The sequence below is a fragment of the Molothrus aeneus genome, chromosome 7 (assembly GCF_037042795.1).
Source record: "Molothrus aeneus isolate 106 chromosome 7, BPBGC_Maene_1.0, whole genome shotgun sequence".
In the NCBI taxonomy this organism is placed as follows: Eukaryota; Metazoa; Chordata; class Aves; order Passeriformes; family Icteridae; genus Molothrus; species Molothrus aeneus.
The window spans coordinates 1,420,175-1,489,659 of record NC_089652.1 but is presented as its reverse complement, the minus strand read 5'-3'; the positions used below and the strand labels follow the sequence as shown (position 1 = coordinate 1,489,659).

Sequence of the window (69,485 nt, the reverse complement as noted above, 5' to 3'; positions counted from 1 at the left end):
GGCCTGCTGTCCCTGCTCAGCCCAGCACAACACTTGGAGCACGCCATGCAACGTCCCTGCCTTCCCTGTCCTTTGTTCTGCTGCAGAGGTTCCGGAAATTCCTGCGCATTCGGCGTAGGAAGACTGGCACCACAGCAGCTGAGGGGACAGCCGAGCCTGACTCGGGCCTGACCGAGCTCCAGGCAGAGCCTGATGTCAGCCCAGATTCAGCTGAGCGCTCACAAGACTCTGACACCTCAGTGACTGAAAGCTGGGAAAAGGCTCTTCTCACATCAATGACCGAGGATGTGGCCATCACAAACACCGACCATGGAGAGATTCAGGGCATCGCTAATACTGACACCAAACCAGATTTGGCTGAGTGCTCAGAAGACACTGAGGCTGCAATGAATGAGGACAGGGCCAAGGCTGACATGGCATTGACTGACGATGTGGCCAACACTGGAGAGACTCAGGGCATCGCTAATACTGACACCAAACCAGATTCGGCTGAGCGCTCAGAAGACTCTGAGGCTGAAATGAATTCCAGTGATCACAGGGCAAAGGATGACATGGCAGTGACTGAGGATGTCATCACATCCGCCAACACTGGAGAGACTCAGGGAATCACAGATACTGACACCATGCCCGCTCCCACTGTGATTCATGTTCCCACTAAGGATTCTTTTGAAGAGAGTTCTGTTCCTTCTCAGCAGCAGGTAAGCAGCCTGGGGCCAGGCCTGGAGGCTTGCCAGGATCGTGTGTCCCCTCAAGCCATGGTCACTGGGCCCCCTCAGCCTTTGAGGCCAGCACAGTGTGGCGGGAAGGGAAGCACTTCTTGGGGGAAGCTGGGCAAGTTGCTGCCTTGGACAGCACTCAAAATCTCCCCCATGCCTCCTCCAGGTGCCAGCAATTGTAAGGAACATTCACCAGAGGCTGGTGTCCCATGGCACTGTGGTTGCCAGGCTGAAAAGTGACATTGTGAGGCTGGCTGAAGAACACCCTGTGGACGTGGTGCTGACCCTCCTGCGCTGTGCCCCAACGTGTGACAGGTACGGGGCCCACGTGCCTGCACAGCTCAGGGCTCACCAGCCTTTGGGGCCCATGGCCCTGCACAGCCTGTGCTATGGGCTTTGCCAGACAGGCACAGAGGTCCAGGACCCTGGGGTCCCTCTGCTTCCCGATCCTGCTGCCAATGCTCCCTCCCTGCCCCTCAGGGCACCGGGGCTCTGTCACCTGGGCCCCCACAGCTGCACAGGGCACGGTACTGGCACTGAGATGCCCCTGACACAGAGCTCTGATCCCACAGAGCTGCTACAATGATATGGAGAACTATAGGATCATCGGGACCAGCCGTCGAGAAAGTGCTGCCAACACTGCTCTGCGTGATGGAGGATTGGCCCCTGCACAGCACATGCTCCTCTGACGGGGACGACAGGGACATTTTTGCCCTGGCTGTGAGTTTCTGGATTTGGCCTCTGCTTTCCCCTCGGTCACCTCCCCAGCAGCTCTCCATCCTCTCCATGCCTCAGGCGCTGGGCTGAACCCTGGGCTAGGGGCAGGCTCAGGGGGCACCAGGCCCGCTGCTCCACCTGCATCTGCCCTTGGGCCCTGCCCCATGGACACCTCGGCACTGAGTGCTGTCTTGGGCTGCTTCTTTTGCAGGCAACTCTGGTGATCTGGGTTATCATGCCTGAGTGCCATGAGGCGATGCTGCTTTACTCCTCCCGCCTGTTTGTGGCTCTGCTCTTCCATGTTGTCATCACCACACAGCAGATGCCACCAGAGGAAGTTGATACCTTCTGGACAGCATGCCAGAAGGAGCACCGCCTTCCCAGCAATTACAACAGGTCCCAGTCCGCCTGGCCTTCCCATGCCCTTGTGGCCAGTGCCATCGCTCCCAGTGTGACCTGGGCTTTGCTCTGCACACAGGTTTGCAGTGCAGGCCATGAAGGCTCTGCTCTACCGACTGCGCTGTGACAATGAGGTGATGTCTATAGAGCGCAAGTGTGGCTGGGACACGCTGCTGTGTGCTCACACCCAGCACTATGCCGTGGGTCTGCTGGCCAGGTGAGACCCCCTGCTCCCCATTGCCCCCGGCATTTGTGCCCTGTGCCCCACTCAGTCCCTGTGGTCATGGGCCAGAGAGCCTCGTCACTGAGGGACGGCCAAGGAGACTGGAAAAGGCTGGGAGAGGAGGGTGCCCAGAAGGGGCCACCTCCCACAGCGCTCACATCCCTGCCAGGGATGCTGGAGAAAGACCAGACCTCTGTGAGTCATTCCTGGCAGAAGTTTGCCCCTCCACCTCATGGTCTTGGTGCCGTTTTTGCCCTTCCAGGAAGATGCGCCCTGTCTCCCTCTCCTTGTGTTCTGGGATTGCTCTACGCCTGCTTGGGCTGCTCGGCAGGGAGGAGCCACACTGGGATCTGCCCGCCCTGGCATTCGTTGTGGAGGTGAGCCTCAAGGCCAGCGCTGCCTGGCTGAGCTGCCTCCCAGCTCTCTGCCCTCTCACAGCCACAGCTGCCTGGGACGGTGCCCGTGCCCTGTGCTGCTGCCTGGGCCCAGCCCTGTGCGCTTCTGAGCTCCTGCTGGCCAGCTCCCTGTCACTGCCCTGTGCCTTTCAGGTCCTCGAGTGCCTGGATTGGAGTGAAGCTGCTGACAGCACACTGGAGATCATGTCAAGGTACCTGCAGAGTGAGTGCAGGGAGAGGCGTCGCCTGGCACTCAGAGGCCTCGTGGTGCTCAGCAAGGATCCCTTGATGGTGAGTAGGGGGCAGCGGCTGAAGCTGTGCTGGGGAAAGCTGCCCCTTGGGCTGGCAGGGCTTCAGGAGCTGAGGCAGCTGCTCCCAGCTCTCCTGCCTCACCTGCCCCAGTGCTTTGGCTCAGGCCATTGGCCTGTGGGCCCTGCAGTAGCAGGGTGGGCTTGCAGTGCCAGGGCGGTGGTGGCGGTGCAGCCGACCATGGCTTCCTAGCACAGCCTTGGGTTCCACACAGGCCAAGCGTATATGCAGCGTTTTTCAAAGCCTTCTGGAGCTGCTGAGTGATACAGATGGAGAGGTGGTCAGAATGACGCTCTCTGTGTTGACTAACTTGCTGAAGAACAATGACATCCTGGTATCCGACACCACTGCCCCGAAGCTGGCTGAGGCGCTCCTGCTGCTCTTTGACCACGTAAGGCTCTGTGTCCCCAGCCTTGGGCACTGGTTGCTGCCCAGAAACTTTGGGCCCCGTGGATTTTTGTACTGTTCAGATGGGCCTGGAGTAGCTGGTGCTGACTTTTTTTTCCTTTCCTCTAGGACAACAGCCATGTGCAGCTGCTCTCCCTTAACCTCTTCTTCAAGGTGATGGATTTGGTAGTAGACGAGGGAAAAAAGCCCCTTAAGTCAATTGTGTGCCAGAGCCTACCTCCACTCTTCTTCCACTGCCATGATGAGAATCAGCATGTGGCAGAGGTGAGGAATCATGGGCTGCTGCTGTCCCCCTGGGAGGGTGCTGGGCTGCCTCCTGCCCTGGCACCTTGCGGGCTGCAGCCTCCTCCAGGCTGTGCCACTGGGATGCCCCTGTGCCCTGGCCTGTGGGGCCATCTGTGCCTCTCTGCTGCTCTCCAGGCCTCTCGGGAAACACTACAATGTGCGGCCGGGTTCCTGAAGAAGAGGGAACTCAAGCAGCTGGTGGAGACAGAGAACCTGTTGACGTTTGCCGAGGTCCTGGTAAGGACAGCCTGGAAGCGCCAGCGTCAGCCTGGAGAAGGCCCCTGAGGGCGTAGCTCAGTGTGCGGGGCTGGCAGCTGTGCCCCTGCCCGCTGCTGCAGCCAGAAGCCGCGGGGGCTCTTCTCCAGGCTCCCGTGGGCCCGAGCCGGGTGCCCATGGAGCCCCGGCCCGGCGGGGCTGCGGGCCGGCACCGCGGCTCCCCGGGCAGCAGCCGGCCCTCTGCCCCCTGCCCTCGGGAGCCCTTGGCCAGCGGCTGCTGGCCGCGCCTCAGGCCTGTGCGGCCAGGGGAGGCCGGGGCTGGGCGCAGGCAGCGCCCGGCCCAGGGGCTGAGCCCGCGCCAACCCTTCCCTCCTGCCGCTCTCTGCAGCTGGCAGAGGACAGGAGCAGAGCGGCCGAGCACCTGCGCCGGGCCCTGCCCTACCTGGAGAGCCCACAGGAGCCCCTGCGAGAGGCGGCCATCAGGTTCATGGGTGAGCCACAAGCCCGGGCTCCCTCCCCCGGCCCGGCCCGCCGCAGCTCGGCCCCAGCCCCGCCTGCTGCCCCGGCAGCGCCAGCCGGGCCCGGCGCCGTGGAGCCCCGCCCGGCCTGGGCATTGCTGCTGCCGCCCTCTGGCAGCCGTGCCCTGGGGCGGCAGCGTGCGGCAAGGGCCGGGCTGAGCCCTGCCGGGCCAGCAGCCCGTGTGGCCACAGCGCCAGCAGAGCCCCCGGCAGGGAGCTGTGCTGCTGGGGCCGTGACAGGCTCTGTGTTCACAGGCATCGCCGGGGTGCTCCTCAAGGGGCAGCCAGGAGATCTCCAAGTCATCTGTGAGGGTGAGTGACGGCAGCGGGCTGACTGCGGGGGTTGGCGCAGGGAGCTGCAGAGCCTGAGCAGGGAGCTGCAATCCCTGTCCCGGCTGGGGCCGGCCTCGCTCCTTGTGTGGATGAAGAGTGGCGTGGGCAGTGCGCACAGAGGTTTCAGGGACGCAGGGGAGCGGATTTGTGGCCAGCAGATCCAGTTGACACCCCCCTCTCTTGTGGCCGTGGCAAGAGCTGGGTGGGATGGCCCTCACAGGAAGGTCTCCTAGGATTCCCACAGATCCAGGCTCTTACCGTGGCTCTGTTCCTCTCTCTTCCAGCCCTTCTAGCCCTGAGGAGAGATGACAGCCCTTCGCAGACAAACATAGTTGTTCAACAGATATTCAGTGAAAAAGCTGCAGAAGTGGCTCAGAAGAGCGAGTGTTTCTTTAAGACCTCCAAATGCAATGGAAGATGAGACTACCTTGAGAGTAGAAGAGACCAGCTGGAGTTCCAGACACAGCTGATGATTGGCCTGCGGGAAACTTGCATTGCTTCAGCCCTCTCCCTGCTTATAGATAGCTCCCTCCCTCCAGCCCTCGGCCTCTGCCCAGCCCTTCTTTTTCCCTCCACTCTCCCTCCCTGTGGACAACTCTTTCCCTTTAGCCCTTAGCTTCTGCCCAGCCCTTCTTTTTCCCTCCACTCTCCCTCCCTGTGGACAACTCTTTCCCTTTAGCCCTTAGCTTCTGCCCAGCCCTTCTTTTTCCCTCCACTCTCCCTCCCTGTGGACAACTCTTTCCCTTTAGCCCTCAGATCCTGCCGATCCCCTTTTTTCCCTCCCAGCTCATCCCTTTGCTTTGCCTTCCATTAATAAACAGTTTGGCTTCTTCACTTTGCCTGCATCTCTCTGGAGCTGAAGCAAATCTGGGGCCCTGGGACACACAGGCCCCTGCTGCCGTTCTCTGCCACGCCGTGTTTTGTGCACAGACAAAGGGGAATGAGGGCAGGTCAGGCTGGAAGGGTCCCTGTGCTGAAGGTGCAGTTCTACAGCACTGTGCAGTTCCAGATCTTGCTGAGCACCTTAGAGCCCCTGAATTTTGGAAGAGCCAACCTGAGTATGCTTTGAACTCAGCTGTGAGGGATTCCATGGCAAGCATCCATGGAGGGCAAAGGAGCTTGGAATGCTGGAAGTTTTCAAGAGTAGCTTCCTGAAAGCACAGCAGTGCTCCATCCCTGCACAGGATGAGGAAGAGGGCAGAACCAGGGATCTTAGCAGGGAGCTCTGGCTGTGCCTGAGGGCAAATGAAGCAGCAGCACGGTGCCTGAGACTCAGACATGCGGCCGTGCTGGTGCCCGCAGCGCTGTCAGGGCAGTGCCGGGATCCCGGCTGTGCTTCTGCTCCCCACAGGTGAGGAACGGCAGCCCCAGGCTCAGAGCCAGTCAGAAAGCCAACCAAGGGAGAGCAGAGGGAGGGCATCCTTCCAGTCTCTCTCGGGCATGGCCACAAAACAGCCCCCACTGCTTCTTCCTCCGCCTGTGTTTGGGCTGTGCTGTGGCAGAGCCAGCCAGGTTGGGCTCTGCGTTCCAAAGCCTGTTGGGAGCGGGCATGAAAAGTGCTGTGTGCACAGCAGAGAGTCCTGGAAGGTGCTGGCAAGAACCTCTAAAGTAAATATAGGATCTTTCAGTTCAAATATGTGGTTTCCTTTAGCAACAAACAGCTCCTCTGACTCTGTCAGTGCTTGCTCCCCCAGGGCTTCTGAAAGGCTGCCCGGCCCCGCGGGGCGGCCCCAGTGGGTTCGAGTTCCCGCCCGCGGCTGAGGGGAGCGGCGGGGCGGGGCCGCCCGCGCCTGGGCGGGAAACGCTCCCTGCGGCGGGGAGCGAGCGGGTGGCGGCGGTGGCGCAGCGGGGACCGGCCTGGCCCTGCCGTGTCCCTCAGGGCGAGCCCACGGCCCCTCAGCGGCCCTGGCGTCCCTTCAGCCAGCGGCATGTGCGCTCAGCCACACGCGGCGTGCCCGTGTCCCCCTCAAGTGACGCTCCCGTTCCCTCAGTGACACCGCTGTACCCTGAGGGACACGACAGACACCCACCTCCCCTCAGGGACTCTCACTGGCCTCAGTGACATGCAGGGCATCTGCACACCATTCAGAGACCATCATGACACCTCAGCGACCCATGGGGCATCTGCCTTCCATTCAGTCACACAGAAGGCACCTGCAACATGCTGGGGAAGCCTCAAGTCTGCTCAGTGACCCACATGTGCCCTCAGCATTGTGACACCCACCTTTCCCTCAGTGACCTTCACGTCCCATCAGCAAATCAAGAGGCACCAGCCATCCTGTAGGTGACTCATGCGAGTGCAGTGGGTCATGGTGGCCAGGGGCCAGCAGCAGGCAGAAATCCATCAGGGCTGGGGAAAAGGCTCTGCTCTGCTTACAGCATGGGCTGAGGGCCGGGAGAGCTCCATTTCCCCCTTGAGATGTTGGAGACAGGGCCTTTCACCCTCCTTATAGGGCTGCCCCTTGCTGCAGACAGCAAAAGGAGCACAATGGCAAAAGGCCAAGGACAGCAAAGCAAAGAGCCAGCCCTGCACACAGGGAGGTGGCCCAGTGCAAAGCCAGCTTGGCACCCTGAAGGTGCCCACCACACTCCCATGTGTCCCTGCCCTGGGAATGCCAGGAATGCCCTTTGTCCAGAGGGCCTTTCTGTGGCCCCTCTGGGCTCAAGCTGCTGCTCTTCTGGCTCAATGGGGCCTAAAGCCACTGAGCTCGGCCTCCCCCATGGCAACAGGAACAAGACTCGGCAAGCAGGCAGTGGAGCTCAATGCCTAAGACTGAGGGGCTGGGAGCTCCAGTCTGGAGCACAGGGAGGGCACACGCCCAGCCCCACAACTCCTGCCCTCACAGCCCTGAAAGGCCAGGACCAGGGTTCCGCGCCTGATTCCAGAAGGTCCCTCACACCGCCCACTGCGGAAGCGCCAGAGCACCCGGCTGTCAGGAAGAAGGCGGCTGCCAGGGGGCTGCTTGTGGCCTCTGACAGCCCATTGCTCAGGGCTTGCCAGCGCCCCAGCCCCTCAGGCCCTGCCCCAGCCCGGCCAAGCTGCCCGGCAGCAGCGCCGCAGCCCCACAGCAGCTCCAGAGCAGCCCCATCCAGAGGCACCTGGGAGCCCTCAGCAAGGCAGGCAGCAGCACACGGGCGGCAGGACACGGATGGCGCTTCCTGCCTGGCACAGGGCTTGTGGCCATCTCCAGGCACCGCTCTGGCAGGGATCCCCACAGCTCCGGCCCCTGCCCAGCCGCTCTGTGGGCAGCACAAAGGCTTCAGCAGAACCACCAAAGGCCAAGGGGCTTCTGGCCATCTTCCCTGCCCACTGCACGCCTGGGCAGCTGGCTGAGCACAAGCACCCTTTTCATCCTCCTCCCCTAAGCCCTGCCAATCCTGGCAAGGAAAAGATCCTGGGAGTCTGTCTACTATACATAATTTTTATTTACATACAGAAGAAAAATGAAAATATGAAAAAGAACAATCTTGAAGAAAAAGAAAATCCCTGCTGGCTCAAGTGGCCCCAGCAGACAGTGTCTTACAGATCATCTCTCCACAGAGCTCCAGCAGCACAGCAAGGCAGTGCTGCACAGACGAGGCCGTTTCGTCCATGCACTGCGGAATTGATCTCGCAGCTTACGCCATGTGGAGTAGGGAGCTCTCTGTACAGCCCGGAGAACAAACCCAGTTTCAGCTGAAAGATTTCTGATGGCAGGACTGCTGTCATTTGCCATTTCTTCAAGGGCTGCAAGAGAGAGGAACAGAGACAAGGTCAGATCCCAGATCTGCAGGGAGCCGAGGAGAGCCCCCTGCCAGGGCCATCTCAGCCGGCTCTTGCCATGGCCAGGAGGGAGCAGGGAGCAAGGGGATCAGCATGAAGCTCTTGGCGACGAATGGCTCACGTGGCGCTGAAATCTCTGTGTGTGCTCTGCCCCCGGGAGCAGAGCGCTCCACAGCCGGGGCAGGGCTTGCAGCTGTCCCCGGCAGCCCCCGCTGTCAGCCCGCTGGCCTCACTCACCAGTGCAGATCAGCTGCAGCTCTTGCTGCTGCCCCCTCAGGTGCCGCCCGGCCATGCCTGTGAACACAGAGCCTGTCAGGGCGCCAGCGGCACAGCTCCCTGCCGGGGACCGGCCGGGGCAGCAGGCGGGGCTGGGGCCGAGCTGCGGCGGGCCGGGCCGGGGAGGGAGCCCGGGCTCCGGGCTCACCCATGAACCTGACGGCCGCCTCTCGCAGGGGCTCCTGTGGGCTCCGCAGGTAGGGCAGGGCCCGGCGCAGGTGCTCGGCCGCTCTGCTCCTGTCCTCTGCCAGCTGCAGAGAGCGGCAGGAGGGAAGGGTTGGCGCGGGCTCAGCCCCCGGGCCGGGCGCTGCCTGCGCCCAGCCCCGGCCTCCCCTGGCCGCACAGGCATGAGGCGCGGCCAGCAGCCGCTGGCCAAGGGCTCCCGAGGGCAGGGGGCAGAGGGCCGGCTGCTGCCCGGGGAGCCGCGGTGACGGCCCGCAGCCCCGCCAGGCCGGGGCTCCATGGGCACCCGGCTGGGGCCCACGGGAGCCTGGAGAAGAGCCCCCACGGCCTCTGGATGCAGCAGCGGGCAGAGGCACAGCTGCCCGGCCCCGCACCTGAGCACCGCCCTCAGGGGCCTTCTCCAGGCTGAGCCTGGGGGTTCTCGGCTTCTCTTACCAGGCCCTCTCCAAACCTCCAGGTCTGATCCACCTGTAGCATTTCTTCGATATCCCTCCTTTTCAGGAATCTGGCTGCAGAATGCAGCGTTTCCCGGGAGGCCTGGAGAGCAGCAGAGATGCACAGATGGCCCCACAGGCCAGAGCACAGGAGCATCCCAGTGCCACAGCCTGAAGGAGGCTGCAGTCCGCAAGGTGCCAGGGCAGGAGGCAGCCCAGTCCCCTCCCAGGGGGACAGCAGGTGGCCACAGGTCGTCACCTCCGCAACAATCTGATTCTCATCATAGCAGTGGAAGGAGAGTGGCACCAGGCTCTGGCGCACGTGGGACTTCAGGGCCTTTCTTCCATCTTCTGTTAATAAGTCCAGCATCTCTTGAAAGACACACATGGAGCTCAGCTGCACCTGGATATCACCCTGTATGAAAGGAAGGGCAAAAGACCTCAGCATCAGCTGCTTCAGGCCCCCCAGGGCACAGGCCTGCATCTGCACAGGGCACCAAGTGTCCGGGCAGCAGCCGGTGGCCGAGGCTGTGGGCACAGAGCCTTACGTGGTCAAAGAGTGGCAGGAGCGCCTCAGCCAGCTGCAGGGCAATGGGAGTGGGTATTGGGGCACCATTATCCAGGAGCAAATATCTGAGTAGAAGAATGGTCATCCTGATCATGTTGCTATCATTTTCCTGCAGGAGCCGCACAAGACTTTCAGTCAGGCTCCACATTTTTTCAGCCTGTGTGGGACACAAGTTTGTGAAAGGCCAGCCTGCTGCCGCAGGGCCCAGAGGCCAAAGGCCTGTCCCAGAGCACTGGGGCAGCTGAAGCGGGAGGCAGGTGAGCTGGGAGCAGCTGCCCCAGCGCCCCAAGCCCAGGCAAGGCCAAGCGACTGCCTTGCCCAGCCCCAGGCTGCCTGCACGGCTGCAGCCACTGCCCCCTTCTCACCATCAACGGATTCCTGCCCAGCACTATGCGGCTTGTGAGTGCCAAGTAACGCCTGGCCCTGTGCTCGCTCTGCAGGTTCTGTGCCATGATCTCCAGAACACTGTCACTGCATTCCCTCAAGTCCAGGCACTCGAGGACCTGAAAGGCACAGGGCAGTGACAGGGAGCCGGCCAGCAGGAGCCCGGAACCGCACAGGGCTGGGCCCAGGCAGCAGCACAGGGCACGGGCACCGTCCTGGCAGCTGTGCCTATGAGAGGGCAGAGAGCTGGGAGGCAGCTCAGTGAGGTAGTGCACCTGTAGAAGGCATGGGGAGACTTGGGAAGCTGCCAGATGGAGCAAAGTTTCCAGCTTCCCCAGAAAAGTGCTTCCCTTCTGTGCGCACTGCCATGGCCTCAAAGGCTCCCCAGGGACCAGCAGGCATGGCTCGGGAAGCCACATGACTCACGCGGGAATTGAAGCCTGGCCACAGGCTGCTTACTTGTTCTGGCCTGGGAACACCCTTCTCCACGAGGAAATGCAGCAGGGTGGCACTGGTCTTATGTTTGAGGAGCTCAGACTGTGCTCTGAGCCCAGTCCCCATAGTGCTGGTGTCTTCCTGCTGAATGCTCTTGATGAATTTCCAGTAAAACTGTAGGAGAAGGGCAGGAAGCCGGGGATGTTGCATGGAGTGCTGCACACACGGTGCTGGGCTGAGCAGGGACAGCAGGCCCAGCCCAGGTGGGGGTGGCTGCAGGTACCTGCGCTGTGCTGCGGAAGCGGCCACGGCTGGATTCCTGCTCTTGTGTGCGCTCCAGGGCTGCATCTGGCAAAGAGCGAGCGCAGCCAGAGCTGAGGGGCTGCGGGAGAGGCCGGAGAACACAGCAGAGCCCTGTGCTCCCCAGGCTGGGAGAGCCCTGGGATGCCCCGGGGGATGGAGCGCGGCCACTGCAGGGTGTCTGCCCGGGCCCTCTTCCATCCTGTATATGGGCATTTCCCCAGGGGATGGCATGGCATGGCATGGCATGGCATGGCATGGCATGGCATGGCATGGCATGGCATGGCATGGCATGGCACGGCATGGCGCCAAGTTGGCTGCAGGCACCATTCCTGCGGCCCAGCTCTGCCACTCACCCTCTTGCAGTGGATGGAATGGCACCACCTGTTCAGTATCCTGTGCTGGGGCAGCTCCACGGCCTTCTTCCTCCTCCTCCACCCAGGCCAAGTTTGGCACTCTCAGGGGTCTCTGCTCCATATCTCTGACTGGATTTGTGGCCACTTGCCGTAGAGCTGCCTTGGAAAAGCTCCAAGTCACCAAGTCCTGCAGTTGTGCCTCAGAGGCACCTTCAAGACAGAAGCCTCAGAAGGCTGCAGGACAGCAAGTCCTGCACTTTGGTCTCAAGGGCTCCGGCCACAAGAACAGGAGACTCCTGTCAAGGATTGTGGTCTGGCTTCAAAGGGTCCTGCAGAAGAAAAACCTCGGGGAGATCACAGGGTTGCAAGTCCTGTGGTCTGGCCTCAAGCTCAGCTGCAGGAAAAATGCCTCAGAAAAGCTCCGGGTGGGACACGAACGAGCACGCTGTGCGGGGGCTCCTCACGGCACCGCTCTGTCCTGTCCTCTCCCGTCGCGTGCTCCGAGCACTGTGGCCTGCTCTTGTCACCGCCAGCTCCTTTGTCACCACGTGTCACAAAGGGCCCTTTGACACCATGTTCTTTTCGATGGCATGGTGTCCGTGCTGCACTGTGTCACAAAGGGCCCTTGCACACACTGCCACCTGCCCTGGGGCCGCCCCAAGCCCAGCCAAAGTGGCCCAGGCTGGAAGGAATGCCTGGCCCCAGGTGTCTAAGGCAGCCCCACAGGATCTTTAGGAAGGGCTCAGAGCATCAGCAAACGCTGCCCTGCTCTGCGGGCTCAGGGCAGCAGAAGGAGCCCCCAGGGCTGCCCACGCAGCCGCGCCGGGAAGGGCCCGGGGCCTTGCAGGGAAGCTGGCACGGCCTCCTTGGGACACGTCCTGGCTCGTGGCCATGCTAAAGCCGCGGGTGTGACACGCACAGGGAACGTGTGGGCCCGGGCACGAATGCTGCTCTGAGCCCTGGGGCTCGGGCAGCGCTGACAGCAGCAGCTGTGGCAGAGTCCCCGCCCAAGCAGAGCTGCCACCCCCGAGCCCTGGCAGCGCTGGTGCCCGTCTCCTGCCCCAGAGACCTGTGCCCCCGGGGGGCTTCTGTGCCACAGGGAGCCAAAGCCCACCTGCATTGGGGGCTGATGGCTGGAGCACCTGGAGCAACTGCTGGCAACACTTGGTCTCTGTCAGAAGGCAGAAGCTGTTAGTCAGTCCTGAAAGGATTTTTTCATGGAAGACATTGGCAGTAGCACCACAACACCATCAGCTGCTGAGTTTCCCTGGACGATTCGATTGTACAGAGGCACTGTCATGTTTAATGTGATCTTCTGTCAGTTCTTCTGGGAAAAACACTAGCCCAGTCTGTGATGTTCAACGCTCCAGGTGCTGCCCGTGTGTCTGTGTCGTAGATGATACAAGGCAAATAAATATTTCCTCCAGACCCAAAGAGCCTGAAAAGTCACAGGGCTGCATCTCTTTTTGATTCTTTATTTAATGCTTTCCAGAGCCTGCTGAGCATTCTCAAGGTTTTCTCCCTATCTCTAGGGCACCTTCTCCAGAAGTTCTGCTGTTCCATCCTTTTGCATTTAGTGAAAGCTACCTGCAGTGACCAGTCAATCAAAGCCCTGGGAAAACCTGAACTCCTGGGTGAAATTGGGCAAAACATTTCTCTCCCAGATCTGAAGCCATTAAGTGCCAAGCACTGTCCCCAGTGTCATACCCTGTCTCTTGGAAGTGTGCTGATGCCATTTAAGAGGGGTGCCAATGAAAACTACTTTTAACCGTTTTGTAATTTCTGCATTAGCATTCAAATCCTTGACCAGAAAAATCCCATGGAGACATTTCTGGGATTCTTAAATACCAAAGCTGTCATTTTTACACTGGATTTCGGAGTCTCTGAACAGTCACACAAGAGTTTAGTTCTAAACCATACAGAAAAATTCCCTGGTGTTCAGCTACAATTTTTCCATTGGCATATACTCCTTATGACTACTTTAGGCAAGAGCAGCAAAGCCAAGAATGAGCCAAAGAGGCCATTCCTGTGTTCTAATGTGCTGCACAGCACTAACTGGGAATTCAAGAATGGATTCGTGTCACCCTTGAGTAAGGAATGGGTAAACAAGTGACACACTCCATGCATCTTAAGATGGCATAAATGCTTCCTTTATTACAATCTCCCGACACTTCTAACCAACATGGTTCACCCAGAACCTGATTGGCTCTTAATAACACCTGTCACCTGTTGATTTATTAGGGACCACCCTTTGATAAACCATCTGATGAGAAAAGAACTGTTTCAAACACCAGCTGCAAGACTGTTTTCATTCTTTCTCTCTGCCTTCTCAAAACTTGCTAGAACAATTTCTGGGAAAGTTTATCTGGCTTTTTCTCTGACCAGGCTTTCAGTATCCACAGGATTCAGGAGTCTCAGGGTGCACAGGAAGCCCCAAAGACTTTGGGATGCTGAAATGGACCAGTGTGCTGCTTGTGCCTGGGCTGCACAGGGCTGAGCTCCATCTGGATGGTCTAACAAAGGCTGAATGGACATACAGTGGCCCACTGGAGACTCCTATTCCAAATCCTGGGAGCTACACTATTCAGCTGTAAGCAGCTGAATTTGTCATGTTAGCTTGAAATGCAGGGGAGGAAAAGGTAAACATGGAAAAGTGTTCTTCCAGTTCTACTGACAGCTGTGCCTGCACAGCACCTGTGCCCATGGCAGGGTGGTGGGAACTGGATGATCTTTGTGATACTTTGCAACACAAAGTGTTGTGGCATTCTGTGATTCCCCAAGTGGAGAGGAAAACTGACCCATGGAAGTCCCAGGTTTTCTCCAGCGCCTCCTTTGTTCCAAGCAAGTCCAGGATTTCATTTCAGAGCTGAGGCATGTGCCTTTAAGATGCCTGCATGGAGGATAGGGAGGGCAGCTGCAGCGCAGGGCTGGTGCCCCATCAGAGTGTCTCTCTGCCCATGGCACCAATGCCGCTGCCTTGGGACGCCACCTGGGGAAGGCGAGTCTGCCCTCAAGCCCGGCCATGGAAGTCGGTCAGGGCCACAGGCAGCAGCTGAAGCAGCCAAGCGTGGCTGTGAGGCTGGCAAGTCAAGAGAGAGCCATTGTGGCCAACTCTGCTGAGCCTTTTGCCAAAGCAGGGGCCATGGTGCCCCCGGGCTCCCCCCGTCTGGCATCCCGGCGGGTGCGGATGCCCGGCCGAGCAGGTGCCGCCCTTCGGGGTGCTGCTGTTGCTGAGCCCGCTCTGCTGCTGTTTCTGTGGGCTCCAGAGCCGCTGGGGCAGCAGCGACTGCGCAGCCCTGCTGGAGGAGACACAGCCGCCCTCCCCATGGTGGCAGCAGCTCTGCGGGCCCAGAGCTCTGGGTCAGGGGGGCCTCGGTCACGGCACTGTGGCCTGGGCAGCGGCCAGCCCTGCCTCTGCCCCCTGCCCCTTCTTGGCAGCACCCAGTGGCCGTGCCCTGGCAGCAGCCCCCTGCCCTCCCTGTGCCCAGCCAGCCCAGCCTGGGCACCTCGGGGGTGTCCCCACCCTCCTGCTGGGGTGGTGTCCCAGCCTCGAGGGCTCTGCCGCAGGCCTGGGAGATGCTCTGGGGAAGCGCCAGAGCAGCCGGGTGCCAGGAACAAGGCGGCTGCCTGGGGGCTGCTTGTGCCCTCTGACACCCAATTCCTCAGGGCTTCCCAGCACCCTGGCTCCTCAGGGGCCTCCTGTCCCCTTGTAGCTTCCTGCCACCCACTCCCTCACGCATCTCCCTTGTTCCTTCCCACTGCCTTGTCCTGTCAGGGCTTCCGCAGCACCTCATCCCTTCGTGGCCCTATCTCCTCAGGGGCTGCCCCAGCCCGGCCAAGCTGCCCGGCAGCAGCGCCGCAGCCCCACAGCAGCTCCAGAGCAGCCCCATCCAGAGGCACCTGGGAGCCCTCAGCAAGGCAGGCAGCAGCACACGGGCGGCAGGACACGGATGGCGCTTCCTGCCTGGCACAGGGCTTGTGGCCATCTCCAGGCACCGCTCTGGCAGGGATCCCCGCAGCTCCGGCCCCTGCCCAGCCGCTCTGTGGGCAGCACAAAGGCTTCAGCAGAACCACCAAAGGCCAAGGGGCTTCTGGCCATTTTCCCTGCAGCACTGCACTACTGGGCAGGATGCTAAGTACAAACACCCTTTTCATGTTCTTACCCTATTCCCTGCCAGTCCTGAGCAGCAGAAGAAAGATCCTTGGTGTCTGTCTGTGTATTGTAAGACATTCTATATTTACATACTAAACGAAAATGAAACTATGAAATTAAAAAGCTTGAAGAAAAAGAAAATCCCTGCTGGCTCAAGTGGCCCCAGCAGACAGAGTCTCCAATATCAACTCTCCACAGAGCTCCAGCAGAACAGCAAGGCAGTGCTGCAGAGACGAGGCCGTTTCTTCCATGCACTGCGGAATTGATCTCGTTTAGGCCATGTCGAGTAGGGAGCTCTCTGTACAGCCCAGAGAACTAAACAAGATTCACTTGCCAGCTTTCTGGTGGCAGGACTGCTGTCATTTGCCATTTCTTCAAGGGCTGCAAGAGAGAGGAACAGAGCCAAGGTCAGATCTCAGATCTGCAGGGAGCCGAGGAGAGCCCCCTGCCAGGGCCATCCCAGCCGGCTCTTGCCATGGCCAGGAGGGAGCAGGGAGCAAGGGGATCAGCCCAAAGCTGCTGGCCACGAATGGCTCACGTGGCCCTGAAATCTCTGTGTGTGCTCTGCCCCCGGGAGCAGAGCGCTCCACAGCCGGGGCAGGGCTTGCAGCTGTCCCCGGCAGCCCCCGCTGTCAGCCCGCTGGCCTCACTCACCAGTGCAGATCAGCTGCAGCTCTTGCTGCTGCCCCCTCAGGTGCCGCCCGGCCATGCCTGTGAACACAGAGCCTGTCAGGGCGCCAGCGGCACAGCTCCCTGCCGGCGGCGCTGCCGGCGCTGTGGCCACACGGGCTGCTGGCCCGGCAGGGCTCAGCCCGGCCCTTGCCGCACGCTGCCGCCCCAGGGCACGGCTGCCAGAGGGCGGCAGCAGCAATGCCCAGGCCAGGCGGGGCTCCACGGCATCGGGCCTGGCTGGCGCTGCCGGGGCAGCAGGCGGGGCTGGGGCCGAGCTGCGGCGGGCCGGGCCGGGGAGGGAGCCCGGGCTCGGGGCTCACCCATGAACCTGATGGCCGCCTCTCGCAGGGACTCCTGCGGGTTCTCCAGGTAGCGCAGGGCCCGGCGCAGGTGCTCGGCCGCTCTGCTCCTGTCCTCTGCCAGCTGCAGAGTGCCAGGAGAGTGCAGTTGGTGCAGGCTCAGGCTCAGCCCCTGGGCCAGGCTCTCCCTGTGTCCAGCACTGGCCTCCCCTGGCCGCACAGCCCTGTGAGGCAGCCAGCAGCCGCTGGGGCTGGGCTCTGGAGGGGGCAGAGGGCTGGGTGCTGCCCAAGAAAAAATAAAGGAAAAAATCTGACCTCAAAAACAAATGGCAGTATTGGAGATACTTTTTGCAAGGGATGGACAAAATAATGACCTGGACAAGGTCAGGTGCACAGTGCAAATGTGGTAGAGCTGGGCACAGCAGGGGCCATCTGAATACTCCAGCTTCATGGGAACAATGCATTTTGCGGATAACCAAGAGACAGTGAGTTCTGGAGCAAGCAAACTCAGGAATGATGAGACCATTGTCCATGGCCTGATGCACACTCATGTCTCTGCTGTGGTTGAGTCTCAAGGATGAACAGGAAAAATTCAGAGAGAAGATGAGGAAGGAGATGAGCAAGGACAGTTCCCGTGTGGCACCAGTGCAAACCAGAGGCCCCAGTGTCAGAGCCCAACATCCCCCAGCTAGGGAGAGGGAGTACACCCCACGAGTGGGCCTGTGGTTCTTCCTGTATGAACATGGGCAAGACATGAGAGGGTGGAATGGAAAACTCATCTCAGTCCTAGCAGCCTGGGTATGCGAGCTAAAGGAGGAAACTACTAAGACAGGGATTTACACCCAAATGAATGCAGCCCCAGCTCCCCGTGACCGAGCTGCCAGGTATAGCAGAAGGGAGCATGATATGTCAGATCCCCTTGAAGGAATATCCAGAATATACGCCCAGGGAGGGAACGGTAGCCAGGACTAGAGAGGCCCTGCCTCTAGCCAGGTAGAGGCCAGGGAAAATTGTGTCTTTTTGGGCTGTGTGGATCCCTGGCACACCAGAGCCATAGATATACAAGGCTTTTGTCAACCCTGGTGCGCAGTGTACTCTAATCCCTTCAGGACATGTGGGTGCAGAACCCGTTTCCATTGCCAGGGTGACGGGGGGATTGCAGCAGGTGATCCTGTTGGAAGCCAAGGTGAGCCTGACTGGGAAGGAGTGGCAGAAATTCCTATTGTGACTGGCCCAGAGGCCCGTGTATTCTGGGCATCGACTTCCTCTGGAAGGGCTTTTAGAAAGACCCAAAGGGACTCAGGTGGGCTTTTGGAATTGCTGCTGTAGAGACAGAGAACATGAAGCAGTTGAACACCTTGCCTGGACTATCAGAAAACCCATCTGCAGCTGGACTCCTGAAGGTGGCAGAGCAACGAGTGCCGATTGCCACCTTGATGGTGCAACACCAGCAGTATCGAACAAATCGGGATGCCGTGATCCCCATGCACAAAATGATCCATGAGCTGGAGAGCCAAGGGCTGGACAACAAAACCCACTCACCCTTCAACAGCCCCATCTGGCCTGTGCACAATTCTGACAGAGAATGGAGATTGACTGTGGACTATCGTGCCTTGAATGAAGCGACTCCACCGCTGAGCGCGGCTGGGCCGGACATGCTGGAACTCCAGTACGAGCTGGAGTCCAAGGCAGCAAAGTGGTACACCACTGTTGGCATTGCTAATGTGTTTCTGTCCATTCCTCTGGCAGCAGAATGCAGGCCTCAGTTTGCTTTCACCTGGAGGGGCGTGCAGTACACCTGGAACCGACTGCCCCAGGGGTGGAAGCACAGCCCCACCATGTGCCATGGACTGATCCAGGCTGCACTGGAAAAGGGTGAGGCTCCAGAACACCTGCAGTACATGGATGACATCATTGTGTGGGGGAACATGGCAGTGAAAATATTTGAGAAAGGAGAGAGGATCATCCAGATTCCCCTGGAATCTGACTTCACCATCAGGAAGAACAAAGTCAAGGGACCTGCCGGGGAGATCCAGTGCCTGGAAGTAAAGTGGCAAGATCTACGGCGTCAGATTCCCACTGAGGTCATTAACAAAAGATCACCGTGATGTCTCCACCAACCAGCAAGAAGGAAACACCAGCTCCCCTAGGCGCCGTAGATTTTGGAGAATGCACATTCCCAAGTACAGCCAGAATGTGAGCCCTTTCTACCTGGTCATCGGCAGAAAAGGACGATGTCCAGTGGTGCCCTGAACAGCAACAAGCCTTTGCCCAGGTCAAGCAGGAGATCGCTCATGCAGTGGCCCTTGGCTCAGTCAGGACAGGAGCAGAGGTGAAGAACGTGCTCTACTCTGCAGCTGGGTACAATGGCTTGTCCTGGAGCCTTTGGCAGAAGGTGCCTGGGGACACTCAGGGCCGACCACTGAGATTCTGGAGCCAAAGTTACAGAGGGTCCAAAGCCAACTCCACTCCCAGAGAGGAGGAAATCTTGGCTGCCTATGAAGGAGTCCAGGCTGCCTCAGAGGTAACAGGCACTGAAGCACAACTCCTCCTGGCAGCCCGGTGCTGGGGTGGATGTTCAAAGCAAAGGTTCCCTCTACGCACCATGCCACCAGTGCTACATGGAGCAAGTGGATTGCTGTTATCACACAGCGCGCCCATACTGGAAACTTGAATGGCCCTGGGATTCTGGAAATAATTACAAACTGGCCGGAAGGTGAAAACTGTATTCTCACTGACAAAGAGGAGCAGGAACAAGCGACAAGGGACTGAAGAAGCTCCACCATAAAACCAATTACCAGCAGATGAAACACGCTACGCTCTTTTCACTGATGGCTCCTGTCGCATCATAGGGATGAACTGGAAGTGGAAAGCAGCCGTATGGAGCCCCACATGACAGGTTGCTCAAGCTGCTGAAGGAGAAGGTGGATCAAGTCAACTTGCTGAACTCAAAGCTGTTCAGCTGGCCCTGGTCATTGCTGAAAGAGAGAAGTGGCCAAAGCTCTACCTTTATACTGATTTGTGGATGGTAGCCAATGCTCTGTGGGGCTTGCTGAAAAGGTGGATAAAGGCCAACCAGCAGCATAGAGGAAAACCAATCTGGGCTGCTGATGAATGGAAAAACATTGCCTCTTGGCTAGAAAATCTGTCTGTGAAAGTCCATCATGTAGATGCCCATGTCCCCAAGAGTCAGGCTAAATGAGGAACACCAAAATAATGAGCAGGTAGATCAGGCTGCAAAGATAGAGATGTCAAAGATAGACTTAGATTGGCAACATGAGGGGGAGTTGTTCCTAGCTCGATGGGCCCATGATGCCTCAGGCCATCAGGGCAGAGATGCCACCTGTAAGTGGGCATGAGCCCCAGGGGTGGATTTAACCATGGACAGTATTTCTCAGGTTATCCATGACTGTGAGATGTGTGCTGCCATCAAGCAGGCCCAGCGGGTGAAGCCCCTGTGGTATGGTGGGCGGGGGTCCAAGTACAAGTATGGGCAGGCCTGGCAGATTGACTACATCCCACTGCCCCAGACATGCCAGGGTAAGCGCTACATGCCCACAATGGTGGAAGCCACCACTGGATGGTTGGAGAACTGCCCTGTGCTTCACACTACTGGCCTGAACACCATCCCAGGCCTGGAAAAGCAAATCCTGTGGAGACATGAGAGAACTAAGTTGGCCAAAGGGACCCATTACAAGAATTGCGTTATCAACACCTGGGCCAGGGAACATGGTATTGAATGGATATACCGTATCATGCACCAGCTGCTGGGAAAGTTGAATGGTGTAACAGACTACTTCAGACTACCTGAAGGCTCATGGTGGGGGAATTCTTAGAAATTGGGAAATGAACTTAGCAAAAGCCACCTGGATGGTCAATACCTGAGGGCCCATCAATTGAGCTGGTCCTGCCCAGTCTGAACTCCTGCACACAGTGGATGGAGATCAAGATCCTGTGGTACATATGAAAGGTATTTTAGGAAAGACTGTTTGGATTAATCCCACCTCAGGCAAAGACAAACCCATCCGTGGGACTGTTTTTGCTCAAGGACCCAATTACACTTGGTGGGTAATGCAGAAAGATGGAGAAAGCCAATGTGTACCACAGGGAAACCCAGTCTTAAGTGAGAAGTGTATGTAAGGTTTCAGTGTGATGCAGATGGAAATAGAATAAGGGGTGGATAATGTCCTGGACTGAAAGATAATGTGTGTATTCCATTTGCCACCTGTCAGAAGTAGGGCAGTTTTCTTTATCTCTCCCACAAACCAGTCCTCCCTCGGGGAAATATCTTGTGTTCATGGGCCATTGAGTGTCGCTGCATGACTGATAAAATTACATCATCCCATTGGGAGAAGCTCCGCCCAGGGGGAGGAGCCAAGCATTCCTTCCTGGATATAATCTGATGGTTGGAACACACAGCACCTTTCCCACTGGATTCCCAGAGGAGCAGCCCTTTCCCACTGGATTCCCAGAGGAAGACCAGACCAATCTACCCCACCACTGGATCTTCAGAGGAAAACTCCACCCTTCTACAGGATCCCTGCTCCAGCAGAACCACACCTGTCTCTGCAGGAGGGCTGCAGCCACCCTTTAATGGGACTGCTGCCAACACCCTGACACACAGGGAGTCAGGCCATATTCTCACTCTGTCAGTGTTGTTTTGTATTACTGCATTGGTTTGGGGTTTTTTTCCTTCCCTATTAAAGAACTGTTATTCCTGCTCCCATATCTTTGCCTGAGAGCCCCTTAATTTCAAACCTATAACAGTTCAGAGGCAGGGGGTTCACATTTTCCATTTCAGGAGAGGCTCTGCCTTCATTAGCAGACACCTGTCTTTTCAAACAAAGATATATATCCTTGTTGGCAAGTTTATTGGCCAATAAATCCTTTTAAGGTCTTGTAACTAGGAGTCTTGTGACCTTCTGAGCTATGTAGGGGAGATGTGAGCCAATCTCACCCTTCCTGTCTATGTAGAAGATAAGAAAAATAAACGGCATCATCTAAAAAACAAAGAGGTCCGGTCTCTAAGTCATTCCAAACTCCTTCAAGTCCTCCTAAGTGTGATTTAGCTACAAATAGATGACAGGGACTCTTAATGCTGGCTCTTTGACTCCAAAGCAGCTGCTTTAGAAACTTTCACATAACCATATGTAGTTGTGTGCCAGCAATGGATCATTTGAAGAAACTTTCCCAACTGACTTGAATAGAGGTTTGTTTGAAGGGTGTTTGAGGGGAAGGACTCCCAGCAGAGGTCTGGGCTTTGACCTAGCTGTGTCCCCTGCTGATTGTGAAGTGTGCCATCAGAAGCAGGGTTTTCTGGGCTAAAAATACCATCAAGTCACCTGGACTTGCTCTTTTTAACCTATAAAAGCTGGAGCCACTTTTGGGGCAAATTTGGAGACCTCATCTATGGGTGAATGGATGACCTAGGATTTTCCCAATTGCTGGGAATAGTTCCCCAGGTCCTTGGCGTAAAATGTGGCTCCCCAGCAAGTGCAGATCTGCAAGATGAGAAACAATTTAGGCAATTGGTGATGATTCTTTTTAAATCGCTCTCCTTTCTCTTGTACGGTACTGATTTAGGTGCACTACCTTGCTTGTTTTTGCTTGTCATTAAAACCAAGCACATATTTTTTATTGAATGTATCATCTAACACTGTGGTTTCTTCATATTCCCAGTAAAAAAAGACCATTATTTCCAGTGATGTGTCCTTTAAATCGCCTCAGTCAATCGGCAGAACACCAGGAGGCCCCTGAGGAGCCGGGGTGCTGGGAAGCCCTGAGGAATTGGGTGTCAGAGGGCACAAGCAGCCCCCAGGCAGCCGCCTTGTCCCTGGCACCCGGCTGCTCTGGCGCTTCCCCAGAGCGTCTCCCAGGCCTGCGGCAGAGCCCTCGAGGCTGGGACACCACCCCAGCAGGAGGGTGGGGACACCCCCGAGGTGCCCAGGCTGGGCTGGCTGGGCACAGGGAGGGCAGGGGGCTGCTGCCAGGGCACGGCCACTGGGTGCTGCCAAGAAGGGGCAGGGGGCAGAGGCAGGGCTGGCGGCTGCCCAGGCCACGGTGCCGTGACCGAGGCCCCCCTGACCCAGAGCTCTGGGCCCGCAGAGCTGCTGCCACCATGGGGAGGGCGGCCGTGTCTCCTCCAGCAGGGCTGTGCAGTCGCTGCTGCCCCAGCGGCTCTGGAGCCCACAGAAACAGCAGCAGAGCGGGCTCAGCAACAGCAGCACCCCGAAGGGCGGCACCTGCTCGGCCGGGCATCCGCACCCGCCGGGATGCCAGACGGGGGGAGCCCGGGGGCACCATGGCCCCTGCTTTGGCAAAAGGCTCAGCAGAGTTGGCCACAATGGCTCTCTCTTGACTTGCCAACCTCACAGCCACGCTTGGCTGCTTCAGCTGCTGCCTGTGGCCCTGACCGACTTCCATGGCCGGGCTTGAGGGCAGACTCGCCTTCCACAGGTGGCGTCCCGAGGCAGCGGCATTGGTGCCATGGGCAGAGAGACACTCTGATGGGGCACCAGCCCTGCGCTGCAGCTGCCCTCCCTATCCTCCATGCAGGCATCTTAAAGGCACATGCCTCAGCTCTGAAATGAAATCCTGGACTTGCTTGGAACAAAGGAGGCGCTGGAGAAAACCTGGGACTTCCATGGGTCAGTTTTCCTCTCCACTTGGGGAATCACAGAATGCCACAACACTTTGTGTTGCAAAGTATCACAAAGATCATCCAGTTCCCACCACCCTGCCATGGGCACAGGTGCTGTGCAGGCACAGCTGTCAGTAGAACTGGAAGAACACTTTTCCATGTTTACCTTTTCCTCCCCTGCATTTCAAGCTAACATGACAAATTCAGCTGCTTACAGCTGAATAGTGTAGCTCCCAGGATTTGGAATAGGAGTCTCCAGTGGGCCACTGTATGTCCATTCAGCCTTTGTTAGACCATCCAGATGGAGCTCAGCCCTGTGCAGCCCAGGCACAAGCAGCACACTGGTCCATTTCAGCATCCCAAAGTCTTTGGGGCTTCCTGTGCACCCTGAGACTCCTGAATCCTGTGGATACTGAAAGCCTGGTCAGAGAAAAAGCCAGATAAACTTTCCCAGAAATTGTTCTAGCAAGTTTTGAGAAGGCAGAGAGAAAGAATGAAAACAGTCTTGCAGCTGGTGTTTGAAACAGTTCTTTTCTCATCAGATGGTTTATCAAAGGGTGGTCCCTAATAAATCAACAGGTGACAGGTGTTATTAAGAGCCAATCAGGTTCTGGGTGAACCATGTTGGTTAGAAGTGTCGGGAGATTGTAATAAAGGAAGCATTTATGCCATCTTAAGATGCATGGAGTGTGTCACTTGTTTACCCATTCCTTACTCAAGGGTGACACGAATCCATTCTTGAATTCCCAGTTAGTGCTGTGCAGCACATTAGAACACAGGAATGGCCTCTTTGGCTCATTCTTGGCTTTGCTGCTCTTGCCTAAAGTAGTCATAAGGAGTATATGCCAATGGAAAAATTGTAGCTGAACACCAGGGAATTTTTCTGTATGGTTTAGAACTAAACTCTTGTGTGACTGTTCAGAGACTCCGAAATCCAGTGTAAAAATGACAGCTTTGGTATTTAAGAATCCCAGAAATGTCTCCATGGGATTTTTCTGGTCAAGGATTTGAATGCTAATGCAGAAATTACAAAACGGTTAAAAGTAGTTTTCATTGGCACCCCTCTTAAATGGCATCAGCACACTTCCAAGAGACAGGGTATGACACTGGGGACAGTGCTTGGCACTTAATGGCTTCAGATCTGGGAGAGAAATGTTTTGCCCAATTTCACCCAGGAGTTCAGGTTTTCCCAGGGCTTTGATTGACTGGTCACTGCAGGTAGCTTTCACTAAATGCAAAAGGATGGAACAGCAGAACTTCTGGAGAAGGTGCCCTAGAGATAGGGAGAAAACCTTGAGAATGCTCAGCAGGCTCTGGAAAGCATTAAATAAAGAATCAAAAAGAGATGCAGCCCTGTGACTTTTCAGGCTCTTTGGGTCTGGAGGAAATATTTATTTGCCTTGTATCATCTACGACACAGACACACGGGCAGCACCTGGAGCGTTGAACATCACAGACTGGGCTAGTGTTTTTCCCAGAAGAACTGACAGAAGATCACATTAAACGTGACAGTGCCTCTGTACAATCGAATCGTCCAGGGAAACTCAGCAGCTGATGGTGTTGTGGTGCTACTGCCAATGTCTTCCATGAAAAAATCCTTTCAGGACTGACTAACAGCTTCTGCCTTCTGACAGAGTCCAAGTGTTGCCAGCAGTTGCTCCAGGTGCTCCGGCCATCAGCCCCTGCAGGAAGGAGCACAGCCCCCAGTGCACGTGGGCTTTAGCTCCCTGTGGCACAGAAGCCCCCCGGGGGCACAGGTCTCTGGGGCAGGAGATGGGCACCAGCGCTGCCAGGGCTCGGGGGTGGCAGCTCTGCTTGGGCGGGGACTCTGCCACAGCTGCTGCTGTCAGCGCTGCCCGGGCCCCAGGGCTCAGAGCAGCATTCGTACCCGGGCCCACACGTTCCCTGTGCGTGTCACACCTGCAGGTTTAGGATGGCCACGAGCCAGGACGTGTCCCAAGGAGGCCGTGCCAGCTTCCCTGCAAGGCCCCGGGCCCTTCCCGGCGCGGCTGCGTGGGCAGCCCTGAGGGCTCCTTCTGCTGCCCTGAGCCCGCAGAGCAGGGCAGCGTTTGCTGATGCTCTGAGCCCTTCCTAAAGATCCTGTGGGGCTGCCTTAGACACCTGGGGCCAGGCATTCCTTCCAGCCTGGGCCACTTTGGCTGGGCTTGGGATGGCCCCAGGGCAGGCAGCAGTGTGTGCAAGGGCCATTTGTGACATGCTGCAGCACGGTCACCGTGTCATGGAATGGGACAGGGTGTCCTTTGTGACACGTGGTGACAAAGGAGCCGGCGTTGACAGGAGCAGGCCACAGTGCTCGGAGCACACGACAGGACAGGACAGGACAGTGCGGTGCCGTGAGGAGCCCCCACACAGCACGCTCGTTCGTGTCCTACCCGGAGCTCTTCCGAGTTGTTACTCCTACAGGTGACCTCGTGGAAAGACTGCTGGCCTTGGTGGCCTGTGGCTTTCCCGAGGATTCTCTTTTCCAGGTGCCTGCAAGGCCAGACTTGGTGACTTCAGAACTTTTCTGAGGCATCTCCCATCCTTCTGGCCTGTGCACTCGAGGCGTGACCCTGGGACTTAGTGACCAAAACCGTTTACGAGGTGTCTCCTGTCCTTGTGGCAGGAGGCTTCGAGACCAAAGTGCAGGACTTGCTGTCCTGCAGTCCTCATGAGGCTTCTCTGTCTCAGATGCCTTCAAGGCAGAACTAAAGGACTTACTAACTCAGAACTTTCACAAGGCATGTGTCTTTAAGGTGCCCTCAAGGACAGACTCTGGCATGGCAGGCAGATTTCTCAGCCTGTTTAAAGTCTTCCGGAGGAAAAAAGAGAAAGGCCCTGGAGCTGCCCCAGGAAAACAGCCTGAAGAGCCCAAGCACTTGCAGCCACTGCAGGAGGGTGAGTGGCAGAGCTGGCCCACAGAGCTGATGGTGGCAGCCAGCTTGGCCCCATCCCTCCCATCCCATCCCATCCCATCCCATCCCATCCCATCCCATCCCATCCCATCCCATCCCATCCCATCCCCTGGGGACATACCCACAGACAGGATGGAACAGGGGCTGGGCAGACACCCCGCAGTGGCCGTGCTCCATCCCCTGGGGCATCCCAGGGCTCTCCCTGCCTGGGGAGCACAGGGCTGGGCTGTGTTCTCCGGCCTCTCCCGCAGCCCCTCAGCTCTGGCTGCGCTCGCTCTTTGCCAGATGCAGCCCAGGACAAGACACGAGAGCAGGAACCCGGCCCTGGCTGCTTCCGCAAAACCCTGAAGGTACCTGCAGCCACCCCCACCTGGGCTGGGCCTGCTGTCCCTGCTCAGCCCAGCACCACGCTTGGAGCATGCCATGCAAAGTCCCTGCCTTCTCTGTTCTTTATTCTCCTGCAGAGGTTCCGGAAATTCCTGAGCATTCGGCGTAGGAAGACTGGCACCACAGCAGCTGAGGGCAGAGCCCAGCCTGAGTCGGGGCTGACCGAGCTCCAGGCAGAGCCTGATGTCAGCCCAGATTCAGCTGAGCGCTCACAAGACTCTGACACCTCAGTGACTGAAAGCTGGGAAAAGGCTCTTCTCACATCAATGACCGAGGATGTGGCCATCACAAACACCGACCATGGAGAGACTCAGGGCATCGCTAATACTGACACCAAACCAGATTTGGCTGAGTGCTCAGAAGACACTGAGGCTGCAATGAATGAGGACAGGGCCAAGGCTGACATGGCATTGACTGACGATGTGGCCAACACTGGAGAGACTCAGGGCATTGCTAATACTGACACCAAACCAGATTCGGCTGAGCGCTCAGAAGACTCTGAGGCTGAAATGAATTCCAGTGATCACAGGGCAAAGGATGACATGGCAGTGACTGAGGATGTCATCACATCCGCCAACACTGGAGAGACTCAGGGAATCACAGATACTGACACCATGCCCGCTCCCACTGTGATTCATGTTCCCACTAAGGATTCTTTTGAAGAGAGTTCTGTTCCTTCTCAGCAGCAGGTAAGCAGCCTGGGGCCAGGCCTGGAGGCTTGCCAGGATCGTGTGTCCCCTCAAGCCATGGTCACTGGGCCCCCTCAGCCTTTGAGTCCAGCACAGTGTGGCGGGAAGGGAAGCACTTCTTGGGGGAAACTGGGCAAGTTGCTGCCTTGGACAGCACTCAAAATCTCCCCCATGCCTCCTCCAGGTGCCAGCAATTGTAAGGAACATTCACCAGAGGCTGGTGTCCCATGGCACTGTGGTTGCCAGGCTGAAAAGTGACATTGTGAGGCTGGCTGAAGAACACCCTGTGGACGTGGTGCTGACCCTCCTGCGCTGTGCCCCAACGTGTGACAGGTACGGGGCCCACGTGCCTGCACAGCTCAGGGCTCACCAGCCTTTGGGGCCCATGGCCCTGCACAGCCTGTGCTATGGGCTTTGCCAGACAGGCACAGAGGTCCAGGACCCTGGGGCCCCTCTGTTTCCCGATCCTGCTGCCAATGCTCCCTCCCTGCCCCTCAGGGCACCGGGGCTCTGTCACCTGGGCCCCCACAGCTGCACAGGGCACGGTACTGGCACTGAGATGCCCCTGACACAGAGCTCTGATCCCACAGAGCTGCTCAAATGATATGGAGAACTATAGGATCATCGGGACCAGCCGTCGAGAAAGTGCTGCCAACACTGCTCTGCGTGATGGAGGATTGGCCCCTGCACAGCACATGCTCCTCTGACGGGGACGACAGGGACATTTTTGCCCTGGCTGTGAGTTTCTGGATTTGGCCTTTGCTTACCCCTCGGTCACCTCCCCAGCAGCTCTCCATCCTCTCCATGCCTCAGGCGCTGGGCTGAACCCTGGGCTAGGGGCAGGCTCAGGGGGCACCAGGCCCGCTGCTCCACCTGCATCTGCCCTTGGGCCCTGCCCCATGGACACCTCGGCACTGAGTGCTGTCTTGGGCTGCTTCTTTTGCAGGCAACTCTGGTGATCTGGGTTATCATGCCTGAGTGCCATGAGGCGATGCTGCTTTACTCCTCCCGCCTGTTTGTGGCTCTGCTCTTCCATGTTGTCATCACCACACAGCAGATGCCACCAGAGGAAGTTGATACCTTCTGGACAGCATGCCAGAAGGAGCACCGCCTTCCCAGCAATTACAACAGGTCCCAGTCCGCCTGGCCTTCCCATGCCCTTGTGGCCAGTGCCATCGCTCCCAGTGTGACCTGGGCTTTGCTCTGCACACAGGTTTGCAGTGCAGGCCATGAAGGCTCTGCTCTACCGACTGCGCTGTGACAATGAGGTGATGTCTATAGAGCGCAAGTGTGGCTGGGACACGCTGCTGTGTGCTCACACCCAGCACTATGCCGTGGGTCTGCTGGCCAGGTGAGACCCCCTTGTCCCCATTGCCCCTGGCATTTGTGCCCTGTGCCCCACTCAGTCCCTGTGGTCATGGGTCAGAGAGCCTCGTCACTGAGGGACGGCCAAGGAGACTGGAAAAGGCTGGGACAGGAGGGTGCCCAGAAGGGGCCACCTCCCACAGCGCTCACATCCCTGCCAGGGATGCTGGAGAAAGACCAGACCTCTGTGAGTCATTCCTGGCAGAAGTTTGCCCCTCCACCTCATGGTCTTGGTGCCTTTTTTGCCCTTCCAGGAAGATGCGCCCTGTCTCCCTCTCCTTGTGTTCTGGGATTGCTCTACGCCTGCTTGGGCTGCTCGGCAGGGAGGAGCCACACTGGGATCTGCCCGCCCTGGCATTCCTTGTGGAGGTGAGCCTCAAGGCCAGCGCTGCCTGGCTGAGCTGCCTCCCAGCTCTCTGCCCTCTCACAGCCACAGCTGCCTGGGACGGTGCCCGTGCCCTGTGCTGCTGCCTGGGCCCAGCCCTGTGCGCTTCTGAGCTCCTGCTGGCCAGCTCCCTGTCACTGCCCTGTGCCTTTCAGGTCCTCGAGTGCCTGGATTGGAGTGAAGCTGCTGACAGCACACTGGAGATCATGTCAAGGTACCTGCAGAGCGAGTGCAGGGAGAGGCGTCGCCTGACACTCAGAGGCCTCGTGGTGCTCAGCAAGGATCCCTTGATGGTGAGTAGGGGGCAGCGGCTGAAGCTGTGCTGTGGAAAGCTGCCCCTTGGGCTGGCAGGGCTTCAGGAGCTGAGGCAGCTGCTCCCAGCTCTCCTGCCTCACCTGCCCCAGTGCTTTGGCTCAGGCCATTGGCCTGTGGGCCCTGCAGTAGCAGGGGGGGTTGCAGTGCCAGGGCGGTGGTGGCGGTGCAGCCGACCATGGCTTCCTAGCACAGCCTTGGGTTCCACACAGGCCAAGCGTATATGCAGCGTTTTTCAAAGCCTTCTGGAGCTGCTGAGTGATACAGATGGAGAGGTGGTCAGAATGACGCTCTCTGTGTTGACTAACTTGCTGAAGAACAATGACATCCTGGTATCCGACACCACTGCCCCGAAGCTGGCTGAGGCGCTCCTGCTGCTCTTTGACCACGTAAGGCTCTGTGTCCCCAGCCTTGGGCACTGGTTGCTGCCCAGAAACTTTGGGCCCCGTGGATTTTTGTACTGTTCAGATGGGCCTGGCGTAGCTGGTGCTGACTTTTTTTCCTTTCCTCTAGGACAACAGCCATGTGCAGCTGCTCTCCCTTAACCTCTTCTTCAAGGTGATGGATTTGGTAGTAGACGAGGGAAAAAAGCCCCTTAAGTCAATTGTGTGCCAGAGCCTACCTCCACTCTTCTTCCACTGCCATGATGAGAATCAGCATGTGGCAGAGGTGAGGAATCATGGGCTGCTGCTGTCGCCCTGGGAGGGTGCTGGGCTGCCTCCTGCCCTGGCACCTTGCGGGCTGCAGCCTCCTCCAGGCTGTGGCACTGGGATGCCCCTGTGCCCTGGCCTGTGGGGCCATCTGTGCCTCTCTGCTGCTCTCCAGGCCTCTCGGGAAACACTACAATGTGCGGCCGGGTTCCTGAAGAAGAGGGAACTCAAGCAGCTGGTGGAGACAGAGAACCTGTTGACGTTTGCCGAGGTCCTGGTAAGGACAGCCTGGAAGCGCCAGTGTCAGCCTGGAGAAGGCCTCTGAGGGCGTAGCTCAGTGTGCGGGGCTGGCAGCTGTGCTCCTGCCCGCTGCTGCAGCCAGAGGCCACGCGGGCTCTTCTCCAGGCTCCCGTGGGCCCGAGCCGGGTGCCCATGGAGCCCCGGCCCGGCGGGGCTGCGGGCCGGCACCGCGGCTCCCCGGGCAGCAGCCGGCCCTCTGCCCCCTGCCCTCGGGAGCCCTCGGCCAGCGGCTGCTGGCCGCGCCTCAGGCCTCTGCGGCCAGGGGAGGCCGGGGCTGGGCGCAGGCAGCGCCCGACCCAGGGGCTGAGCCCGCGCCAACCCTTCCCTCCTGCCGCTCTCTGCAGCTGGCAGAGGACAGGAGCAGAGCGGCCGAGCACCTGCGCCGGGCCCTGCGCTACCTGGAGAGCCCACAGGAGCCCCTGCGAGAGGCGGCCATCACGTTCATGGGTGAGCCCCGAGCCCGGGCTCCCTCCCCGGCCCGGCCCGCCGCAGCTCGGCCCCAGCCCCGCCTGCTGCCCCGGCAGCGCCAGCCGGGCCCGGCGCCGTGGAGCCCCGCCCGGCCTGGGCATTGCTGCTGCCGCCCTCTGGCAGCCGTGCCCTGGGGCGGCAGCGTGCGGCAAGGGCCGGGCTGAGCCCTGCCGGGCCAGCAGCCCGTGTGGCCACAGCGCCGGCAGCGCCGCCGGCAGGGCGCTGTGCCGCTGGCGCCCTGACAGGCTCTGTGTTCACAGGCATCGCTGGGGTGCTCCTCAAGGGGCAGCCAGGAGATCTCCAAGTCATCTGTGAGGGTGAGTGACGGCAGCGGGCTGACTGCGGGGGCTGGCGCAGGGAGCTGCAGAGCCTGAGCAGGGAGCTGCAATCCCTGTCCCGGCTGGGGCCGGCCTCGCTCCTTGTGTGGATGAAGAGTGGCGTGGGCAGTGCGCACAGAGGTTTCAGACACCCCCCTCTCTTGTGGCCGTGGCAAGAGCTGGGTGGGATGGCCCTCACAGGAAGGTCTCCTAGGATTCCCACAGATCCAGGCTCTTACCGTGGCTCTGTTCCTCTCTCTTCCAGCCCTTCTAGCCCTGAGGAGAGATGACAGCCCTTCGCAGACAAACATAGTTGTTCAACAGATATTCAGTGAAAAAGCTGCAGAAGTGGCTCAGAAGAGTGAGTGTTTCTTTAAGACCTCCAAATGCAATGGAAGATGAGACTACCTTGAGAGTAGAAGAGACCAGCTGGAGTTCCAGACACAGCTGATGATTGGCCTGCGGGAAACTTGCATTGCTTCAGCCCTCTCCCTGCTTATAGATAGCTCCCTCCCTCCAGCCCTCGGCCTCTGCCCAGCCCTTCTTTTTCCCTCCACTCTCCCTCCCTGTGGACAACTCTTTCCCTTTAGCCCTTAGCTTCTGCCCAGCCCTTCTTTTTCCCTCCACTCTCCCTCCCTGTGGACAACTCTTTCCCTTTAGCCCTTAGCTTCTGCCCAGCCCTTCTTTTTCCCTCCACTCTCCCTCCCTGTGGACAACTCTTTCCCTTTAGCCCTCAGATCCTGCCGATCCCCTTTTTTCCCTCCCAGCTCATCCCTTTGCCTTCCATTAATAAACAGTTTGGCTTCTTCACTTTGCCTGCATCTCTCTGGAGCTGAAGCAAATCCAGGGCCCTGGGACACACAGGCCCCTGCTGCCGTTCTCTGCCACGCCGTGTTTTGTGCACAGACAAAGGGGAATGAGGGCAGGTCAGGCTGGAAGGGTCCCTGTGCTGAAGGTGCAGTTCTACAGCACTGTGCAGTTCCAGATCTTGCTGAGCACCTTAGAGCCCCTGAATTTTGGAAGAGCCAACCTGAGTATGCTTTGAACTCAGCTGTGAGGGATTCCATGGCAAGCATCCATGGAGGGCAAAGGAGCTTGGAATGCTGGAAGTTTTCAAGAGTAGCTTCCTGAAAGCACAGCAGTGCTCCATCCCTGCACAGGATGAGGAAGAGGGCAGAACCAGGGAGCTTAGCAGGGAGCTCTGGCTGTGCCTGAGGGCAAATGAAGCAGCAGCACGGTGCCCGAGACTCGGACATGCGGCCGTGCCGGTGCCCGCAGCGCTGTCAGGCAGTGCCGGGATCCCAGCTGTGCTTCTGCTCCCCACAGGTGAGGAACGGCAGCCCCAGGCTCAGAGCCAGTCAGAAAGCCAACCAAGGGAGAGCAGAGGGAGGGCATCCTTCCAGTCTCTCTCGGGCATGGCCACAAAACAGCCCCCACTGCTTCTTCCTCCGCCTGTGTTTGGGCTGTGCTGTGGCAGAGCCAGCCAGGTTGGGCTCTGCGTTCCAAAGCCTGTTGGGAGCGGGCATGAAAAGTGCTGTGTGCACAGCAGAGAGTCCTGGAAGGTGCTGGCAAGAACCTCTAAAGTAAATATAGGATCTTTCAGTTCAAATATGTGGTTTCCTTTAGCAACAAACAGCTCCTCTGACTCTGTCAGTGCTTGCTCCCCCAGGGCTTCTGAAAGGCTGCCCGGCCCCGCGGGGCGGCCCCAGCGGGTTCGAGTTCCCGCCCACAGCTGAGGGGAGCGGCGGGGCGGGGCCGCCCGCGCCTGGGCGGGAAACGCTCCCTGCGGCAGGGAGCGAGCGGGTGGCGGCGGTGGCGCAGCGGGGACCGGCCCGGCCCTGCCGTGTCCCTCAGGGCGAGCCCACGGCCCCTCAGCGGCCCTGGCGTCCCTTCAGCCAGCGGCATGTACGCTCAGTCACACGCGGCGTGCCCGTGTCCCCCTCAAGTGACGCTCCCGTTCCCTCAGTGACACCGCCGTACCCTGAGGGACACGACAGACACCAGCCTCCCCTCAGGGACTCTCACTGGCCTCAGTGACATGCAGGGCATCTGCACACCATTCAGAGACCATCATGACACCTCAGCGACCCATGGGGCATCTGCCTTCCATTCAGTCACACAGAAGGCACCTGCAACATGCTGGGGAAGCCTCAAGTCTGCTCAGTGACCCACATGTGCCCTCAGCATTGGGACACCCACCTTTCCCTCAGTGACCTTCACGTCCCGTCAGCAAATCAAGAGGCACCAGCCATCCTGTAGGTGACTCATGCGAGTGCAGTGGGTCATGGTGGCCAGGGGCCAGCAGCAGGCAGAAATCCATCAGGGCTGGGGAAAAGGCTCTGCTCTGCTTACAGCATGGGCTGAGGGCCGGGAGAGCTCCATTTCCCCCTTGAGATGTTGGAGACAGGGCCTTTCACCCTCCTTACAGGGCTGCCCCTCGCTGCAGACAGCAAAAGGAGCACAATGGCAAAAGGCCAAGGACAGCAAAGCAAAGAGCCAGCCCTGCACACAGGGAGGTGGCCCAGTGCAAAGCCAGCTTGGCACCCTGAAGGTGCCCACCACACTCCCATGTGTCCCTGCCCTGGGAATGCCAGGAATGCCCTTTGTCCAGAGGGCCTTTCTGTGGCCCCTCTGGGCTCAAGCTGCTGCTCTTCTGGCTCAATGGGGCCTAAAGCCACTGAGCTCGGCCTCCCCCATGGCAACAGGAACAAGACTCGGCAAGCAGGCAGTGGAGCTCAATGCCTAAGGCTGAGGGGCTGGGAGCTCCAGTCTGGAGCACAGGGGGGGCACACACCCAGCCCCACAACTCCTGCCCTCACAGCCCTGAAAGGCCGGGACCAGGGTTCCGCGCCTGATTCGAGAAGGTCCCTCACACCGCCCACTGCGGACGCGCCAGAGCACCCGGCTGTCAGGAAGAAGGCGGCTGCCAGGGGGCTGCTTGTGGCCTCTGACAGCCCATTGCTCAGGGCTTGCCAGCGCCCCAGCCCCTCAGGCCCTGCCCCAGCCCGGCCAAGCTGCCCGGCAGCAGCACCGCAGCCCCACAGCAGCTCCAGAGCAGCCCCATCCAGAGGCACCTGGGAGCCCTCAGCAAGGCAGGCAGCAGCACACGGGCGGCAGGACACGGATGGCGCTTCCTGCCTGGCACAGGGCTTGTGTCCATCTCCAGGCACCGCTCTGGCAGGGATCCCCGCAGCTCCGGCCACTGCCCAGCCGCACTGTGGGCAGCACAAAGGCTTCAGCAGAACCACCAAAGGCCAAGGGGCTTCTGGCCATTTTCCCTGCAGCACTGCACTACTGGGCAGGATGCTAAGTACAAGCACCCTTTTCATGCTCTTACCCTATTCCCTGCCAGTCCTGAGCAGCAGAAGAAAGATCCTTGGTGTCTGTCTGTGTATTGTAAGACATTCTATATTTACATACTAAACCAAAATGAAACTATGAAATTAAAAAGCTTGAAGAAAAAGAAAATCCCTGCTGGCTCAAGTGGCCCCAGCAGACAGAGTCTCCAATATCAACTCTCCACAGAGCTCCAGCAGAACAGCAAGGCAGTGCTGCAGAGACGAGGCCGTTTCTTCCATGCACTGCGGAATTGATCTCGTTTAGGCCATGTAGAGTAGGGAGCTCTCTGTACAGCCCAGAGAACTAAACAAGATTCAATTGCCAGCTTTCTGGTGGCAGGACTGCTGTCATTTGCCATTTCTTCAAGGGCTGCAAGAGAGAGGAACAGAGCCAAGGTCAGATCCCAGATCTGCAGGGAGCCGAGGAGAGCCCCCTGCCAGGGCCATCCCAGCCGGCTCTTGCCATGGCCAGGAGGGAGCAGGGAGCAAGGGGATCAGCCCAAAGCTGCTGGCCACGAATGGCTCACGTGGCCCTGAAATCTCTGTGTGTGCTCTGCCCCCGGGAGCAGAGCGCTCCACAGCCGGGGCAGGGCTTGCAGCTGTCCCCGGCAGCCCCCGCAGTTAGCCCGCTGGCCTCACTCACCAGTGCAGATCAGCTGCAGCTCTTGCTGCTGCCCCCTCAGGCGCCGCCCGGCCATGCCTGTGAACACAGAGCCTGTCAGGGCGCCAGCAGCACAGCTCCCTGCCGGTGGCGCTGCCGGCGCTGTGGCCACACGGGCTGCTGGCCCGGCAGGGCTCAGCCCGGCCCTTGCCGCACGCTGCCGCCCCAGGGCACGGCTGCCAGAGGGCGGCAGCAGCAATGCCCAGGCCGGGCGGGGCTCCACGGCGCCGGGCCCGGCTGGCGCTGCCGGGGCAGCAGGCGGGGCTGGGGCGGGCCGGGCCGGGGAGGGAGCCCGGGCTCGGGGCTCACCCATGAACCTGATGGCCGCCTCTCGCAGGGGCTCCTGTGGGCTCCGCAGGTAGCGCAGGGCCCGGCGCAGGTGCTCGGCCGCTCTGCTCCTGTCCTCTGCCAGCTGCAGAGAGCCAGGAGGGTGCAGTTGGTGCAGGCTCAGGCTCAGCCCCTGGGCCAGGCTCTCCCTGTGGCCAGCACTGGCCTCCCGTGGCCGCACAGCCCTGTGAGGCAGCCAGCAGCCGCTGGGGCTGGGCTCTGGAGGGGGCAGAGGGCTGGGTGCTGCCCAAGAAAAAATAAAGGAAAAAATCTGACCTCAAAAACAAATGGCAGTATTGGAGATACTTTTTGCAAGGGATGGACAAAATAATGACCTGGACAAGGTCAGGTGCACAGTGCAAATGTGGTAGAGCTGGGCACAGCAGGGGCCATCTGAATACTCCAGCTTCATGGGAACAATGCATTTTGCGGATAACCAAGAGACAGTGAGTTCTGGAGCAAGCAAACTCAGGAATGATGAGACCATTGTCCATGGCCTGATGCACACTCATGTCTCTGCTGTGGTTGAGTCTCAAGGATGAACAGGAAAAATTCAGAGAGAAGATGAGGAAGGAGATGAGCAAGGACAGTTCCCGTGTGGCACCAGTGCAAACCAGAGGCCCCAGTGTCAGAGCCCAACATCCCCCAGCTAGGGAGAGGGAGTACACCCCACGAGTGGGCCTGTGGTTCTTCCTGTATGAACATGGGCAAGACATGAGAGGGTGGAATGGAAAACTCATCTCAGTCCTAGCAGCCTGGGTATGCAAGCTAAAGGAGGAAACTACTAAGAGAGGGATTTACACCCAAATGAATGCAGCCCCAGCTCCCCGTGACCGAGCTGCCAGGTATAGCAGAAGGGAGCATGATATGTCAGATCCCCTTGAAGGAATATCCAGAATATACGCCCAGGGAGGGAACGGTAGCCAGGACTAGAGAGGCCCTGCCTCTAGCCAGGTAGAGGCCAGGGAAAATTGTGTCTTTTTGGGCTGTGTGGATCCCTGGCACACCAGAGCCATAGATATACAAGGCTTTTGTCAACCCTGGTGCGCAGTGTACTCTAATCCCTTCAGGACATGTGGGTGCAGAACGCGTTTCCATTGCCAGGGTGACGGGGGGATTGCAGCAGGTGATCCTGTTGGAAGCCAAGGTGAGCCTGACTGGGAAGGAGTGGCAGAAATTCCTATTGTGACTGGCCCAGAGGCCCCGTGTATTCTGGGCATCGACTTCCTCTGGAAGGGCTTTTAGGAAGACCCAAAGGGACTCAGGTGGGCTTTTGGAATTGCTGCTGTAGAGACAGAGAACATGAAGCAGTTGAACACCTTGCCTGGACTATCAGAAAACCCATCTGCAGCTGGACTCCTGAAGGTGGCAGAGCAACGAGTGCCGATTGCCACCTTGACAGTGCAACACCAGCAGTATCGAACAAATCGGGATGCCGTCATCCCCGTGCACAAAATGATCCATGAGCTGGAGAGCCAAGGGCTGGACAAGAAAACCCACTCACCCTTCAACAGCCCCATCTGGCCTGTGCACAATTCTGACAGAGAATGGAGATTGACTGTGGACTATCGTGCCTTGAATGAAGCGACTCCACCGCTGAGCGCGGCTGGGCCGGACATGCTGGAACTCCAGTACGAGCTGGAGTCCAAGGCAGCAAAGTGGTACACCACTGTTGGCATTGCTAATGTGTTTCTGTCCATTCCTCTGGCAGCAGAATGCAGGCCTCAGTTTGCTTTCACCTGGAGGGGCGTGCAGTACACCTGGAACCGACTGCCCCAGGGGTGGAAGCACAGCCCCACCATGTGCCATGGACTGATCCAGGCTGCACTGGAAAAGGGTGAGGCTCCAGAACACCTGCAGTACATGGATGACATCATTGTGTGGGGGAACATGGCAGTGAAAATATTTGAGAAAGGAGAGAGGATCATCCAGATTCCCCTGGAATCTGACTTCACCATCAGGAAGAACAAAGTCAAGGGACCTGCCGGGGAGATCCAGTGCCTGGAAGTAAAGTGGCAAGATCTACGGCGTCAGATTCCCACTGAGGTCATTAACAAAAGATCACCGTGATGTCTCCACCAACCAGCAAGAAGGAAACACCAGCTCCCCTAGGCGCCGTAGATTTTGGAGAATGCACATTCCCAAGTACAGCCAGAATGTGAGCCCTTTCTACCTGGTCATCGGCAGAAAAGGACGATGTCCAGTGGTGCCCTGAACAGCAACAAGCCTTTGCCCAGGTCAAGCAGGAGATCGCTCATGCAGTGGCCCTTGGCTCAGTCAGGACAGGAGCAGAGGTGAAGAACGTGCTCTACTCTGCAGCTGGGTACAATGGCTTGTCCTGGAGCCTTTGGCAGAAGGTGCCTGGGGACACTCAGGGCCGACCACTGAGATTCTGGAGCCAAAGTTACAGAGGGTCCAAAGCCAACTCCACTCCCAGAGAGGAGGAAATCTTGGCTGCCTATGAAGGAGTCCAGGCTGCCTCAGAGGTAACAGGCACTGAAGCACAACTCCTCCTGGCAGCCCGGTGCTGGGGTGGATGTTCAAAGCAAAGGTTCCCTCTACGCACCATGCCACCAGTGCTACATGGAGCAAGTGGATTGCTGTTATCACACAGCGCGCCCATACTGGAAACTTGAATGGCCCTGGGATTCTGGAAATAATTACAAACTGGCCGGAAGGTGAAAACTGTATTCTCACTGACAAAGAGGAGCAGGAACAAGCGACAAGGGACTGAAGAAGCTCCACCATAAAACCAATTACCAGCAGATGAAACACGCTACGCTCTTTTCACTGATGGCTCCTGTCGCATCATAGGGATGAACTGGAAGTGGAAAGCAGCCGTATGGAGCCCCACATGACAGGTTGCTCAAGCTGCTGAAGGAGAAGGTGGATCAAGTCAACTTGCTGAACTCAAAGCTGTTCAGCTGGCCCTGGTCATTGCTGAAAGAGAGAAGTGGCCAAAGCTCTACCTTTATACTGATTTGTGGATGGTAGCCAATGCTCTGTGGGGCTTGCTGAAAAGGTGGATAAAGGCCAACCAGCAGCATAGAGGAAAACCAATCTGGGCTGCTGATGAATGGAAAAACATTGCCTCTTGGCTAGAAAATCTGTCTGTGAAAGTCCATCATGTAGATGCCCATGTCCCCAAGAGTCAGGCTAAATGAGGAACACCAAAATAATGAGCAGGTAGATCAGGCTGCAAAGATAGAGATGTCAAAGATAGACTTAGATTGGCAACATGAGGGGGAGTTGTTCCTAGCTCGATGGGCCCATGATGCCTCAGGCCATCAGGGCAGAGATGCCACCTGTAAGTGGGCATGAGCCCCAGGGGTGGATTTAACCATGGACAGTATTTCTCAGGTTATCCATGACTGTGAGATGTGTGCTGCCATCAAGCAGGCCCAGCGGGTGAAGCCCCTGTGGTATGGTGGGCGGGGGTCCAAGTACAAGTATGGGCAGGCCTGGCAGATTGACTACATCCCACTGCCCCAGACATGCCAGGGTAAGCGCTACATGCCCACAATGGTGGAAGCCACCACTGGATGGTTGGAGAACTGCCCTGTGCTTCACACTACTGGCCTGAACACCATCCCAGGCCTGGAAAAGCAAATCCTGTGGAGACATGAGAGAACTAAGTTGGCCAAAGGGACCCATTACAAGAATTGCGTTATCAACACCTGGGCCAGGGAACATGGTATTGAATGGATATACCGTATCATGCACCAGCTGCTGGGAAAGTTGAATGGTGTAACAGACTACTTCAGACTACCTGAAGGCTCATGGTGGGGGAATTCTTAGAAATTGGGAAATGAACTTAGCAAAAGCCACCTGGATGGTCAATACCTGAGGGCCCATCAATTGAGCTGGTCCTGCCCAGTCTGAACTCCTGCACACAGTGGATGGAGATCAAGATCCTGTGGTACATATGAAAGGTATTTTAGGAAAGACTGTTTGGATTAATCCCACCTCAGGCAAAGACAAACCCATCCGTGGGACTGTTTTTGCTCAAGGACCCAATTACACTTGGTGGGTAATGCAGAAAGATGGAGAAAGCCAATGTGTACCACAGGGAAACCCAGTCTTAAGTGAGAAGTGTATGTAAGGTTTCAGTGTGATGCAGATGGAAATAGAATAAGGGGTGGATAATGTCCTGGACTGAAAGATAATGTGTGTATTCCATTTGCCACCTGTCAGAAGTAGGGCAGTTTTCTTTATCTCTCCCACAAACCAGTCCTCCCTCGGGGAAATATCTTGTGTTCATGGGCCATTGAGTGTCGCTGCATGACTGATAAAATTACATCATCCCATTGGGAGAAGCTCCGCCCAGGGGGAGGAGCCAAGCATTCCTTCCTGGATATAATCTGATGGTTGGAACACACAGCACCTTTCCCACTGGATTCCCAGAGGAGCAGCCCTTTCCCACTGGATTCCCAGAGGAAGACCAGACCAATCTACCCCACCACTGGATCTTCAGAGGAAAACTCCACCCTTCTACAGGATCCCTGCTCCAGCAGAACCACACCTGTCTCTGCAGGAGGGCTGCAGCCACCCTTTAATGGGACTGCTGCCAACACCCTGACACACAGGGAGTCAGGCCATATTCTCACTCTGTCAGTGTTGTTTTGTATTACTGCATTGGTTTGGGGTTTTTTTCCTTCCCTATTAAAGAACTGTTATTCCTGCTCCCATATCTTTGCCTGAGAGCCCCTTAATTTCAAACCTATAACAGTTCAGAGGCAGGGGGTTCATATTTTCCATTTCAGGAGAGGCTCTGCCTTCCTTAGCAGACACCTGTCTTTTCAAACAAAGATATATATCCTTGTTGGCAAGTTTATTGGCCAATAAATCCTTTTAAGGTCTTGTAACTAGGAGTCTTGTGACCTTCTGAGCTATGTAGGGGAGATGTGAGCCAATCTCACCCTTCCTGTCTATGTAGAAGATAAGAAAAATAAACGGCATCATCTAAAAAACAAAGAGGTCCGGTCTCTAAGTCATTCCAAACTCCTTCAAGTCCTCCTAAGTGTGATTTAGCTACAAATAGATGACAGGGACTCTTAATGCTGGCTCTTTGACTCCAAAGCAGCTGCTTTAGAAACTTTCACATAACCATATGTAGTTGTGTGCCAGCAATGGATCATTTGAAGAAACTTTCCCAACTGACTTGAATAGAGGTTTGTTTGAAGGGTGTTTGAGGGGAAGGACTCCCAGCAGAGGTCTGGGCTTTGACCTAGCTGTGTCCCCTGCTGATTGTGAAGTGTGCCATCAGAAGCAGGGTTTTCTGGGCTAAAAATACCATCAAGTCACCTGGACTTGCTCTTTTTAACCTATAAAAGCTGGAGCCACTTTTGGGGCAAATTTGGAGACCTCATCTATGGGTGAATGGATGACCTAGGATTTTCCCAATTGCTGGGAATAGTTCCCCAGGTCCTTGGCGTAAAATGTGGCTCCCCAGCAAGTGCAGATCTGCAAGATGAGAAACAATTTAGGCAATTGGTGATGATTCTTTTAAATCGCTCTCCTTTCTCTCGTACGGTACTGATTTAGGTGCACTACCTTGCTTGTTTTTGCTTGTCATTAAAACCAAGCACATATTTTTTATTGAATGTATCATCTAACACTGTGGTTTCTTCATATTCCCAGTAAAAAAAGACCATTATTTCCAGTGATGTGTCCTTTAAATAGCCTCAGTCAATCGGCAGAACACCAGGAGGCCCCTGAGGAGCCGGGGTGCTGGGAAGCCCTGAGGAATTGGGTGTCAGAGGGCACAAGCAGCCCCCAGGCAGCCGCCTTGGTCCTGGCAGCCGGCTGCTCTGGCGCTTCCCCAGAGCGTCTCCCAGGCCTGCGGCAGAGCCCTCGAGGCTGGGACACCACCCCAGCAGGAGGGTGGGGACACCCCCGAGGTGCCCAGGCTGGGCTGGCTGGGCACAGGGAGGGCAGGGGGCTGCTGCCAGGGCACGGCCACTGGGTGCTGCCAAGAAGGGGCAGGGGCAGAGGCAGGGCTGGCGGCTGCCCAGGCCACGGTGCCGTGACCGAGGCCCCCCTGACCCAGAGCTCTGGGCCCGCAGAGCTGCTGCCACCATGGGGAGGGCGGCCGTGTCTCCTCCAGCAGGGCTGCGCAGTCGCTGCTGCCCCGGCGGCTCTGGAGCCCACAGAAACAGCAGCAGAGCGGGCTCAGCAACAGCAGCACCCCGAAGGGCGGCACCTGCTCGGCCGGGCATCCGCACCCGCCGGGATGCCAGACGGGGGGAGCCCGGGGGCACCATGGCCCCTGCTTTGGCAAAAGGCTCAGCAGAGTTGGCCACAATGGCTCTCTCTTGACTTGCCAGCCTCACAGCCACGCTTGGCTGCTTCAGCTGCTGCCTGTGGCCCTGACCGACTTCCATGGCCGGGCTTGAGGGCAGACTCGCCTTCCCCAGGTGGCGTCCCAAGGCAGCGGCATTGGTGCCATGGGCAGAGAGACACTCTGATGGGGCACCAGCCCTGCGCTGCAGCTGCCCTCCCTATCCTCCATGCAGGCATCTTAAAGGCACATGCCTCAGCTCTGAAATGAAATCCTGGACTTGCTTGGAACAAAGGAGGCGCTGGAGAAAACCTGGGACTTCCATGGGTCAGTTTTCCTCTCCACTTGGGGAATCACAGAATGCCACAACACTTTGTGTTGCAAAGTATCACAAAGATCATCCAGTTCCCACCACCCTGCCATGGGCACAGGTGCTGTGCAGGCACAGCTGTCAGTAGAACTGGAAGAACACTTTTCCATGTTTACCTTTTCCTCCCCTGCATTTCAAGCTAACATGACAAATTCAGCTGCTTACAGCTGAATAGTGTAGCTCCCAGGATTTGGAATAGGAGTCTCCAGTGGGCCACTGTATGTCCATTCAGCCTTTGTTAGACCATCCAGATGGAGCTCAGCCCTGTGCAGCCCAGGCACAAGCAGCACACTGGTCCATTTCAGCATCCCAAAGTCTTTGGGGCTTCCTGTGCACCCTGAGACTCCTGAATCCTGTGGATACTGAAAGCCTGGTCAGAGAAAAAGCCAGATAAACTTTCCCAGAAATTGTTCTAGCAAGTTTTGAGAAGGCAGAGAGAAAGAATGAAAACAGTCTTGCAGCTGGTGTTTGAAACAGTTCTTTTCTCATCAGATGGTTTATCAAAGGGTGGTCCCTAATAAATCAACAGGTGACAGGTGTTATTAAGAGCCAATCAGGTTCTGGGTGAACCATGTTGGTTAGAAGTGTCGGGAGATTGTAATAAAGGAAGCATTTATGCCATCTTAAGATGCATGGAGTGTGTCACTTGTTTACCCATTCCTTACTCAAGGGTGACACGAATCCATTCTTGAATTCCCAGTTAGTGCTGTGCAGCACATTAGAACACAGGAATGGCCTCTTTGGCTCATTCTTGGCTTTGCTGCTCTTGCCTAAAGTAGTCATAAGGAGTATATGCCAATGGAAAAATTGTAGCTGAACACCAGGGAATTTTTCTGTATGGTTTAGAACTAAACTCTTGTGTGACTGTTCAGAGACTCCGAAATCCAGTGTAAAAATGACAGCTTTGGTATTTAAGAATCCCAGAAATGTCTCCATGGGATTTTTCTGGTCAAGGATTTGAATGCTAATGCAGAAATTACAAAACGGTTAAAAGTAGTTTTCATTGGCACCCCTCTTAAATGGCATCAGCACACTTCCAAGAGACAGGGTATGACACTGGGGACAGTGCTTGGCACTTAATGGCTTCAGATCTGGGAGAGAAATGTTTTGCCCAATTTCACCCAGGAGTTCAGGTTTTCCCAGGGCTTTGATTGACTGGTCACTGCAGGTAGCTTTCACTAAATGCAAAAGGATGGAACAGCAGAACTTCTGGAGAAGGTGCCCTAGAGATAGGGAGAAAACCTTGAGAATGCTCAGCAGGCTCTGGAAAGCATTAAATAAAGAATCAAAAAGAGATGCAGCCCTGTGACTTTTCAGGCTCTTTGGGTCTGGAGGAAATATTTATTTGCCTTGTATCATCTATGACACAGACACACGGGCAGCACCTGGAGCGTTGAACATCACAGACTGGGCTAGTGTTTTTCCCAGAAGAACTGACAGAAGATCACATTAAACATGACAGTGCCTCTGTACAATCGAATCGTCCAGGGAAACTCAGCAGCTGATGGTGTTGTGGTGCTACTGCCAATGTCTTCCATGAAAAAATCCTTTCAGGACTGACTAACAGCTTCTGCCTTCTGACAGAGTCCAAGTGTTGCCAGCAGTTGCTCCAGGTGCTCCGGCCATCAGCCCCTGCAGGAAGGAGCACAGCCCCCAGTGCACGTGGGCTTTAGCTCCCTGTGGCACAGAAGCCCCCCGGGGGCACAGGTCTCTGGGGCAGGAGACGGGCACCAGCGCTGCCAGGGCTCGGGGGTGGCAGCTCTGCTTGGGCGGGGACTCTGCCACAGCTGCTGCTGTCAGCGCTGCCCGGGCCCCAGGGCTCAGAGCAGCATTCGTGCCCGGGCCCACACGTTCCCTGTGCGTGTCACACCCGTGGGTTTAGGATGGCCACGGGCCGGGACGTGTCCCAAGGAGGCCGTGCCAGCTTCCCTGCAAGGCCCCGGGCCCTTCCCAGCGCGGCTGCGTGGGCAGCCCTGGGGGCTCCTTCTGCTGCCCTGAGCCCGCAGAGCAGGGCAGCGTTTGCTGATGCTCTGAGCCCTTCCTAAAGATCCTGTGGGGCTGCCTTAGACACCTGGGGCCAGGCATTCCTTCCAGCCTGGGCCATTTTGGCTGGGCTTGGGGTGGCCCCAGGGCAGGCAGCAGTGTGTGCAAGGGCCATTTGTGACATGCTGCAGCACGGTCACCGTGTCATGGAATGGGACAGGGTGTCCTTTGTGACACGTGGTGACAAAGGAGCCGGCGTTGACAGGAGCAGGCCACAGTGCTCGGAGCACACGACGGGACAGGACAGGACAGTGCGGTGCCGTGAGGAGCCCCCACACAGCACGCTCGTTCGTGTCCTACCCGGAGCTCTTCCGAGTTGTTACTCCTACAGGTGACCTCGTGGAAAGACTGCTGGCCTTGGTGGCCTGTGGCTTTCCCGAGGATTCTCTTTTCCAGGTGCCTGCAAGGCCAGACTTGGTGACTTCAGAACTTTTCTGAGGCATCTCCCATCCTTCTGGCCTGTGCACTCGAGGCGTGACCCTGGGACTTAGTGACCAAAACCATTTACGAGGTGTCTCCTGTCCTTGTGGCAGGAGGCTTCGAGACCAAAGTGCAGGACTTGCTGTCCTGCAGTCCTCATGAGGCTTCTCTGTCTCAGATGCCTTCAAGGCAGAACTAAAGGACTTACTAACTCAGAACTTTCACAAGGCATGTGTCTTTAAGGTGCCCTCAAGGACAGACTCTGGCATGGCAGGCAGATTTCTCAGCCTGTTTAAAGTCTTCCGGAGGAAAAAAGAGAAAGGCCCTGGAGCTGCCCCAGGAAAACAGCCTGAAGAGCCCAAGCACTTGCAGCCACTGCAGGAGGGTGAGTGGCAGAGCTGGCCCACAGAGCTGATGGTGGCAGCCAGCTTGGCCCCATCCCTCCCATCCCATCCCATCCCATCCCATCCCATCCCATCCCATCCCATCCCATCCCATCCCATCCCATCCCATCCCCTGGGGACATACCCACAGACAGGATGGAACAGGGGCTGGGCAGACACCCCGCAGTGGCCGTGCTCCATCCCCTGGGGCATCCCAGGGCTCTCCCTGGCTGGGGAGCACAGGGCTGGGCTGTGTTCTCCGGCCTCTCCCGCAGCCCCTCAGCTCTGGCTGCACTCGCTCTTTGCCAGATGCAGCCCAGGACAAGACACGAGAGCAGGAACCCGGCCCTGGCTGCTTCCGCAAAACCCTGAAGGTACCTGCAGCCACCCCCACCTGGGCTGGGCCTGCTGTCCCTGCTCAGCCCAGCACCACGCTTGGAGCATGCCATGCAAAGTCCCTGCCTTCTCTGTTCTTTATTCTCCTGCAGAGGTTCCGGAAATTCCTGCGCATTCGACGTAGGAAGACTGGCACCACAGCAGCTGAGGGCAGAGCCCAGCCTGAGTCGGGGCTGACCGAGCTCCAGGCAGAGCCTGATGTCAGCCCAGATTCAGCTGAGCGCTCACAAGACTCTGACACCTCAGTGACTGAAAGCTGGGAAAAGGCTCTTCTCACATCAATGACCGAGGATGTGGCCATCACAAACACCGACCATGGAGAGACTCAGGGCATCGCTAATACTGACACCAAACCAGATTTGGCTGAGTGCTCAGAAGACACTGAGGCTGCAATGAATGAGGACAGGGCCAAGGCTGACATGGCATTGACTGACGATGTGGCCAACACTGGAGAGACTCAGGGCATTGCTAATACTGACACCAAACCAGATTCGGCTGAGCGCTCAGAAGACTCTGAGGCTGAAATGAATTCCAGTGATCACAGGGCAAAGGATGACATGGCAGTGACTGAGGATGTCATCACATCCGCCAACACTGGAGAGACTCAGGGAATCACAGATACTGACACCATGCCCGCTCCCACTGTGATTCATGTTCCCACTAAGGATTCTTTTGAAGAGAGTTCTGTTCCTTCTCAGCAGCAGGTAAGCAGCCTGGGGCCAGGCCTGGAGGCCTGCCAGGATCGTGTGTCCCCTCAAGCCATGGTCACTGGGCCCCCTCAGCCTTTGAGGCCAGCACAGTGTGGCGGGAAGGGAAGCACTTCTTTGGGGAAACTGAGCAAGTTGCTGCCTTGGACAGCACTCAAAATCTCCCCCATGCCTCCTCCAGGTGCCAGCAATTGTAAGGAACATTCACCAGAGGCTGGTGTCCCATGGCACTGTGGATGCCAGGCTGCAAAGTGACATTGTGAGGCTGGCTGAAGAACACCCTGTGGACGTGGTGCTGACCCTCCTGCGCTGTGCCCCAACGTGTGACAGGTACGGGGCCCACATGCCTGCACAGCTCAGGGCTCACCAGCCTTTGGGGCCCATGGCCCTGCACAGCCTGTGCTATGGGCTCTGCCAGACAGGCACAGAGGTCCAGGACCCTGGGGCCCCTCTGCTTCCCGATCCTGCTGCCAATGCTCCCTCCCTGCCCCTCAGGGCACCGGGGCTCTGTCACCTGGGCCCCCACAGCTGCACAGGGCACGGTACTGGCACTGAGATGCCCCTGACACAGAGCTCTGATCCCACAGAGCTGCTCAAATGATATGGAGAACTATAGGATCATCGGGACCAGCCGTCGAGAAAGTGCTGCCAACACTGCTCTGCGTGATGGAGGATTGGCCCCTGCACAGCACATGCTCCTCTGACGGGGACGACAGGGACATTTTTGCCCTGGCTGTGAGTTTCTGGATTTGGCCTCTGCTTACCCCTCGGTCACCTCCCCAGCAGCTCTCCATCCTCTCCATGCCTCAGGCGCTGGGCTGAACCCTGGGCTAGGGGCAGGCTCAGGGGGCACCAGGCCCGCTGCTCCACCTGCATCTGCCCTTGGGCCCTGCCCCATGGACACCTCGGCACTGAGTGCTGTCTTGGGCTGTTTCTTTTGCAGGCAACTCTGGTGATCTGGGCTATCATGCCTGAGTGCCATGAGGCGATGCTGCTTTACTCCTCCCGCCTGTTTGTGGCTCTGCTCTTCCATGTTGTCATCACCACACAGCAGATGCCACCAGAGGAAGTTGATACCTTCTGGACAGCATGCCAGAAGGAGCACCGCCTTCCCAGCAATTACAACAGGTCCCAGTCCGCCTGGCCTTCCCATGCCCTTGTGGCCAGTGCCATCGCTCCCAGTGTGACCTGGGCTTTGCTCTGCACACAGGTTTGCAGTGCAGGCCATGAAGGCTCTGCTCTGCCGGCTGCACTGTGACAATGAGGTGATGTCTATAGAGCGCAAGTGTGGCTGGGACACGCTGCTGTGTGCTCACACCCAGCACTATGCCGTGGGTCTGCTGGCCAGGTGAGACCCCCTTGTCCCCATTGCCCCTGGCATTTGTGCCCTGTGCCCCACTCAGTCCCTGTGGTCATGGGTCAGAGAGCCTCGTCACTGAGGGACGGCCAAGGAGACTGGAAAAGGCTGGGAGAGGAGGGTGCCCAGAAGGGGCCACCTCCCACAGCGCTCACATCCCTGCCAGGGATGCTGGAGAAAGACCAGACCTCTGTGAGTCATTCCTGGCAGAAGTTTGCCCCTCCACCTCATGGTCTTGGTGCCTTTTTTGCCCTTCCAGGAAGATGCGCCCTGTCTCCCTCTCCTTGTGTTCTGGGATTGCTCTACGCCTGCTTGGGCTGCTCGGCAGGGAGGAGCCACACTGGGATCTGCCCGCCCTGGCATTCCTTGTGGAGGTGAGCCTCAAGGCCAGCGCTGCCTGGCTGAGCTGCCTCCCAGCTCTCTGCCCTCTCACAGCCACAGCTGCCTGGGACGGTGCCCGTGCCCTGTGCTGCTGCCTGGGCCCAGCCCTGTGCGCTTCTGAGCTCCTGCTGGCCAGCTCCCTGTCACTGCCCTGTGCCTTTCAGGTCCTCGAGTGCCTGGATTGGAGTGAAGCTGCTGACAGCACACTGGAGATCATGTCAAGGTACCTGCAGAGCGAGTGCAGGGAGAGGCGTCGCCTGGCACTCAGAAGCCTCGTGGTGCTCAGCAAGGATCCCTTGATGGTGAGTAGGGGGCAGCGGCTGAAGCTGTGCTGTGGAAAGCTGCCCCTTGGGCTGGCAGGGCTTCAGGAGCTGAGGCAGCTGCTCCCAGCTCTCCTGCCTCACCTGCCCCAGTGCTTTGGCTCAGGCCATTGGCCTGTGGGCCCTGCAGTAGCAGGGGGGGTTACAGTGCCAGGGCGGTGGTGGCGGTGCAGCCGACCATGGCCTCCTAGCACAGCCTTGGGTTCCACACAGGCCAAGCGTATATGCAGCGTTTTTCAAAGCCTTCTGGAGCTGCTGAGTGATACAGATGGAGAGGTGGTCAGAATGACGCTCTCTGTGTTGACTAACTTGCTGAAGAACAATGACATCCTGGTATCCGACACCACTGCCCCGAAGCTGGCTGAGGCGCTCCTGCTGCTCTTTGATCACGTAAGGCTCTGTGTCCCCAGCCTTGGGCACTGGTTGCTGCCCAGAAACTTTGGGCCCCGTGGATTTTTGTACTGTTCAGATGGGCCTGGAGTAGCTGGTGCTGACTTTTTTTTCCTTTCCTCTAGGACAACAGCCATGTGCAGCTGCTCTCCCTTAACCTCTTCTTCAAGGTGATGGATTTGGTAGTAGACGAGGGAAAAAAGCCCCTTAAGTCAATTGTGTGCCAGAGCCTACCTCCACTCTTCTTCCACTGCCATGATGAGAATCAGCATGTGGCAGAGGTGAGGAATCATGGGCTGCTGCTGTCCCCCTGGGAGGGTGCTGGACTGCCTCCTGCCCTGGCACCTTGCGGGCTGCAGCCTCCTCCAGGCTGTGCCACTGGGATGCCCCTGTGCCCTGGCCTGTGGGGCCATCTGTGCCCCTCTGCTGCTCTCCAGGCCTCTCGGGAAACACTACAATGTGCGGCCGGGTTCCTGAAGAAGAGGGAACTCAAGCAGCTGGTGGAGACAGAGAACCTGTTGACGTTTGCTGAGGTCCTGGTAAGGACAGCCTGGAAGCGCCAGCGTCAGCCTGGAGAAGGCCCCTGAGTGCGTAGCTCAGTGTGCGGGGCTGGCAGCTGTGCTCCTGCCCGCTGCTGCAGCCAGAGGCCACGCGGGCTCTTCTCCAGGCTCCCGTGGGCCCGAGCCGGGTGCCCATGGAGCCCCGGCCCGGCGGGGCTGCGGGCCGGCACCGCGGCTCCCCGGGCAGCAGCCGGCCCTCTGCCCCCTGCCCTCGGGAGCCCTTGGCCAGCGGCTGCTGGCCGCGCCTCAGGCCTCTGCGGCCAGGGGAGGCCAGGGCTGGGCGCAGGCAGCGCCCGGCCCAGGGGCTGAGCCCGCGCCAACCCTTCCCTCCTGCCGCTCTCTGCAGCTGGCAGAGGACAGGAGCAGAGCGGCCGAGCACCTGCGCCGGGCCCTGTGCTACCTGGAGAGCCCACAGGAGCCCCTGCGAGAGGCGGCCATCACGTTCATGGGTGAGCCCCGAGCCCGGGCTCCCTCCCCGGCCCGGCCCGCCGCAGCTCGGCCCCAGCCCCGCCTGCTGCCCCGGCAGCGCCAGCCGGGCCCGGCGCCGTGGAGCCCCGCCCGGCCTGGGCATTGCTGCTGCCGCCCTCTGGCAGCCGTGCCCTGGGGCGGCAGCGTGCGGCAAGGGCCGGGCTGAGCCCTGCCGGGCCAGCAGCCCGTGTGGCCACAGCGCCGGCAGCGCCGCCGGCAGGGAGCTGTGCTGCTGGGGCCGTGACAGGCTCTGTGTTCACAGGCATCGCCGGGGTGCTCCTCAAGGGGCAGCCAGGAGATCTCCAAGTCATCTGTGAGGGTGAGTGACGGCAGCGGGCTGACTGCGGGGGCTGGCGCAGGGAGCTGCAGAGCCTGAGCAGGGAGCTGCAATCCCTGTCCCGGCTGGGGCCGGCCTCGCTCCTTGTGTGGATGAAGAGTGGCGTGGGCAGTGCGCACAGAGGTTTCAGACACCCCCCTCTCTTGTGGCCGTGGCAAGAGCTGGGTGGGATGGCCCTCACAGGAAGGTCTCCTAGGATTCCCACAGATCCAGGCTCTTACCGTGGCTCTGTTCCTCTCTCTTCCAGCCCTTCTAGCCCTGAGGAGAGATGACAGCCCTTCGCAGACAAACATAGTTGTTCAACAGATATTCAGTGAAAAAGCTGCAGAAGTGGCTCAGAAGAGCGAGTGTTTCTTTAAGACCTCCAAATGCAATGGAAGATGAGACTACCTTGAGAGTAGAAGAGACCAGCTGGAGTTCCAGACACAGCTGATGATTGGCCTGCGGGAAACTTGCATTGCTTCAGCCCTCTCCCTGCTTATAGATAGCTCCCTCCCTCCAGCCCTCGGCCTCTGCCCAGCCCTTCTTTTTCCCTCCACTCTCCCTCCCTGTGGACAACTCTTTCCCTTTAGCCCTTAGCTTCTGCCCAGCCCTTCTTTTTCCCTCCACTCTCCCTCCCTGTGGACAACTCTTTCCCTTTAGCCCTTAGCTTCTGCCCAGCCCTTCTTTTTCCCTCCACTCTCCCTCCCTGTGGACAACTCTTTCCCTTTAGCCCTCAGATCCTGCCGATCCCCTTTTTTCCCTCCCAGCTCATCCCTTTGCCTTCCATTAATAAACAGTTTGGCTTCTTCACTTTGCCTGCATCTCTCTGGAGCTGAAGCAAATCTGGGGCCCTGGGACACACAGGCCCCTGCTGCCGTTCTCTGCCACGCCGTGTTTTGTGCACAGACAAAGGGGAATGAGGGCAGGTCAGGCTGGAAGGGTCCCTGTGCTGAAGGTGCAGTTCTACAGCACTGTGCAGTTCCAGATCTTGCTGAGCACCTTAGAGCCCCTGAATTTTGGAAGAGCCAACCTGAGTATGCTTTGAACTCAGCTGTGAGGGATTCCATGGCAAGCATCCATGGAGGGCAAAGGAGCTTGGAATGCTGGAAGTTTTCAAGAGTAGCTTCCTGAAAGCACAGCAGTGCTCCATCCCTGCACAGGATGAGGAAGAGGGCAGAACCAGGGATCTTAGCAGGGAGCTCTGGCTGTGCCTGAGGGCAAATGAAGCAGCAGCACGGTGCCCGAGACTCGGACATGCGGCCGTGCCGGTGCCCGCAGCGCTGTCAGGGCAGTGCCGGGATCCCGGCTGTGCTTCTGCTCCCCACAAGTCAGGAACGGCAGCCCCAGGCTCTGAGCCAGTCAGAAAGCCAACCAAGGGAGAGCAGAGGGAGGGCATCCTTCCAGTCTCTCTCGGGCATGGCCACAAAACAGCCCCCACTGCTTCTTCCTCCGCCTGTGTTTGGGCTGTGCTGTGGCAGAGCCAGCCAGGTTGGGCTCTGCGTTCCAAAGCCTGTTGGGAGCGGGCATGAAAAGTGCTGTGTGCACAGCAGAGAGTCCTGGAAGGTGCTGGCAAGAACCTCTAAAGTAAATATAGGATCTTTCAGTTCAAATATGTGGTTTCCTTTAGCAACAAACAGCTCCTCTGACTCTGTCAGTGCTTGCTCCCCCAGGGCTTCTGAAAGGCTGCCCGGCCCCGCGGGGCGGCCCCAGCGGGTTCGAGTTCCCGCCCGCAGCTGAGGGGAGCGGCGGGGCGGGGCCGCCCGCGCCTGGGTGGGAAACGCTCCCTGCGGCAGGGAGCGAGCGGGTGGCGGCGGTGGCGCAGCGGGGACCGACCCGGCCCTGCCGTGTCCCTCAGGGCGAGCCCACGGCCCCTCAGCGGCCCTGGCGTCCCTTCAGCCAGCGGCATGTGCGCTCAGCCACACGCGGCGTGCCCGTGTCCCCCTCAAGTGACGCTCCCGTTCCCTCAGTGACACCGCTGTACCCTGAGGGACACGACAGACACCCACCTCCCCTCAGGGACTCTCACTGGCCTCAGTGACATGCAGGGCATCTGCACACCATTCAGAGACCATCATGACACCTCAGCGACCCATGGGGCATCTGCCTTCCATTCAGTCACACAGAAGGCACCTGCAACATGCTGGGGAAGCCTCAAGTCTGCTCAGTGACCCACATGTGCCCTCAGCATTGGGACACCCACCTTTCCCTCAGTGACCTTCACGTCCCATCAGCAAATCAAGAGGCACCAGCCATCCTGTAGGTGACTCATGCGAGTGCAGTGGGTCATGGTGGCCAGGGGCCAGCAGCAGGCAGAAATCCATCAGGGCTGGGGAAAAGGCTCTGCTCTGCTTACAGCATGGGCTGAGGGCCGGGAGAGCTCCATTTCCCCCTTGAGATGTTGGAGACAGGGCCTTTCACCCTCCTTATAGGGCTGCCCCTTGCTGCAGACAGCAAAAGGAGCACAATGGCAAAAGGCCAAGGACAGCAAAGCAAAGAGCCAGCCCGGCACACAAGGAGGTGGCCCAGTGCAAAGCCAGCTTGGCACCCTGAAGGTGCCCACCACACTCCCATGTGTCCCTGCCCTGGGAATGCCAGGAATGCCCTTTGTCCAGAGGGCCTTTCTGTGGCCCCTTTGGGCTCAAGCTGTTGCTCTTCTGGCTCAATGGGGCCTAAAGCCACTGAGCTCGGCCTCCCCCATGGCAACAGGAACAAGACTCGGCAAGCAGGCAGTGGAGCTCAATGCCTAAGACTGAGGGGCTGGGAGCTCCAGTCTGGAGCACAGGGAGGGCACACGCCCAGCCCCACAACTCCTGCCCTCACAGCCCTGAAAGGCCGGGACCAGGGTTCCGCGCCTGATTCCAGAAGGTCCCTCACACCACCCACTGCGGACGCGCCAGAGCACCCGGCTGTCAGGAAGAAGGCGGCTGCCAGGGGGCTGCTTGTGGCCTCTGACAGCCCATTGCTCAGGGCTTGCCAGCGCCCCAGCCCCTCAGGCCCTGCCCCAGCCCGGCCAAGCTGCCCGGCAGCAGCGCCGCAGCCCCACAGCAGCTCCAGAGCAGCCCCATCCAGAGGCACCTGGGAGCCCTCAGCAAGGCAGGCAGCAGCACACGGGCGGCAGGACACGGATGGCGCTTCCTGCCTGGCACAGGGCTTGTGTCCATCTCCAGGCACCGCTCTGGCAGGGATCCCCGCAGCTCCGGCCCCTGCCCAGCCACTCTGTGGGCAGCACAAAGGCTTCAGCAGAACCACCAAAGGCCAAGGGGCTTCTGGCCATCTTCCCTGCCCACTGCACGCCTGGGCAGCCGGCTGAGCACAAGCACCCTTTTCATCCTCCTCCCCTAAGCCCTGCCAATCCTGGCAAGGAAAAGATCCTGGGAGTCTGTCTACTATACATAATTTTTATTTACATACAGAAGAAAAATGAAAATATGAAAAAGAACAATCTTGAAGAAAAAGAAAATCCCTGCTGGCTCAAGTGGCCCCAGCAGACAGTGTCTTCCAGATCATCTCTCCACAGAGCTCCAGCAGCACAGCAAGGCAGTGCTGCAGAGACGAGGCCGTTTCGTCCATGCACTGCGGAATTGATCTCGCAGCTTACGCCATGTGGAGTAGGGAGCTCTCTGTACAGCCCGGAGAACAAACCCAGTTTCAGCTGAAAGATTTCTGATGGCAGGACTGCTGTCATTTGCCATTTCTTCAAGGGCTGCAAGAGAGAGGAACAGAGACAAGGTCAGATCCCAGATCTGCAGGGAGCCGAGGAGAGCCCCCTGCCAGGGCCATCTCAGCCGGCTCTTGCCATGGCCAGGAGGGAGCAGGAACCAAGGGGATCAGCATGAAGCTCTTGGTGACGAATGGCTCACGTGGCGCTGAAATCTCTGTGTGTGCTCTGCCCCCGGGAGCAGAGCGCTCCACAGCCGGGGCAGGGCTTGCAGCTGTCCCCGGCAGCCCCCGCTGTCAGCCCGCTGGCCTCACTCACCAGTGCAGATCAGCTGCAGCTCTTGCTGCTGCCCCCTCAGGCGCCGCCCGGCCATGCCTGTGAACACAGAGCCTGTCAGGGCGCCAGCGGCACAGCTCCCTGCCGGGGACCGGCCGGGGCAGCAGGCGGGGCTGGGGCCAAGCTGCGGCGGGCCGGGCCGGGGGAGGGAGCCCGGGCTCGGGGCTCACCCATGAACCTGACGGCCGCCACTCGCAGGGGCTCCTGTGGGCTCCGCAGGTAGGGCAGGGCCCGGCGCAGGTGCTCGGCCGCTCTGCTCCTGTCCTCTGCCAGCTGCAGAGAGCGGCAGGAGGGAAGGGTTGGCGCGGGCTCAGCCCCCGGGCCGGGCGCTGCCTGCGCCCAGCCCCGGCCTCCCCTGGCCGCACAGGCCTGAGGCGCGGCCAGCAGCCGCTGGCCAAGGGCTCTCGAGGGCAGGGGGCAGAGGGCCGGCTGCTGCCCGGGGAGCCGCGGTGACGGCCCGCAGCCCCGCAAGGCCGGGGCTCCATGGGCACCCGGCTGGGGCCCACGGGAGCCTGGAGAAGAGCCCGCGTGGCCTCTGGCTGCAGCAGCGGGCAGGGGCACAGCTGCCCGGCCCCGCACCTGAGCACCGCCCTCAGGGGCCTTCTCCAGGCTGAGCCTGGGGGTTCTCGGCTTCTCTTACCAGGCCCTCTCCAAACCTCCAGGTCTGATCCACCTGTAGCATTTCTTCGATATCCCTCCTTTTCAGGAATCTGGCTGCAGAATGCAGCGTTTCCCGGGAGGCCTGGAGAGCAGCAGAGAGGCACAGATGGCCCCACAGGCCAGAGCACAGGAGCATCCCAGTGCCACAGCCTGAAGGAGGCTGCAGTCCGCAAGGTGCCAGGGCAGGAGGCAGCCCAGTCCCCTCCCAGGGGGACAGCAGGTGGCCACAGGTCGTCACCTCCGCAACAATCTGATTCTCATCATAGCAGTGGAAGGAGAGTGGCACCAGGCTCTGGCGCACGTGGGACTTCAGGGCCTTTCTTCCTTCTTCTGTTAATAAGTCCAGCATCTCTTGAAAGACACACATGGAGCTCAGCTGCACCTGGATATCACCCTGTATGAAAGGAAGGGCAAAAGACCTCAGCATCAACTGCTTCAGGCTCCCCAGGGCACAGGCCTGCATCTGCACAGGGCACCAAGTGTCTGGGCAGCAGCCGGTGGCCGAGGCTGTGGGCACAGAGCCTTACGTGGTCAAAGAGTGGCAGGAGCGCCTCAGCCAGCTGCAGGGCAATGGGGGTGGGTATTGGGGCACCATTATCCAGGAGCAAATATCTGAGTAGAAGAATGGTCATCCTGATCATGTTGCTATCATTTTCCTGCAGGAGCCGCACAAGACTTTCAGTCAGGCTCCACATTTTTTCAGCCTGTGTGGGACACAAGTTTGTGAAAGGCCAGCCTGCTGCCGCAGGGCCCAGAGGCCAAAGGCCTGTCCCAAAGCACTGGGGCAGCTGAAGCGGGAGGCAGGTGAGCTGGGAGCAGCTGCCCCAGCGCCCCAAGCCCAGGCAAGGCCAAGCGACTGCCTTGCCCAGCCCCAGGCTGCCTGCACGGCTGCAGCCACTGCCCCCTTCTCACCATCAACGGATTCTTGCCCAGCACTATGCGGCTTGTGAGTGCCAAGTAACGCCTGGCCCTGTGCTCGCTCTGCAGGTTCTGGGCCATGATCTCCAGAACACTGTCACTGCATTCCCTCAAGTCCAGGCACTCGAGGACCTGAAAGGCACAGGGCAGTGACAGGGAGCCGGCCGGCAGGAGCCCGGAACCGCACAGGGCTGGGCCCAGGCAGCAGCACAGGGCACGGGCACCGTCCTGGCAGCTGTGCCTATGAGAGGGCAGAGAGCTGGGAGGCAGCTCAGTGAGGTAGTGCACCTGTAGAAGGCATGGGGAGACTTGGGAAGCTGCCAGATGGAGCAAAGTTTCCAGCTTCCCCAGAAAAGTGCTTCCCTTCTGTGCGCACTGCCATGGCCTCAAAGACTCCCCAGGGACCAGCAGGCATGGCTCGGGAAGCCACATGACTCACGCGGGAATTGAAGCCTGGCCACAGGCTGCTTACTTGTTCTGGCCTGGGAACACCCTTCTCCACGAGGAAATGCAGCAGGGTGGCACTGGTCTTATGTTTGAGGAGCTCAGACTGTGCTCTGAGCCCAGTCCCCATAGTGCTGGTGTCTTCCTGCTGAATGCTCTTGATGAATTTCCAGTAAAACTGTAGGAGAAGGGCAGGAAGCCGGGGATGTTGCATGGAGTGCTGCACACACGGTGCTGGGCTGAGCAGGGACAGCAGGCCCAGCCCAGGTGGGGGTGGCTGCAGGTACCTGCGCTGTGCTGCGGAAGCGGCCACAGCTGGATTCCTGCTCTTGTGTGCGCTCCAGGGCTGCATCTGGCAAAGAGCGAGCGCAGCCAGAGCTGAGGGGCTGCGGGAGAGGCCGGAGAACACAGCAGAGCCCTGTGCTCCCCAGGCTGGGAGAGCCCTGGGATGCCCCGGGGGATGGAGCGCGGCCACTGCAGGGTGTCTGCCCGGGCCCTCTTCCATCCTGTATATGGGCATTTCCCCAGGGGATGGCATGGCATGGCATGGCATGGCATGGCATGGCACGGCATGGCGCCAAGTTGGCTGCAGGCACCATTCCTGCGGCCCAGCTCTGCCACTCACCCTCTTGCAGTGGATGGAATGGCACCACCTGTTCAGTATCCTGTGCTGGGGCAGCTCCACGGCCTTCTTCCTCCTCCTCCACCCAGGCCAAGTTTGGCACTCTCAGGGGTCTCTGCTCCATATCTCTGACTGGATTTGTGGCCACTTGCCGTAGAGCTGCCTTGGAAAAGCTCCAAGTCACCAAGTCCTGCAGTTGTGCCTCAGAGGCACCTTCAAGACAGAAGCCTCAGAAGGCTGCAGGACAGCAAGTCCTGCACTTTGGTCTCAAGGGCTCCGGCCACAAGAACAGGAGACTCCTGTCAAGGATTGTGGTCTGGCTTCAAAGTGTCCTGCAGAAGAAAAACCTCGGGGAGATCACAGGGTTGCAAGTCCTGTGGTCTGGCCTCAAGCTCAGCTGCAGGAAAAATGCCTCAGAAAAGCTCCGGGTGGGACACGAACGAGCACGCTGTGTGGGGGCTCCTCACGGCACCGCTCTGTCCTGTCCTCTCCCGTCGCGTGCTCCGAGCACTGTGGCCTGCTCTTGTCACCGCCAGCTCCTTTGTCACCACTTGTCACAAAGGGCCCTTTGACACCATGTTCTGTTCGATGGCATGGTGTCCGTGCTGCACTGTGTCACAAAGGGCCCTTGCACACACTGCCACCTGCCCTGGGGCCGCCCCAAGCCCAGCCAAAATGGCCCAGGCTGGAAGGAATGCCTGGCCCCAGGTGTCTAAGGCAGCCCCACAGGATCTTTAGGAAGGGCTCAGAGCATCAGCAAACGCTGCCCTGCTCTGCGGGCTCAGGGCAGCAGAAGGAGCCCCCAGGGCTGCCCACGCAGCCGCGCCGGGAAGGGCCCGGGGCCTTGCAGGGAAGCTGGCACGGCCTCCTTGGGACACGTCCTGGCTCGTGGCCATGCTAAAGCCGCGGGTGTGACACGCACAGGGAACGTGTGGGCCCGGGCACGAATGCTGCTCTGAGCCCTGGGGCTCGGGCAGCGCTGACAGCAGCAGCTGTGGCAGAGTCCCCGCCCAAGCAGAGCTGCCACCCCCCGAGCCCTGGCAGCGCTGGTGCCCGTCTCCTGCCCCAGAGACCTGTGCCCCCGGGGGGCTTCTGTGCCACAGGGAGCCAAAGCCCACCTGCATTGGGGGCTGATGGCTGGAGCACCTGGAGCAACTGCTGGCAACACTTGGTCTCTGTCAGAAGGCAGAAGCTGTTAGTCAGTCCTGAAAGGATTTTTTCATGGAAGACATTGGCAGTAGCACCACAACACCATCAGCTGCTGAGTTTCCCTGGACGATTCGATTGTACAGAGGCACTGTCATGTTTAATGTGATCTTCTGTCAGTTCTTCTGGGAAAAACACTAGCCCAGTCTGTGATGTTCAACGCTCCAGGTGCTGCCCGTGTGTCTGTGTCGTAGATGATACAAGGCAAATAAATATTTCCTCCAGACCCAAAGAGCCTGAAAAGTCACAGGGCTGCATCTCTTTTTGATTCTTTATTTAATGCTTTCCAGAGCCTGCTGAGCATTCTCAAGGTTTTCTCCCTATCTCTAGGGCACCTTCTCCAGAAGTTCTGCTGTTCCATCCTTTTGCATTTAGTGAAAGCTACCTGCAGTGACCAGTCAATCAAAGCCCTGGGAAAACCTGAACTCCTGGGTGAAATTGGGCAAAACATTTCTCTCCCAGATCTGAAGCCATTAAGTGCCAAGCACTGTCCCCAGTGTCATACCCTGTCTCTTGGAAGTGTGCTGATGCCATTTAAGAGGGGTGCCAATGAAAACTACTTTTAACCGTTTTGTAATTTCTGCATTAGCATTCAAATCCTTGACCAGAAAAATCCCATGGAGACATTTCTGGGATTCTTAAATACCAAAGCTGTCATTTTTACACTGGATTTCGGAGTCTCTGAACAGTCACACAAGAGTTTAGTTCTAAACCATACAGAAAAATTCCCTGGTGTTCAGCTACAATTTTTCCATTGGCATATACTCCTTATGACTACTTTAGGCAAGAGCAGCAAAGCCAAGAATGAGCCAAAGAGGCCATTCCTGTGTTCTAATGTGCTGCACAGCACTAACTGGGAATTCAAGAATGGATTCGTGTCACCCTTGAGTAAGGAATGGGTAAACAAGTGACACACTCCATGCATCTTAAGATGGCATAAATGCTTCCTTTATTACAATCTCCCGACACTTCTAACCAACATGGTTCACCCAGAACCTGATTGGCTCTTAATAACACCTGTCACCTGTTGATTTATTAGGGACCACCCTTTGATAAACCATCTGATGAGAAAAGAACTGTTTCAAACACCAGCTGCAAGACTGTTTTCATTCTTTCTCTCTGCCTTCTCAAAACTTGCTAGAACAATTTCTGGGAAAGTTTATCTGGCTTTTTCTCTGACCAGGCTTTCAGTATCCACAGGATTCAGGAGTCTCAGGGTGCACAGGAAGCCCCAAAGACTTTGGGATGCTGAAATGGACCAGTGTGCTGCTTGTGCCTGGGCTGCACAGGGCTGAGCTCCATCTGGATGGTCTAACAAAGGCTGAATGGACATACAGTGGCCCACTGGAGACTCCTATTCCAAATCCTGGGAGCTACACTATTCAGCTGTAAGCAGCTGAATTTGTCATGTTAGCTCGAAATGCAGGGGAGGAAAAGGTAAACATGGAAAAGTGTTCTTCCAGTTCTACTGACAGCTGTGCCTGCACAGCACCTGTGCCCATGGCAGGGTGGTGGGAACTGGATGATCTTTGTGATACTTTGCAACACAAAGTGTTGTGGCATTCTGTGATTCCCCAAGTGGAGAGGAAAACTGACCCATGGAAGTCCCAGGTTTTCTCCAGCGCCTCCTTTGTTCCAAGCAAGTCCAGGATTTCATTTCAGAGCTGAGGCATGTGCCTTTAAGATGCCTGCATGGAGGATAGGGAGGGCAGCTGCAGCGCAGGGCTGGTGCCCCATCAGAGTGTCTCTCTGCCCATGGCACCAATGCCGCTGCCTCGGGACACCACCTGTGGAAGGCGAGTCTGCCCTCAAGCCCGGCCATGGAAGTCGGTCAGGGCCACAGGCAGCAGCTGAAGCAGCCAAGCGTGGCTGTGAGGTTGGCAAGTCAAGAGAGAGCCATTGTGGCCAACTCTGCTGAGCCTTTTGCCAAAGCAGGGGCCATGGTGCCCCCGGGCTCCCCCCGTCTGGCATCCCGGCGGGTGCGGATGCCCGGCCGAGCAGGTGCCGCCCTTCGGGGTGCTGCTGTTGCTGAGCCCGCTCTGCTGCTGTTTCTGTGGGCTCCAGAGCCGCCGGGGCAGCAGCGACTGCACAGCCCTGCTGGAGGAGACACGGCCGCCCTCCCCATGGTGGCAGCAGCTCTGCGGGCCCAGAGCTCTGGGTCAGGGGGGCCTCGGCCACGGCACCGTGGCCTGGGCAGCCGCCAGCCCTGCCTCTGCCCCTGCCCCTTCTTGGCAGCACCCAGTGGCCGTGCCCTGGCAGCAGCCCCCTGCCCTCCCTGTGCCCAGCCAGCCCAGCCTGGGCACCTCGGGGGTGTCCCCACCCTCCTGCTGGGGTGGTGTCCCAGTCTCGAGGGCTCTGCCGCAGGCCTGGGAGACGCTCTGGGGAAGCGCCAGAGCAGCCGGGTGCCAGGACCAAGGCGGCTGCCTGGGGCCTGCTTGTGCCCTCTGACACCCAATTCCTCAGGGCTTCCCAGCACCCCGGCTCCTCAGGGGCCTCCTGTCCCCTTGTAGCTTCCTGCCACCCACTCCCTCACGCATCTCCCTTGTTCCTTCCCACTGCCTTGTCCTGTCAGGGCTTCCGCAGCACCTCATCCCTTCGTGGCCCTATCTCCTCAGGGGCTGCCCCAGCCCGGCCAAGCTGCCCGGCAGCAGCGCCGCAGCCCCACAGCAGCTCCAGAGCAGCCCCATCCAGAGGCACCTGGGAGCCCTCAGCAAGGCAGGCAGCAGCACACGGGCGGCAGGACACGGATGGCGCTTCCTGCCTGGCACAGGGCTTGTGGCCATCTCCAGGCACCGCTCTGGCAGGGATCCCCACAGCTCTGGCCCCTGCCCAGCCGCTCTGTGGGCAGCACAAAGGCTTCAGCAGAACCACCAAAGGCCAAGGGGCTTCTGGCCATTTTCCCTGCAGCACTGCACTACTGGGCAGGATGCTAAGTACAAGCACCCTTTTCATGCTCTTACCCTATTCCCTGCCAGTCCTGAGCAGCAGAAGAAAGATCCTTGGTGTCTGTCTGTGTATTGTAAGACATTCGATATTTACATACTAAACCAAAATGAAACTATGAAATTAAAAAGCTTGAAGAAAAAGAAAATCCCTGCTGGCTCAAGTGGCCCCAGCAGACAGAGTCTCCAATATCAACTCTCCACAGAGCTCCAGCAGAACAGCAAGGCAGTGCTGCAGAGACGAGGCCGTTTCTTCCATGCACTGCGGAATTGATCTCGTTTAGGCCATGTAGAGTAGGGAGCTCTCTGTACAGCCCAGAGAACTAAACAAGATTCACTTGCCAGCTTTCTGGTGGCAGGACTGCTGTCATTTGCCATTTCTTCAAGGGCTGCAAGAGAGAGGAACAGAGCCAAGGTCAGATCTCAGATCTGCAGGGAGCCGAGGAGAGCCCCCTGCCAGGGCCATCCCAGCCGGCTCTTGCCATGGCCAGGAGGGAGCAGGGAGCAAGGGGATCAGCCCAAAGCTGCTGGCCACGAATGGCTCACGTGGCCTTGAAATCTCTGTGTGTGCTCTGCCCCCGGGAGCAGAGCGCTCCACAGCCGGGGCAGGGCTTGCAGCTGTCCCCGGCAGCCCGCGCTGTCAGCCCGCTGGCCTCACTCACCAGTGCAGATCAGCTGCAGCTCTTGCTGCTGCCCCCTCAGGTGCCGCCCGGCCATGCCTGTGAACACAGAGCCTGTCAGGGCGCCAGCGGCACAGCTCCCTGCCGGCGGCGCTGCCGGCGCTGTGGCCACACGGGCTGCTGGCCCGGCAGGGCTCAGCCCGGCCCTTGCCGCACGCTGCCGCCCCAGGGCACGGCTGCCAGAGGGCGGCAGCAGCAATGCCCAGGCCGGGTGGGGCTCCACGGCATCGGGCCCGGCTGGCGCTGCCGGGGCAGCAGGCGGGGCTGGGGCCGAGCTGCGGCGGGCCGGGCCGGGGAGGGAGCCCGGGCTCGGGGCTCACCCATGAACCTGATGGCCGCCTCTCGTACGGACTCCTGCGGGTTCTCCAGGTAGCGCAGGGCCCGGCGCAGGTGCTCGGCCGCTCTGCTCCTGTCCTCTGCCAGCTGCAGAGTGCCAGGAGGGTGCAGTTGGTGCAGGCTCAGGCTCAGCCCCTGGGCCAGGCTCTCCCTGTGGCCAGCACTGGCCTCCCCTGGCCGCACAGCCCTGTGAGGCAGCCAGCAGCCGCTGGGACTGGGCTCTGGAGGGGGCAGAGGGCTGGGTGCTGCCCAAGAAAAAATAAAGGAAAAAATCTGACCTCAAAAACAAATGGCAGTATTGGAGATACTTTTTGCAAGGGATGGACAAAATAATGACCTGGACAAGGTCAGGTGCACAGTGCAAATGTGGTAGAGCTGGGCACAGCAGGGGCCATCTGAATACTCCAGCTTCATGGGAACAATGCATTTTGCGGATAACCAAGAGACAGTGAGTTCTGGAGCAAGCAAACTCAGGAATGATGAGACCATTGTCCATGGCCTGATGCACACTCATGTCTCTGCTGTGGTTGAGTCTCAAGGATGAACAGGAAAAATTCAGAGAGAAGATGAGGAAGGAGATGAGCAAGGACAGTTCCCGTGTGGCACCAGTGCAAACCAGAGGCCCCAGTGTCAGAGCCCAACATCCCCCAGCTAGGGAGAGGGAGTACACCCCCCGAGTGGGCCTGTGGTTCTTCCTGTATGAACATGGGCAAGACATGAGAGGGTGGAATGGAAAACTCATCTCAGTCCTAGCAGCCTGGGTATGCGAGCTAAAGGAGGAAACTACTAAGAGAGGGATTTACACCCAAATGAATGCAGCCCCAGCTCCCCGTGACCGAGCTGCCAGGTATAGCAGAAGGGAGCATGATATGTCAGATCCCCTTGAAGGAATATCCAGAATATACGCCCAGGGAGGGAACGGTAGCCAGGACTAGAGAGGCCCTGCCTCTAGCCAGGTAGAGGCCAGGGAAAATTGTGTCTTTTTGGGCTGTGTGGATCCCTGGCACACCAGAGCCATAGATATACAAGGCTTTTGTCAACCCTGGTGCGCAGTGTACTCTAATCCCTTCAGGACATGTGGGTGCAGAACGCGTTTCCATTGCCAGGGTGACGGGGGGATTGCAGCAGGTGATCCTGTTGGAAGCCAAGGTGAGCCTGACTGGGAAGGAGTGGCAGAAATTCCTATTGTGACTGGCCCAGAGGCCCGTGTATTCTGGGCATCGACTTCCTCTGGAAGGGCTTTTAGAAAGACCCAAAGGGACTCAGGTGGGCTTTTGGAATTGCTGCTGTAGAGACAGAGAACATGAAGCAGTTGAACACCTTGCCTGGACTATCAGAAAACCCATCTGCAGCTGGACTCCTGAAGGTGGCAGAGCAACGAGTGCCGATTGCCACCTTGATGGTGCAACACCAGCAGTATCGAACAAATCGGGATGCCGTGATCCCCATGCACAAAATGATCCATGAGCTGGAGAGCCAAGGGCTGGACAAGAAAACCCACTCACCCTTCAACAGCCCCATCTGGCCTGTGCACAATTCTGACAGAGAATGGAGATTGACTGTGGACTATCGTGCCTTGAATGAAGCGACTCCACCGCTGAGCGCGGCTGGGCCGGACATGCTGGAACTCCAGTACGAGCTGGAGTCCAAGGCAGCAAAGTGGTACACCACTGTTGGCATTGCTAATGTGTTTCTGTCCATTCCTCTGGCAGCAGAATGCAGGCCTCAGTTTGCTTTCACCTGGAGGGGCGTGCAGTACACCTGGAACCGACTGCCCCAGGGGTGGAAGCACAGCCCCACCATGTGCCATGGACTGATCCAGGCTGCACTGGAAAAGGGTGAGGCTCCAGAACACCTGCAGTACATGGATGACATCATTGTGTGGGGGAACATGGCAGTGAAAATATTTGAGAAAGGAGAGAGGATCATCCAGATTCCCCTGGAATCTGACTTCACCATCAGGAAGAACAAAGTCAAGGGACCTGCCGGGGAGATCCAGTGCCTGGAAGTAAAGTGGCAAGATCTACGGCGTCAGATTCCCACTGAGGTCATTAACAAAAGATCACCGTGATGTCTCCACCAACCAGCAAGAAGGAAACACCAGCTCCCCTAGGCGCCGTAGATTTTGGAGAATGCACATTCCCAAGTACAGCCAGAATGTGAGCCCTTTCTACCTGGTCATCGGCAGAAAAGGACGATGTCCAGTGGTGCCCTGAACAGCAACAAGCCTTTGCCCAGGTCAAGCAGGAGATCGCTCATGCAGTGGCCCTTGGCTCAGTCAGGACAGGAGCAGAGGTGAAGAACGTGCTCTACTCTGCAGCTGGGTACAATGGCTTGTCCTGGAGCCTTTGGCAGAAGGTGCCTGGGGACACTCAGGGCCGACCACTGAGATTCTGGAGCCAAAGTTACAGAGGGTCCAAAGCCAACTCCACTCCCAGAGAGGAGGAAATCTTGGCTGCCTATGAAGGAGTCCAGGCTGCCTCAGAGGTAACAGGCACTGAAGCACAACTCCTCCTGGCAGCCCGGTGCTGGGGTGGATGTTCAAAGCAAAGGTTCCCTCTACGCACCATGCCACCAGTGCTACATGGAGCAAGTGGATTGCTGTTATCACACAGCGCGCCCATACTGGAAACTTGAATGGCCCTGGGATTCTGGAAATAATTACAAACTGGCCGGAAGGTGAAAACTGTATTCTCACTGACAAAGAGGAGCAGGAACAAGCGACAAGGGACTGAAGAAGCTCCACCATAAAACCAATTACCAGCAGATGAAACACGCTACGCTCTTTTCACTGATGGCTCCTGTCGCATCATAGGGATGAACTGGAAGTGGAAAGCAGCCGTATGGAGCCCCACATGACAGGTTGCTCAAGCTGCTGAAGGAGAAGGTGGATCAAGTCAACTTGCTGAACTCAAAGCTGTTCAGCTGGCCCTGGTCATTGCTGAAAGAGAGAAGTGGCCAAAGCTCTACCTTTATACTGATTTGTGGATGGTAGCCAATGCTCTGTGGGGCTTGCTGAAAAGGTGGATAAAGGCCAACCAGCAGCATAGAGGAAAACCAATCTGGGCTGCTGATGAATGGAAAAACATTGCCTCTTGGCTAGAAAATCTGTCTGTGAAAGTCCATCATGTAGATGCCCATGTCCCCAAGAGTCAGGCTAAATGAGGAACACCAAAATAATGAGCAGGTAGATCAGGCTGCAAAGATAGAGATGTCAAAGATAGACTTAGATTGGCAACATGAGGGGGAGTTGTTCCTAGCTCGATGGGCCCATGATGCCTCAGGCCATCAGGGCAGAGATGCCACCTGTAAGTGGGCATGAGCCCCAGGGGTGGATTTAACCATGGACAGTATTTCTCAGGTTATCCATGACTGTGAGATGTGTGCTGCCATCAAGCAGGCCCAGCGGGTGAAGCCCCTGTGGTATGGTGGGTGGGGGTCCAAGTACAAGTATGGGCAGGCCTGGCAGATTGACTACATCCCACTGCCCCAGACATGCCAGGGTAAGCGCTACATGCCCACAATGGTGGAAGCCACCACTGGATGGTTGGAGAACTGCCCTGTGCTTCACACTACTGGCCTGAACACCATCCCAGGCCTGGAAAAGCAAATCCTGTGGAGACATGAGAGAACTAAGTTGGCCAAAGGGACCCATTACAAGAATTGCGTTATCAACACCTGGGCCAGGGAACATGGTATTGAATGGATATACCGTATCATGCACCAGCTGCTGGGAAAGTTGAATGGTGTAACAGACTACTTCAGACTACCTGAAGGCTCATGGTGGGGGAATTCTTAGAAATTGGGAAATGAACTTAGCAAAAGCCACCTGGATGGTCAATACCTGAGGGCCCATCAATTGAGCTGGTCCTGCCCAGTCTGAACTCCTGCACACAGTGGATGGAGATCAAGATCCTGTGGTACATATGAAAGGTATTTTAGGAAAGACTGTTTGGATTAATCCCACCTCAGGCAAAGACAAACCCATCCGTGGGACTGTTTTTGCTCAAGGACCCAATTACACTTGGTGGGTAATGCAGAAAGATGGAGAAAGCCAATGTGTACCACAGGGAAACCCAGTCTTAAGTGAGAAGTGTATGTAAGGTTTCAGTGTGATGCAGATGGAAATAGAATAAGGGGTGGATAATGTCCTGGACTGAAAGATAATGTGTGTATTCCATTTGCCACCTGTCAGAAGTAGGGCAGTTTTCTTTATCTCTCCCACAAACCAGTCCTCCCTCGGGGAAATATCTTGTGTTCATGGGCCATTGAGTGTCGCTGCATGACTGATAAAATTACATCATCCCATTGGGAGAAGCTCCGCCCAGGGGGAGGAGCCAAGCATTCCTTCCTGGATATAATCTGATGGTTGGAACACACAGCACCTTTCCCACTGGATTCCCAGAGGAGCAGCCCTTTCCCACTGGATTCCCAGAGGAAGACCAGACCAATCTACCCCACCACTGGATCTTCAGAGGAAAACTCCACCCTTCTACAGGATCCCTGCTCCAGCAGAACCACACCTGTCTCTGCAGGAGGGCTGCAGCCACCCTTTAATGGGACTGCTGCCAACACCCTGACACACAGGGAGTCAGGCCATATTCTCACTCTGTCAGTGTTGTTTTGTATTACTGCATTGGTTTGGGGTTTTTTTCCTTCCCTGTTAAAGAACTGTTATTCCTGCTCCCATATCTTTGCCTGAGAGCCCCTTAATTTCAAACCTATAACAGTTCAGAGGCAGGGGGTTCACATTTTCCATTTCAGGAGAGGCTCTGCCTTCCTTAGCAGACACCTGTCTTTTCAAACAAAGATATATATCCTTGTTGGCAAGTTTATTGGCCAATAAATCCTTTTAAGGTCTTGTAACTAGGAGTCTTGTGACCTTCTGAGCTATGTAGGGGAGATGTGAGCCAATCTCACCCTTCCTGTCTATGTAGAAGATAAGAAAAATAAACGGCATCATCTAAAAAACAAAGAGGTCCGGTCTCTAAGTCATTCCAAACTCCTTCAAGTCCTCCTAAGTGTGATTTAGCTACAAATAGATGACAGGGACTCTTAATGCTGGCTCTTTGACTCCAAAGCAGCTGCTTTAGAAACTTTCACATAACCATATGTAGTTGTGTGCCAGCAATGGATCATTTGAAGAAACTTTCCCAACTGACTTGAATAGAGGTTTGTTTGAAGGGTGTTTGAGGGGAAGGACTCCCAGCAGAGGTCTGGGCTTTGACCTAGCTGTGTCCCCTGCTGATTGTGAAGTGTGCCATCAGAAGCAGGGTTTTCTGGGCTAAAAATACCATCAAGTCACCTGGACTTGCTCTTTTTAACCTATAAAAGCTGGAGCCACTTTTGGGGCAAATTTGGAGACCTCATCTATGGGTGAATGGATGACCTAGGATTTTCCCAATTGCTGGGAATAGTTCCCCAGGTCCTTGGCGTAAAATGTGGCTCCCCAGCAAGTGCAGATCTGCAAGATGAGAAACAATTTAGGCAATTGGTGATGATTCTTTTTAAATCGCTCTCCTTTCTCTTGTACGGTACTGATTTAGGTGCACTACCTTGCTTGTTTTTGCTTGTCATTAAAACCAAGCACATATTTTTTATTGAATGTATCATCTAACACTGTGGTTTCTTCATATTCCCAGTAAAAAAAGACCATTATTTCCAGTGATGTGTCCTTTAAATCGCCTCAGTCAATCGGCAGAACACCAGGAGGCCCCTGAGGAGCCGGGGTGCTGGGAAGCCCTGAGGAATTGGGTGTCAGAGGGCACAAGCAGCCCCCAGGCAGCCGCCTTGTCCCTGGCAGCCGGCTGCTCTGGCGCTTCCCCAGAGCGTCTCCCAGGCCTGCGGCAGAGCCCTCGAGGCTGGGACACCACCCCAGCAGGAGGGTGGGGACACCCCCGAGGTGCCCAGGCTGGGCTGGCTGGGCACAGGGAGGGCAGGGGGCTGCTGCCAGGGCACGGCCACTGGGTGCTGCCAAGAAGGGGCAGGGGCAGAGGCAGGGCTGGCGGCTGCCCAGGCCACGGTGCCGTGACCGAGGCCCCCCTGACCCAGAGCTCTGGGCCCGCAGAGCTGCTGCCACCATGGGGAGGGCGGCCGTGTCTCCTCCAGCAGGGCTGCGCAGTCGCTGCTGCCCCGGCGGCTCTGGAGCCCACAGAAACAGCAGCAGAGCGGGCTCAGCAACAGCAGCACCCCGAAGGGCGGCACCTGCTCGGCCGGGCATCCGCACCCGCCGGGATGCCAGACGGGGGGAGCCCGGGGGCACCATGGCCCCTGCTTTGGCAAAAGGCTCAGCAGAGTTGGCCACAATGGCTCTCTCTTGACTTGCCAACCTCACAGCCACGCTTGGCTGCTTCAGCTGCTGCCTGTGGCCCTGACCGACTTCCATGGCCGGGCTTGAGGGCAGACTCGCCTTCCACAGGTGGCGTCCCGAGGCAGCGGCATTGGTGCCATGGGCAGAGAGACACTCTGATGGGGCACCAGCCCTGCGCTGCAGCTGCCCTCCCTATCCTCCATGCAGGCATCTTAAAGGCACATGCCTCAGCTCTGAAATGAAATCTTGGACTTGCTTGGAACAAAGGAGGCGCTGGAGAAAACCTGGGACTTCCATGGGTCAGTTTTCCTCTCCACTTGGGGAATCACAGAATGCCACAACACTTTGTGTTGCAAAGTATCACAAAGATCATCCAGTTCCCACCACCCTGCCATGGGCACAGGTGCTGTGCAGGCACAGCTGTCAGTAGAACTGGAAGAACACTTTTCCATGTTTACCTTTTCCTCCCCTGCATTTCAAGCTAACATGACAAATTCAGCTGCTTACAGCTGAATAGTGTAGCTCCCAGGATTTGGAATAGGAGTCTCCAGTGGGCCACTGTATGTCCATTCAGCCTTTGTTAGACCATCCAGATGGAGCTCAGCCCTGTGCAGCCCAGGCACAAGCAGCACACTGGTCCATTTCAGCATCCCAAAGTCTTTGGGGCTTCCTGTGCACCCTGAGACTCCTGAATCCTGTGGATACTGAAAGCCTGGTCAGAGAAAAAGCCAGATAAACTTTCCCAGAAATTGTTCTAGCAAGTTTTGAGAAGGCAGAGAGAAAGAATGAAAACAGTCTTGCAGCTGGTGTTTGAAACAGTTCTTTTCTCATCAGATGGTTTATCAAAGGGTGGTCCCTAATAAATCAACAGGTGACAGGTGTTATTAAGAGCCAATCAGGTTCTGGGTGAACCATGTTGGTTAGAAGTGTCGGGAGATTGTAATAAAGGAAGCATTTATGCCATCTTAAGATGCATGGAGTGTGTCACTTGTTTACCCATTCCTTACTCAAGGGTGACACGAATCCATTCTTGAATTCCCAGTTAGTGCTGTGCAGCACATTAGAACACAGGAATGGCCTCTTTGGCTCATTCTTGGCTTTGCTGCTCTTGCCTAAAGTAGTCATAAGGAGTATATGCCAATGGAAAAATTGTAGCTGAACACCAGGGAATTTTTCTGTATGGTTTAGAACTAAACTCTTGTGTGACTGTTCAGAGACTCCGAAATCCAGTGTAAAAATGACAGCTTTGGTATTTAAGAATCCCAGAAATGTCTCCATGGGATTTTTCTGGTCAAGGATTTGAATGCTAATGCAGAAATTACAAAACGGTTAAAAGTAGTTTTCATTGGCACCCCTCTTAAATGGCATCAGCACACTTCCAAGAGACAGGGTATGACACTGGGGACAGTGCTTGGCACTTAATGGCTTCAGATCTGGGAGAGAAATGTTTTGCCCAATTTCACCCAGGAGTTCAGGTTTTCCCAGGGCTTTGATTGACTGGTCACTGCAGGTAGCTTTCACTAAATGCAAAAGGATGGAACAGCAGAACTTCTGGAGAAGGTGCCCTAGAGATAGGGAGAAAACCTTGAGAATGCTCAGCAGGCTCTGGAAAGCATTAAATAAAGAATCAAAAAGAGATGCAGCCCTGTGACTTTTCAGGCTCTTTGGGTCTGGAGGAAATATTTATTTGCCTTGTATCATCTACGACACAGACACACGGGCAGCACCTGGAGCGTTGAACATCACAGACTGGGCTAGTGTTTTTCCCAGAAGAACTGACAGAAGATCACATTAAACGTGACAGTGCCTCTGTACAATCGAATCGTCCAGGGAAACTCAGCAGCTGATGGTGTTGTGGTGCTACTGCCAATGTCTTCCATGAA

The 69,485-nt window shown here is 57.6% G+C and overlaps 1 protein-coding gene across 1 annotated transcript; it reads left to right on the top strand.

Moving 5' to 3' along the window:
• Positions 1 to 38,438: 38,438 nt before the first annotated feature.
• LOC136558885 (maestro heat-like repeat-containing protein family member 6) lies at positions 38,439 to 49,892 on the top strand. The gene is made up of 15 exons (XM_066553651.1): positions 38,439 to 38,598; positions 44,902 to 44,966; positions 45,081 to 45,692; positions 45,877 to 46,025; positions 46,283 to 46,430; positions 46,639 to 46,823; positions 46,906 to 47,043; positions 47,312 to 47,426; positions 47,598 to 47,735; positions 47,967 to 48,143; positions 48,269 to 48,424; positions 48,581 to 48,682; positions 49,050 to 49,152; positions 49,434 to 49,490; positions 49,756 to 49,892. The coding sequence occupies exons 1-15, from the start codon at positions 38,439 to 38,441 to the stop codon at positions 49,890 to 49,892; spliced, it is 2,442 nt and encodes an 813-aa protein (XP_066409748.1).
• Positions 49,893 to 69,485: the final 19,593 nt, after the last annotated feature.

Bases quoted from the DNA above. Each gene is read 5' to 3' on its own strand.
- LOC136558885 (XM_066553651.1), top strand. From the start codon at position 38,439: ATGGACAGTATTTCTCAGGTTATCCATGACTGTGAGATGTGTGCTGCC. The intron at 38,599-44,901 runs GTAAGCGCTACA...GCTCTTTGCCAG, and splicing joins ACTGCCCCAGACATGCCAGG to ATGCAGCCCAGGACAAGACA. The intron at 46,026-46,282 runs GTACGGGGCCCA...CTGATCCCACAG, and splicing joins TGTGCCCCAACGTGTGACAG to AGCTGCTCAAATGATATGGA.